Source organism: Enhydra lutris, unplaced genomic scaffold, assembly GCF_002288905.1.
Source record: "Enhydra lutris kenyoni isolate GAN:26980312 unplaced genomic scaffold, ASM228890v2 scaffoldscaffold30, whole genome shotgun sequence".
Lineage (NCBI taxonomy): Eukaryota > Metazoa > Chordata > Mammalia > Carnivora > Mustelidae > Enhydra > Enhydra lutris.
In genome coordinates, this window is record NW_019154114.1 from 10,558,893 (window position 1) to 10,630,448 (window position 71,556).

Here is a 71,556-nt window from a genome sequence, read left to right on the forward strand (position 1 = left end):
CCACATATCTTTTCTGACCACAGTGGAATGAAACTAGAAATTAGTAGCAGAGGGAAACTGGAAAATTCACAAATATGTAGAAATTAAACAACTCTTGAACAACCATTGTGTTCAAGAAGAAATCAAATCAAAACTACAAAATACCTTGAGACAAATGAAAATGAAACACAATGCACCAAAGCTTATGGGACACAAAAAGAGACTACTAAAGTGAAGTTCAGGGATGCCTGGGTGGCTCAGTGGGTTAAGCATCTGCCTTCAGCTCAGGTCATGATCCCAGGGTCCTGGGATTGAGTCCAGCAATGGGCTCTCTGTTCAGCAGGGAGCCTGCTTTTCCCTCTGCCTTCTGCTCCCCCTCCTTCTGTTCTCTCTCTGTCTCTCTGACAAATAAATAAATAAATAAAATCTCTAAATATAAATAAAAGGGAAGTTCATAGTAATAAATACACTCGTTAAAGAAAAAGTTCAAATAAATAACCTAGTATTATACCTCAAGGAACTAAAAAAAGCACAAACTAAGTCCAAAGTTAGCAGAAGAAAGGCGATTGATATTAGAGCACAAAGAAATGAAATAGAAAATAGAAAAATAATAGAAAAAGGGGCACTTGGGTGGCTCAGTCAGTTAAGTGTCTGACTCTTAACCTCAGCTCAGGTCTTGACCTCAGGGTCATGAGTTCAAGCCCTTTGTTGGGCTCCATGCTAGATGTGGAGCCTACTAGAAAGATGAGAAAAAGAAGAAGGAAGGAAGGAAGGAAGGAAAAAAGAAACCAGTGAGCCCAAATGTTTTTTTTTTTAAAGAAAAGATAAACAAAATTGACAAATCCTTAGACTAAGAAAAAAAGAGAGAAGAGTCAAATAAAATCACAAATGAAAGATATTATAGAAATAGGATCATTAGAGACTATGATAAACAGCTGTATGCCAACAGCCCAGATAACGTAGAAGAAATGAATAAATTCCTAGGAACATACAACTCATCAAGACTAAATCATGAAGAAATACAAAGTCTGAACAGACCTATAACTAATATGGAGTGGCTCAGTAATCAAAAACCTCCCAACAAAGAAAAGTTCAGGGCCAGATGGCTTCACTGACGAATTCTACCAAACATTTAAAGAACTAACACCAATCCTCAAACTGTTGTGAAAAATTGAAGGAGAACTCTTACAAACTCATTTTTTGAGGCTGCATTACCCTGAAACCGAAGCCAAAGATACCACAAGATAACTAGAGGTAATATGCTTAATGAATATAGATGTAAAATTCCTCAATAAAATATCAGTAAATCAAGCCCAAAAGCACATTAAAGGGATCATACACTATGACCAGGTAGAATTTATTCCTGGGATGCAAGAATGGTTCAACATATGAAAATCAGTTAATGTGATACACCACATTAACAGATGAAAAGATAAAAACACATGATCATCTCAAAAGACACAGAAAAAAGCATTTCACAAAATTCAACACTCTTTCATAATAAAAATTCTTGACAAACTAGACATAGAAGGAAATTATCTCAATTTAATAAAGACCATCTATGACAAGCCCATGGCTAACATCATACTCAATGGTGAAAAACTGAAAGCTTTTCCTCCAGATCAGGAATAAAGCAAGGATGCCCACTCTCACCACTTCAGTTCAACATAATAATGGAAATCCTAGCTGGAGCAATTAGGCAAGAAAAAGAAATAAAAGGCATCCAAATGGGAAAGGAAGAAGTAAAGCTGTCCCTGTTTGCAGGTGACATGATTTTATATACAGAAAATCCAAAAGACTCCATTAAGAAAAACACTGTTAGAATAAATGAATTTAGTCAAGTCACAGGATACAAAATCAACATAGAAAAATCAATTGTGTGTGTATGTGTGTATGTCTTATTGACATACAATGTATTCTTTGTTTCAGGGGTATGGGTCTGTGATTCATCGGTCTTACACAATTCACAGAACTCATCATAGCACATACCTTCCCCAATGTCCATCACCCAGCCACCCCATCCCTCCCACCCCCTCCTCTCCAGCAAGTCTCAGTTTGTTTCCTAAGATTAAGAGTTTCTAATGGGGGCACCTGGGTGGCTCAGTCTTAAATGTCTGCCTTCGGCTCAGGTCATGATCCCAGGGTCTTGGGATTGAGCCCCACAACACTCTCCCTGCTCAGCAGGAAGCCTGCTTCTTCCTCTCCCACTTCCCCTGCCTGTGTCACCTCTCTCACCATGTCTCTCTCTGTCAAATAAATAAAAAATTAAAATCTTAAAAAAAAAGTGGGGGGGTTCTCTTAAGGTTTGTCTCCCTCTCTGGTTTCATCTTGTTTTATTTCTTTCCTCTCTTCCCCTATGATCTTCTGCCTTGTTTCTCAAATTCCACATATTGGCAAGATGGAAAACTACAAAGCACTGATGAGGGAAATTAAGCAAGACAAAAACAAATAGAAAGACATCCTATGTTCACAGATTGGAAAACTTAATATTGTTAAACGGTCCATACTACCCAAAGTGATCTACAGATTCAGTGCAATCCCTATCAAAACCCTAATGTCTTTTTTTTCTTTTACAGAAATAGAAAAACAAGTATAAAATTAATATGGAACCATAAAAGACCATGAAAGCCAAATTACTCTTGAGAAAGAAGAACAAAACTGGAGGTATCACTCTTTTTTATTTCAAAATATTACAAAGGTACACAATCAAAACATTATGATACTGGATAAAGGCCAACATACAGAACAATGGAACAGAACAGAGAGCCCAGAAATAAATCCACACATATACAGTCACCTGATCTTTGGCAAGGTCCCAAGAATACACAATAGGGCAAGGATAGTCTCTTCAACAGCTAGTGTTGGGAATACTGGATATCCAAATGCAAAAGAATTAAATTGGACCCTTATCTTATATCATACACAAAAATCAACTCAAAATGGATTAAAGACTTAAACATGAGACTTGAAACTGTAAAACTTCTGGAAGAAGACATAGGAGAAAATCTCTGTAGCATTGATCCTAGCAATAATTCATCGATACAGCTCCAAGAGCACAGGTAACAAAAACAAAGGATTATATTAAACTAAAAAGTTTCTACATAACAAAAGAAACAACCAACTGAGTGAAAAGGCAACCAATGGAATGGAAGAAAATATTTCCAAACCATGTATTTTGATAAGGGGTAAATTTGCAAAATATATAAGGAATTCCTACAACTACAATAATCTGGTTTTTAAAAAAAGACTTGAATAGACATTTCTCCAAAAAAAGACACACAGAAGCTAACAGGTATATGAAAAAATGCTCAACATTACTAATGACAGGGAAATGCAAGACAAAACCACAATAAGATATTACCTCATACCTGTTAGCATGGCTGTTATAAAAAAAAAAAAAAGACAAAAAGTGTTGGCAAAGATGTGGAGAAATTGGAACATTTGCATACTTCTGAGAATGTAAAATGGTCCAGTCACTATGGAAAACAGTATGGAGGTTTCCCCCCAAAATTAAAAGTATAACTACCATATGATGTAGCAATCCTGTTTCTGAGTATATGTCCAAAAGAATTGAAATCAGGACCTCAGTACTATTCATGTTAGCCAAGATGTGAAAAAAAAAAAACAACTTTAAATGTCTGTTGACAGATGAATGGATAAAGAAAATATGGTATATACTCACAATGGAATGCTATTTGGCCCTAAAATGATGGAAATTCTGCAACAGGCAAATACACAGATGAACCTTGAGCTAAGTGAAATAAGCCAGACATAGAAAGACAAATACTATACGACCCCATTTATTGAGGTATCTAAAATAGTCAAATTCATAGAATCAGAGAGTGGAACGGTGATTGCTGGGGGCTGGGGTAAGGATGATATGGGAAGTTACTAATTAAGGGACATAAACTTTCAGTCAAGATGAATGAGTCCTAGAGATTATTGTACGACAGTGTACCTACAGTCAACAGTAACATACTGTACACTTAAAAACTTGTCAAAAGTGTAGATCTCATGTTAAATGTTCTTTCCACAATAAAAAAAAAAGAAATGAAAGTACTGTAATACTATGAACAAATGTTTGCCAAACAATTAGATGACCTAGAAGAGAGAGACAGGTTCCTAGAAACACACACATTACCTAAAGGACTGAAGAAGAAATAGAAAATCTGGACAGACCTATAAAATGTAAAGGGATTGAAAATAAATAAATAAATAAATAAATAATGTAAAGGGATTGAATCTGTAATCAAAACCCATTCAACAAAGAGAGGTCCATGTCAAATGATTTCACAGGTGAATTCTACCAAACATTTAAAAATGGATTAACAGGGGGGTGTCTGGGTGGCTCAGTGGGTTGAGCGTCTGATTCTTGGTTTAGGCTCAGGTCATTATCTTAGGGTCATGGGGTCAAGGTCGGCATCAGGCTCTGTGCTCAGCAGGGAGTCCACTTGTGATTCTCTCTCCCTCTGCCCCTCCCCCTATTTGCATTCTCTCTCTCAAATAAATAAATCCTTAAAAAGATGAATTAACAGCAATCTTTCTCAAACTCTTTCAAAAATAGAAAAGGAGAATATACTTTCTAACCCATTTTAGGAAGCCAGCCTTACCCTGATACCAAATTAGACAAAGGCACCACAAGAAAGAAAACTAGAAACCAGTATCATTGATGGATACAGATGCAAAACTCTTCAACAAAATTTATAAAACTGAATTCCGGAACATATTAAAGGATTATATGCTGTGACCAAATGGGATTTATTCCAGAAATGCAAAGCTGGTTCCACATATAAAATCAATGGAATACACTACATAAATAGAACAAACGGAAGAAAAGCCACAGGATCATCTCAGTTGAGGCAGAAGAAAACATTTGACAAAACTCAAGACCCTTTCATGGTTGAAACGCTCATCAGACCAGGAATAGAAGGGAACTTCTTCAATATGATAAAGGACATTTATGAAAAACCCATAGCTGACATCTCATACCTAATGGTGAAAGACTAGATGCTTTCCCCCTAAGATCAGGAACAAGACAAAGACACCCATTCTCATCACCACTATTCAACATTGTACTAGTTCCATCCAGAACAATTAGTCACGAAAAAAATAAAGGCATCCAAATTGGATAAAGAGATGTAAAACTATCTCTGTTCACAGATGACATAATCTTGCACAAAGAAAACTCCAAGAATCCATAAAAGCTGTTTTACTAGAGCTAATAACTCAGCAGAGTTGCAAGATACAAGACTAACACACAATCAGTTGTTCCTATAACTTGGTCATGAAAAATACAAAATGGAAATTAAGAAAACAATTCCATTTACAATAGCAGCCAAAAGAATAAAATATTTAGGCATAAATGTGACCAAGTGGGTGAAAAAACTTGTACACTGAAAAGCACAAAACATTGCTGAAAAAGATGAAAGAGCCGTAAGAATGTGTACCTGGACTCCACTCCTCTCCATCCTGCCAATCTCTTGAGGTACCTCTATTTGCAGCCGATAAGCAAAAGAACACACCAATGCAGTTCACATAGGGTATGGAGCGGAATGGGGGAAAGATGCAGAGTGAATCTGGAGAACAAACGGAAAATAACTAGCACATCTCATAATTTCAGTGTTTGGTGTCTTCGTGAGTCTGTTTCTGTTGCATTTTGTTTCTATCAACTTTTACCCATGGTGCCTTTTTTCCTTGTGTGTTTTGTTTTATTTTTACTGTCAGTTTATAGCCCTTGGAATTTCATCTGTGGGAGTTTTTTGAGGCCTGGTTGACATTGCATTTCTCCACAGAAATCTGTAAATCCTTCTTCTGAGAGCCTTGAGACATACTTTACACTAAATTTTTGACTTGAGGTGTTTGGGACCACATGGTTTGCATAAATGCAGGCTTCAGACATCCATAAGGGCTATGCCTGTGGTTCTGTATTCTCTTTTCTCCTCTCCATGCAGGCAATGCCCTGGGAAGGTGGATCTATTGCTGGTTCCCTCTTACACTGATGATACGGACCTTCAGATTCTGTGTTAGATACATATGGTGATTCCTTCTGCCACCTCTGGTCTTCACTTCAGTTGTAGGGGAACGCTGTGTCTGAACACGGTCTCAGCTTTGATTTCGGCCACAGTTCTGCTGGATAATTCCTAGGAAGCTCTCACTCAATTTATACAACCTGCACCCCACTTCAAGTGCACATATCCATCTTTCTGCTTTTGCTCCAGGACTTTGTCAAAGCCAAAGAATCCGGCTGGCTTGCATGTCAGGAAGGTTCATGTGTGAGGAGGGAGTCGACACCCCTGAATATAACCCTCAACCGAAAGGAGAGGAGGCTGGTGGATACATGTCCCAGGTTCTTGTCTTTTAGGTGAACAATCCTGCCAGGTATTCGGTCTGCATCTCAAGATGCCCGTGCAGAAACTGCATGAGAACTTCACATACTCATCCCAGGTGGCCCCCCACTTTCCCTGTCTAATCCTTCCCAATTTCACACTGTTTCTGCAGTTGCCTTCCAAATTAACTACTTTAGTGTCAACCTAAATGAAAACAGGATCCCACCTTTATGCTTTTTCCAAAATGAGATTTCTTCTTCTTCTCTTTCTTCTCCTCCTTCCTCCTCCTCCCTTCTTCTTCTCCTCCTCCCCTCGTTCTTTTTCTTCCCCACTCCTCCACCCCCTCCTCCCTCCTCCTCCCCCACTTCTTCCTCCTCCTCCTCCTCTTCTTCCTCCTCCTCCTTCTTCTCCTTCTCTTTCTCTTCCTCCTCCTCCCCCTCCTCCTTCTTTTCCTCCTCCTCCTTTTTAAATAATTTCTTCTTTCTCCCTACCACAAGCTTATAAAGTATTTGGGATGGAGTGAAAAAGAGACTTCTGACATTTTCCAAATCTCACATTCAACTTGCAGCATCCTGACTAGATAAAATTTATTCATTGTGCTATCATCACCTCACTGTAACGAAAGCTCCAGTTGAATTTCTGCAGCCATCATATCTACCTGGAAAATTAGAACTGGAAATTCATACACATAGTTCCAGATTTCCTTCAAAAGCAATCAACGAGACAAAACAGTAAGCAAAGTGAACAGGTAAAGTGGAAAATTGCTGTGATTTTACAGCCACAGACACCAGATTCCAAAACAGTCACTGCGAGGGTAGCCATAAGGGACAGAGCCTCATGCTGTCACCAGAGGGCAGCAGAGGCCAGGGAACAGGTGGAGAAGGCTCTATCAAACTAGGGAACCTGCCAGAGATCTGACAGAGACAAGACTAACATTTATTGAGGCCTGCTATAAGTTGGGCATTGTGTTGGGCACAAGAAGAAATGGTACAAAGTTCAAAGGCAGAGAACAGAAACCAGAGCCAATGAGGAATGGAACAGAGTGGAGTTAAGAGGGCAGTTCTTCAGGTCAGCCAAGAAACGCCCAAAGACAGCATATCTGCAAGTACAAGTGCAGCGCCAGAAATTAATGTAATGGCTATGGACTTGTCCTCTGCCAGGCAGCTGGGCTGTTGCTACAGAATCAAGGCGGGGGGTGCTGTAAATTTCGAGGATCCCTGAGAGTCAGTCAGCCTGGATGTTTACACCAATCAGAACTTAAATGGCCCTTTGCCTGAGCAACCATGAAACTTTCTTGATGATTTGTGAATCTTCTCTCACTATAGAAATAAACATAGTCAGGGGCGCCTGGGTGGCTCAGTCCGTTGAGCGTCCAACTCTTGATCTCAGCTCAGGTCATGGTCTCAGAGTCATGAGATCAGGAGTTGGAGCTCTGCATCAGGCTCCCCATTCAGTGGGGAGTCTGCTTCCCTTCCTTCTCTGTGCCGACCCCCGCCCCGCCAATTGAACCCATGGGCTCCTTCTCTCCAAAAGGAAGTAAATAAATCTTAAGGAAAAACCACACACACAAAAACTAAACATAAAAGAAACATAGTCATGTGCCACAAGTTCCAGGCTTTCCCCTCATGTTAGCAGTGCTGGCATTTTGATCATGTCTCTTGCGCTTGGTAATAAAATCCCCCAACTCTACCAGATGGTCACCAAGTAGGGAATGCACTGTGAGTGCCAGCTTGCTTGAGGTTAATGGCCTCATGGCACTTACATTCTTTTCTGTACAGTGAGGCTGACTGTCTTCCAAAGGCTCTGTGGAAATTCTTAAGCCCCTGGAAAGTTTTAGTGGGCACAAGAAGAAGCCCCAGGGGAATCTGTCCAGTGTTCACTGAGTGGAACTTTTCATTAATAGATTGGCTTGGTGTCACTATTTTTTCCCCTAAATCTTCTTATTACCATGCTATAAACTCACTTGGATTTTGGCATGTCCTAGTAGTTCTGTTTCAATCCTTCATATAAGGGTTTTTTTTCCAATTTTTTTTCCTCAAATTTGGTCATCTTAGACTTTGGTGGATTTGCCTATTTACACCTAGTGAATTTCTTCCTTTGCTTCTTTTTGTTTCTTGCTATCCCTCGAGGGGCGATGCTCTGTGGGTCAGATCTCCGGTGACACCTAGGAAGCGCAGATTGTGATTTCTGCCACTTGCACGGGCCCAATTCCAGGAGTTTGTGGGATGGGTGGCTCAGAGAGGTCACACGTATCTTCAGGATGGAAGCCTGGGTGGCTGCTTCAGCCTGAACAGGTGCCAGACGCTGGGACTCCTTCTGGGTTCCAGAGCCTAACCGACATTAGCTTATTAGCTTCCTTCCTCTTCCTCTTCTACTTCTGGTTCTGCCTCTGGAGGGCAAATCCGGTCCATCGCCACCAATCAGATTGAATTAGACACCAAACGTTTTGTTTTTAAGATTTTTATTTATTATTTTATTTGTCAGAGAGAGAGAGAGAGGTAAGCAGAGGGAGAAGCAGGCTCTCCGCTGAGCAAGGAGCTGCATGTGGGCTTTGATCCCAGGTCCCCCATGATCATGACCTGAGCAGAAGGCAGGCGCTTAACCGACTGAGCCACCCGGGCCTCCCGAGTGTTGAGGACAGGTTCCTCTGGTGGGAACGGATGTGGGTGAGAAGACCTCTTGAGAAACTCTTTTATCTGCACTGAGCTAGCCTGAATTTCTAGTTCCCACTGTGGGCCTTTGTTGTTACACCCTTCCCCCTTTGTTTTAGGAAAGTCCATTGGGATCTCAGCTGGGGTCTGATAAATCCCAGAAGAATGCTGTGTCCAGGCCTCCACCCCAGGCACCAGCAGTGAGGGGCGTTGTGGTCTGGGGAGAATTTACAGCAGTAATAAGACGGAATCAGAGGGTAAGAGTTGGTAAGCTTTTTATCATCAGGATGCTCCCGCAGGTCTACCCAGCCTGGTCAGTGAGAAAAAAAAAAATGTTCCCGCCCTACTGGACCAGCCTCTCCCGCCCCGACCCTGCCGCCCCTCCCCCCAGCCAAAGGAGCTGCAAAACTTTCTTGATTTTCTTTTTTCAGCGTTTTTATTTTTCAAAATATACAATTTATGTACACCTTTATTTCACAATTGTAGTTTGCATATTTATTCTGAAATCTTTAAATAACTCCACGGTAAACAGTACAAATCACAGGATTCCTCATGCTGCTTCTCTTTTTAGCCTTTACCCTCAGCGAGTTTTCAGGAAATTTCAAGTAGTAACGGTTTGTGGGTAAGAAGAAAATAAGAACAGGACAACATTTTTTTACATAAGCCTGACATGGAGAATTAGACAGGGCAGTCTGAGCAGCTACTTGGTCTGGGGCCAGACTAAAGGCATTTATATGGTTTATAAATAAGACTCTCTTAGGAGCAGTGAGGGTTTTGGTTATAAGGAAGAAGGGGCAAGAACCTCATCTGCTGGGGGGAAGGTGCAGGGAAGCAGAAGGTCGGGGAGATAAGGCACCGCATGAAAGCTCCTTCTTGGTGTCAGGAGGCACTAGCTGGAAGGGTCCTGAGTGAGGGGGATGGAGGCCCACCTGTGCCAGGTAGAGGTCAAGAATGGCCAGACATTGGGTGGGGCTCCTACCCACAGAGAGGCCTCTTCAGCCTCCCTTGGGGAAAAGCTTTGAGATTCTGAAGACAGGCGGGTTAGGGCTAGAGAAGCTGCTGGTTCCTAAAGAAAGGAGCCTGGGCTCCCATCAGGTTGGAGGCCCCGCCAGCAGCCCCTGGCCCATTTGCAGAGGCAGGTGAGGGCCATGCGTGTGGGTGCTGGAGGAGATGCAGCCCGAGACATCTGGCCCCACAGCGGGCAGGTGTGATGGGTGGTAGACAAAGGCACTGCCGCCGGAACTGGAGGTGGCCTGCAGGAGGGGTCATGTCGTCTCTTTTTGTGACAAGAGCCCTTCATCTACCTCAGTGTTCTCCACTCATCAGGAGAACAGCAAGAGCCACCAAAGTCTCCCCAGAAAAGGAAGGTTAGGGAGACAAGGGCCACAGGCCCTGCACATCCACTCTTTGCAGCTCCACCATGGGGACAGGAGTGTCCTAGGGAGTCCAAGCTGTAAGACACAGGTGGGGACACAGGTTTGGCCTCAGAGGTCAGTTTCCTTCATTCCCCTTGGGAAATTCCCTGTTGGCCTGGTCCTGAAGCAGTCCCATGGGCTAAGGCTCAGGGCAGGGGTGCAAGTGGAGAGGCCAAGATGCTCCAGGAAAGAACTCATCCCCGAGAGCTACTTGGTGGGTCAGGAGCGCTGTCTCAGGGTCAGTCCCAGCCTTCCTGGTCTTCCCAGCACCCTCACCGAGCGCAAAGGCCTGACAAAGCCTGTCCTGCCTGGCCGAGCAAACCTTTGCAGGGTCTTGGGGGGGGGGGGCGGTGGGGATGGGGCAGAGGCCACGGCCGGGCAGAGGGTAGGACGGTGGGGCTGGGAGTTGTCATTGCATCTTCAGGTGGGGTTCTTCCGGTATGAGGGTGTGGAAGAAGTGATCCCAAAGTTTACTGCTGATGCCGTATCCTAGAGAGGGAGACAAACGGGGAGAAGATGAGGCACTGGAGAGGACGTGCGAGGAATTTCCTCAGGAAGGGAGCCTGGGGAAGGAGGACCAGTACGCAGGCGGGGTTTGAACATCTGTCCCTGCTGGCCTTCCCAACTCTCAGGGCCATCCTGGCAGAAGTCGAGACCCGGCACTTGTGTTTCTAGTCTCCCGAGGGTGTCACTGGAATAAATCCAAGTTCCTTATCGGTCCTGAGTTCCAGGGAGAGCCTGGCCCCTGCCCGATGCTTCCCCTCTCTCATACTTCAGCCTCTTCCTTCTCTTTGGAGATGACAAGTTCATTCCTGCTTCACAAGCTGGAACAGAGGCTTTGCATCTGTTGCTCCTGGGATGCTCTTTCCCCGGACACTGGATGCCGGCTCCTCTTAGCAGACACCTCAGCTGCAAAGACAGCTCTGCGCGGACACCTTCCTGGACCGCTCGACCTAGGGCTGGGCCGTCGTACGTGGGAGACCCTGGCCCGTGTGGCTGCTGGGCACCAACCACTAGAGCTAGAGCTATGGAGGTACTAGATTCCTAATGTCATTTAATTTTACTTGACTTAAATTTCAGTTTTAAAACAGAGAATTGATTGAGTTCTGGAAAACTTTTAAGCGCCGTTTACAACAACTCACATGTATGAATCTATTTTTTTGGCACTTTTTATAGTCAATTTTATAAACTCTAAAAATAGATCAAGTATTTCTTTTTTTTTTTTTTTTAATTTATTTGACAGACAGAGATCACAAGTAGGCAGAGAGGCAGGCAGAGAGAGAGGAGAGGAAGCAGGCTCCCTGCTGAGCAGAGAGCCCGATGCAGGGCTCGATCCCAGGACCCTGGGATCATGACCTGAGCCGAAGGCTGAGGCTTTAACCCACTGAGCCACCCAGGTGCCCCAGATCAAGTATTTCTAATGAAAACTTAGCACTTGAATTGAGATGTGCTGTAAGTGCAAAGTCCACACCAGATGTTGAAGACTTAATATATGACAGAGAATGTAATATATCTCATTAGCAAATGTCCATATTAGTTACAGGTTGAAATGGTGATATTTTGGTTGTGTTTGGCTTAATAAAATATATTATCAAAACTAACTGCATCTGGGGTGCCTGGGTGGCTCAGTCATCTGCCTTCGGCTCAGGTCATGATCCCAGGGGTCCTGGGATCGAATCCTGCATCGGGCTCTCTGCTCAGCAGGGAGCCTGCTTCCCCTCTGCCCCCCCCACCCCATTCGCATGCTGCTTCTCTCTCGCTCTCAAATAAATAAAAATTTTTTAAAAATTTAGAAAAAATTATATCTGTTTAATTTTACTTGTCAATGAAGCCACTAGAAAATCTAAAATCACATCTGTGACTCACATTATATTTTGTTAGACACAGCTGGACCCTCCCCTACAACCTCTTGGTTTCTTCTTTCTGTGGCCCTTAACACAGCGTAAAATCATCTTTGCTAATTTATTGATTTTCTTCTTTGTCTCCCAGTGAGCGGGGTCAGAGATCCTGATTTGCCTTGCTGTAGATTCCCCCGTACCTAGAATAGTGCCTGGACTTTGCTAAGGCCTCAACGGTGATTGGCAAATAAAAGAGTAAGCAAATGGGGGAGGCAGGGACGTGTGGGCCTCACCTGACTTCTGATGTGCAAAGTGATGCTTGGCGTGGTAGGCCTTCATGTTGTACAGGTAGGAGCCCTTGTGTGGCGAGCCGAAGTGTAGGTAGTAATGGATCATATCGTAGATGATGTAGCCCAGGAGGCCCCCAGCAAACATTATGCCCCCCACCGCCTCAGGGAGGAGGAGCCGTAGAATGATGTAGAAGAAGGCAATACCCAGAGAAGCCGGTACGGGGGGGAAGACCAGGCGGGATTCATCGAAGGGTGCCTGTGGATGGAGAGGGTCACATGTCAGAAGACAACCAGGCCAGCCAACCTGTAGTCTCAGCAGCAGAGGATAGGGGCAGAGCAGCCCACACATTCCAGCAACGTGTCATGGGGGGTGGGGGGACTGGCACCTTCGGTGGCTTTGGGGAGGGCAGGCCACCATGCTTGAGAGCCCTTGAGATCCTGTCCTGCTCCCAGTTTCCAAGTCGGGATATGACCTGGAAGCATGTCCCCAAACATGGTGGTGGATGTGATGTGGGTGGGACCCTCATGGCTCAGAGTCTTGCTTTCTGCTCATGAGGTCACTTTGGCTCTGGAATTTGTAAAGTGCTAGAGAGGAGAGCTACCACCAGACGCCACGCAGGGTCCCCGCACTGAGGCCTGATGTTGTCTGGGAGGGCAGCACCCCGACAAGCTGAGGTCAGTGCAGGCTCACAGGGAAGAATGGTACTGGAAGTGTTCACAGATACATTCTCCCCGTCCCTACATCCTCAGGGGAGCCCTACTTGGTTCCAAGGGGGTGTGGTCACGGTGAACCAGAACAAAGAGCCAAGACTCAGGCTCTGGAGCATCAGAAGCCAAGGGCTTGGCATGGAGGTACGATTTTAGAGATGCCTTGGTGAGTATTCTGGGAAGAGCCCGACCCTCTCTGGGCTGGGAGGGTGGGTGGGGAAGAGCGAGAGAAAGCAGGTGATAGTCTCAGGGCCATGTGCTGACGTGGGCCTCCCCCCGCCCCCCAGCTCCTTGAAGAAGGTGGGAAGGGAGGGAAGGGGGAGGGAGAAAATAGGGAAGGCATGCCCTGGGTGAGGCGGAGAATAGCACTCTGCAGGAACTGAGAAGGAGGGGTGGGGACTGCAGCCTCCTACATCAGCTCTGGTTTTGCTCCCAGCCTCTGGATGACATACTGTCTGTCCCCCAAGGGCCGCAGGGTGGTGGAGGGTTGAGTGCCTGGACTCGAGTTCACAGAATGGGACACAACCTCCTGGGTGTGACTTTGGGCAACTTCCTCTGTTTCTTAATTTCTCCAAGCCTCCGTGTGCTGCTCTGCGGAGGGGGACAACCGTAGCACCGTGTTCAGAAGGAAGCTCTACGGGGGGCTGTGACTTTTTACTGTTTTGTCCAACGGTGTCTAGAACAGTGCCTGCACGTGGTGAGCACTGGGGGCGCGGGAGAGGGGGCGTCTGTCCAATGAATGAATGAATGAACTGGTTGGTGTGAGCAATCAAGGCGATCTCTGAAATGGACCCGGACCCGCCGCGTGCCCGGCGTGAATGAGGACTGCGTGCAGGCACGACGCGCGCTCACGAGGCGCGCTCACAACGCCGATGCAAGGCCCGCACCCGGTCAGACGAGGCGCCAGTCATCCCTCTGAGCAGCACCTAGTACCCTGATTGCCTCTTGGTGCCCGGCTGCCTCCCACAGAGACCCGCAGGCCCCTGGGCGCTGGGGACAGCTGCCAGGCGACAGGCGGGAGCCTGCCCAGCTCACCTTGTGGTGCTGGCCGTGCAGGACGAAGTGCAGCATGATGAGGTAATGGCTGTCCCTGGGGGGCTTCATGTGGAACAGGAAGCGGTGGATGAGGTACTCCAGCAGGCTCCAGAGGAGCACCCCCATCACGAAGAAGCCCGGGAACGCGGACTGCGGCAGGGCCACAGAGTACTCTGCAGAGCGGCAGGAGAGAGAGGGGCCGGGTCAGGGCGGATGGCCCCAGGGCGCCTTGATGGCTGGCGGCTCCAGGCGGCCCGTCCTGTGTCACTGCCCTGTCGCTTGGGGAACGCCCACCCTCCATCCACCAGCTAGGGGGCCGCGCCACCTTCGAGGGGGCTCTTGGGTCAAAATGGGCAGTGAGGCCTGAGGATCTGTGCTGGGCTGGGCTGGCCGGAGCGGTCCTCTCGGGGAACGATGGCGCTGCCCGCCGCGGGTCTGAGATCCTCCTGAGGGAGGCTAAGAGGAGCAGCTGTGACCAGCGCTGGAACTTTCCCTGGTGCAGTGGTCTGAGTGTCCCCCCACCCCCGCCGCCAAATTCTTATGTGAGCCAAAGGGAGGGTGTCGGGAGGTGGGGCCCTTGAGGGGCGCTTAGGTCGTGAGGGTGGAGCCATCACGGACAGGACTCGTGCCCTCGTGGGAGAGACCCCACTGAACTCCTCCCCTTTCGGCCTTGGGAGGATACAACAAGTTTGGGACCTGCAAGGGGGGCCGCTCACTGGACCAGGCTGGCATCCTGATCTTGGACTTTCAGTCTTTGGAACTGTAAGCAATCAATTTCTGTTTTTTTTATAAGCCCCCCCAGTCTGCGATGTTTTGTTAAAGCAGTTGGAATGGCTGACGTACCTGGGAAGGGTGACCTTGCTTTAGTGGCACTGGGGAGAGGGAGGGATGACACCAACTAAGCCAGTAGAGCCAGGGGATTGTGGGCGAACGATGTTAACAACAAGGGATGAGGGAGGGAGGGGCAGGAAGGACAGAAAAACCCAAGTAGAGAAATCTTAACAGATAAGACTTGAAATCACAGCATATACAAGAGAGATGTGAAAAACCTCAAGATGATTTGCCTGGAGACCAGAAGACCAGAGAGATAGACTTGTCATCAGGTGTGAGGTTCCCCACCCCCAACCCTCTGATGACAGCCCACGGTCTTGGAAGCTCTCACTTCTTGTCCTCACTCATTTTTGGCTTCATGAGGACACCGGCTCTGGCCACTGTTTTCTCCACACCTATTCTCACTCGGAGTTGTACTTTCCTCCACAAGCCATTGCTTTTGCCAGACTTCCTCTCTCTTTTGAAAAATAACAGCTTTCATGAAATATAATTCACATATCCTATCATTCACCCCCTTAAAGTGTATGATTCAGTGGTTTCTTTAGTATAGTCAGTATTGTGCAGCCAATCACCAGTCAATTCTAGAACATTTCTATCACCCCAAAAAGAAACCCTGTCTCCGTTAGCAGTCACTCCCCATTCCCCCCCACCCCTGCTCTTTCCCAGCCCCTGGGAAAGCACAAATCTGCTTTCTGTCTATGGATCTGCCTATTCTGGACATTTCCATATAAATGGAATCCTGCCATGTGTGGTCCTTTACGACTGGCTTTTTTTTTTTTTTTTTTACATATACTATTTTCAAGGCTCATCCTTGTTGTAGTTTGTGTCTGGTTTTCATTCCTTTTTTTCCATGTACCACCTCCGTTTATCCGTTCCTCAGTTGATGGACATCTGGGCTGTTTTTACTTTGGGGCTATTACAGATAATGCTGCCATGAGCATTCCAGTACAAGTTTTTGTGTGGGCATGTTTTCTGTCTCCTCTCTCCGCCTGCTGGGTCACTTGGCTTTTCCTCTCTTCTCTAGATGCCCCTCGTCAGGTACCATCACAGAAATGCTGCCCCTGTCCTCAGCACCAAAGCCTTGACCCTCGACTCTCACACATTCTCTGCTGGATCCTGGAAGTCGGCCGGGCTCACTGGCTAGCAACCCCCCTTCCCCAGACCTCCACCTTCACCCTGGTCCTGGACAGCCAATAAGCCTGTCCACAGGTGCCCATAGTCAGCAGCTGTCAAATGAGGCCAATCATCTTCTTCTTCCTGCCCATCCTGTCACCCTTCTTCCACAGCCAGGGGTTCTAACATCCACACATGACCAAAGCCTTGACTTATCCCTCCCTCCTGCATCCATCCAGGCACCAGGCCCTGTGGTTTCTCCCTAACAGCTCTTGGTGAAGCAAAAGAAGCCAGAGCCAAAAGCCCACGTGTTGTATGATTCCACCTGTACAGAAAGTCTAGAACTGGCAAATGTACAGAGGCGGAAGGCTTATTTGGTGGTTACAGGGGCTGGGGAAAAGGGAAATGGGGAGTGACTGCTCAGTGGGTACAGGGTTTCCTTTTGGGGTGGTGAAGATGTTTTGGACCTAGGCAGAGGTGGTGGTTGTATACTGTTGCAAAGGTACTAAATGCCACTGAATTGCTCCCTTTAAGCGGGTTAATTTTATGTTACGGGAATCTCATTTCAATTAAAAAAAAATCTCTCTGGTGGATCCCCTGCTCTTCATCCCTTACCGCATTATCACTTCTTGCCCAATGAGGCATCTGCCTCCCAGCCCACTCCCCTGCATCCGGGCACTGCTCAAACTCTTCCATGGTGCCTCCTTACCTTTAGATAAAGTGCAAACCCCCAGCAGGGCACTCAGAGTTCCTTGAGTCCCGTCCTGCCAGCCACATCCTTGCCTTGCTTCCCTGTCCACCTGTCCTGGGGCCAAACCAGAGTCCTTAGGTCTCCTTAGATGTACCTCATCCTCCTTCCTCCCCGCTCTCACCATATCCCTAATTTTGCTCATGTTTTCTTTACTTCCCTCCCTGCCCCCTTATCCTTGGAGATTCAGCCCAGATGTCTGCTTCGAGAAACCTCCGCAGATGCCCTTCATCCCCACCTGGGCTGGTTTCCGAGCTCCTGCCCCGCCCTTCACATGACGCTTAGGGCTGCCCTGTGGCTGCTGTTTCACCCTCCATCCCCATCTTACAGAGAGTGGGCCCAGTGTAGATGACCACAGGTGGCTGCTGAGGAAGGAAGAAAGCCCAGGAAGGCAGGGGGAGGAGGTGACCTTCTGGCTCTCTGAAACAGAATCCAGGCCCAGCCCCATTCTGACAAAACAATGAAGGACCAATATGAACCTGACCTTTTGTACCAGGCTGAGCTGAGGGGTGGGGGTAAGGGTGAGCAGTAACCATAAGAGAGCCTGGAGGGCTTCTCAAATGGGACCATACTGCTGACTGCTGACCCAGTGGGGTGGGGGGTGGGGGGAGCAGAGGCCTTCTGCAACCCCCCCCCCCCCCCGCCCAGGGCCTACCAGACATGGAGCAGTGATTCACAGCCAAATCCCTAGGAATTGGCACCCGAAGGCGAGCTTCCTCCTCAGTCCACTTGCTCCTAACCTGCAGCTCTGCAGGTGATTCTCCCAGAGTGGTGAGCTCAGTGGTGGAAATTCATCAGGATGTCAGCCTGAGCTGTGTCCTCATTTGGTACAAGATACCTGCCTAACAGCTTTGCGTGAGTGACCATCTGACCTTGGCGGGGCTGCTCAGGTAGGCAAGAAAGCCCTCCTTCCGGGGAAGCTCTGACAACTCTGGGGTCCTTCAGAACACTCTGGTGAAGGACACAGAGCACAGGCTCTGGATTTGCAGACCTGGGTTCAAATCCAGACTCTGCACCACCTCGGTGTTTTCTCAACAGTAAAATATCCTATTCACCATGAAAGGCTGTTGTTCGGAGAGAGGAAACAGACTACCTGATTATATACTAAGGATATACACTATATAGTAAGACTAATACACTATTATATATTAATACTGGTAATAATATAGTGTTCCTCATATATAATTGGTAGCTACTATAATTTTCAGATAGGACCACTTAAATTTAAGTACGAGGCAAAAATACATCCAAGTCCTAACTTGTGCCCACCTTGTCCTGATTCTCCTTGTAGAGTTCTGGAGGGTCCCCTGTTGAAGGGTCCCAGCCCAGCCTCCTGCCTCCCCCAGCCCACAGTGCAGGAGCCCTACCTCACTGCTTAGCTCTCTTCTCAGCAGGGAAAGACCGGATACGCAGGAACATTCCCTGGCCACGGACTTTGGTCTTGACCTTGGCTCAGGTGGCCTGCATCCCTAAGATGCCGCCTGGCCACGGTTCTGGCATGGTGCTCACTCTCCTCTGCTCCCGGGAACTGCTCTGAGGGCTGTCCTAAATTTGCAGAACCTCTCTACCTTTCCAAGCATTTTCACACGTGCGTCTAGGAATTTCAGCATTGAACTGGCATCTCTGCTCAGCTTCCAAAGCTTCTTGGCACCCTGACTTTTCTGCCTTTATTCCCATTTACCCTCTGTCCAACAGCTGCACTGGGACCCTTTTGACCATCCCCTCATGGTTCTTATCCTCTCTGCCTGTGGCCTATGCCTCGCCTGATGAGCTAGGGGATGAGGGAGGGCTGTGGACACATCTCTCTCATGCCATCATTCCTGGCCTTGTGGTCACCGGCTCTACACTGGACCTCTATTAGACAGCACAGTTCAGCTCTCTGCAGTGGCCTGCCTCCGGACCCAGCCCTCAAACCACCCTCCCCGCCACACAGAAGAGTCCCCTCCTATAGGTCAAACCTCTGCCCGCCCCCTCACCCCAGCATCACCCCTGTCGGCCCATCCGGCCGGAGCTGGTACCAAGTGGCATCTCTGGAGGAATCCTACAGAGGGACCTGGGCCAAAGCTCTGGCATCCCCTTCCCCCTCCGGCTGCCAGGCTTGGCGGCCCTGCCACTGTTGGTGATTGTTAGGGGAGCGCCGGGTGGACAGTGGGCGATTCAGTGAGCAGGCCTTCTGAGCAACAAGCCCCGTGCTGTGCCTGAGCTATTCAGCGTGGGCAGAAAAGGGTAACCTTGGCTTGCAGGGCGGGCGTGTTAACCCGTGGTGCACGGGAGCAGTTCTGGGTGCTGGGGGACTTCCTGCAGCTTGTCCATCTCCCACCCCTCCCAGGGCCAGCTGGGAAAACGGGCTCTCCTCGCTGCAGCCTCCTGGTCCCTCTCACCTAAGCCATTCAGGCCCTCAACTTGCCACTCCCGGCAGAGGTGGGCAGGAGAGAAGCCTTGGAGTGTGGGGAGAAGGAGCCCATGTCCGGCAGAGGGAGGGGGGCCTCTGAAGGTTCACAGTCAAGAACATGACAGGCAGTCAGAAGAGGAAAGTCCACCTCAACGACCCACAGCAGCCCTCTCCTGCCTGTCCCCCAACCTCACCTCGGTCTGAGCCACCCTCCCCCCCGCTCCGGGAGCTAGCACCTCCCCGAGGCTGGCTGTGCTGGGACAGGAGACCATCTGGGCAGGCGGCTTATTCCTAGAGGCACAAGCAGGGCAGTAGGCTGTGGAAGTGGCCACACCCAAGCCCGTCCTAGCCACGGGAACTGAACCACCCGCTTGACCTGTCTGAGGCACCATCTCCTCATCTCTAAAAGGGCACGGTGACAGTACCATTCTCATGGAAATGCTGGGAGGGCTGAAGGGGATGGTCCCTGGAAAGCAGCTGGCCTGGCACATGGTAAGTGCTCACAGTCATTAGTGGGGTTGGTACTCCAGGTCAGGGTTTCTGCTGCATGGGCCTCTGCCCAGAGAACACGGCAGGATACCCCCACATCCTTCTTTCCCAGGTTCTAACCTGTGCTGTGCTCATGGAGCATTGTGAGTCCAGCTCCCAGCTGTGCACCTAGTGCAATGATTTCATTCTGTTTCTTAACCAGCCCAAGTCACATTTCACAGCACTAGACTCAGCAGGAAGCCCTCTTTTTTATTGCTATGAAATTATTTCATTTAGTTTCTGCTAACATGTGGCTGTTTTGTTTTTTTTCCTTTATCCATTTGGGGTTGGGGTGGGGGGAGCCTGCCATTGTTCTTTGGGAGTCTATTGCTACAGATAGGTCTCCTCTACAAATGTTCACGATGTGGCTTGGGGTTCTAGGTTCTTCAAAACTCAGGACCAGAGACAACACTGGAATCTCCTGCCTCCAGGAAGGAACCAACGTTACCTGTGCTGAAGGACTCGAAGAGTCGAACGTTGCCCTGAGCGAGGGTTCGGTAGTGGGACCAACTGAAGTACAGCATCAGGGGCATCCAGATGATGGGGACATTGTACCTGCAGGAAAGCCATCAGGGTAAGAGAGATACATGCACTGGGGCTCGACTGCGTCCAGCTTCCCCAGAGACACATCTCTCAACTAGAGGAAGGATGAATGAGACCGAAGCCTATTTGCAAAGCTTATGGAGACACAGGGCCAAAGGGACACTGCTTTGGGGGTGGGGAGAAGAAAAGAAGAGAGAGACTGTAAGTCTATCTGCTTCTGTCTCTGAGGTAAGTTAACGGAAGAAAAGAACTGCATCCCTGCGGCGAGACTGTGTGCAGCTGGATGGATGCTGACCTCTTGTGGCAAAGGAGCCAATTGCAGGCAAAATTATTCCCGTGGGCTTTAGAAGCTGGAAAATCCTCCAAAGAGACTGGACTAAAACAGGGGTGACATCAAAAGTGATTCCGGTTACATGTTACGTTGCCACTGACTCAGTGGATAAGCCTGCAGAGGAATGGAGTATGTCTATGGCATGTTCCAGTATTCTCAACAGCTTATAATACAGCTGGAGGCTCTGGGGAGGGCCCCAACGGCCCCTTCCCCTTCTGTATCTGACTAGCAGTATCAGGAGAGAGGGAGCCCACCACGGGCCCAGAGCAGGGCTCACCAGACACTCTTGGAGAGGGCCTCGATGAGGTCAGAGTGGAAGAGGCGGATGGGTCTGATCACTGGCTGGTGGACCCACTCATCATACTTCTCTCCCAAGTGGCCTACCTGCCACAGTAGGGGCTTCTGCCAGTCTACCAAATCCTGCAAGAGACAAAGTCAAGTGGACTTGATATTCACACCTGTGCACACTCATTCTTCCAATACTCCAATCCCCATCCTCCACCTCAGCTCACGTGGTCCGTAGGGTGCTACCCACCCTTCCACTTCAGTGATCCCAGAAGTGACATGCTTATCTCAGCCCACTGGTCACAGAAATGTGATCTAGGACAGGCCCATGACCTGAGTGGATGCAATGAACTGTCAGACACCCTTTCTTTCTTCCTGCTGGAGATGCTAAGTTGGCAGGGCACAACCTTGGATTTGCTAGTAGAGCCTACTCGAGGACTTGGTCAATACAGAGAATAGCCAAACCAGGAGCTGGGTACACTGAATCTGAATGATGACACCTGCGCGCCCAGATTCAGCCACGCCTGAAGCCTAAAGTCCTTCCCAGGACTCGTTAGGTACAGGAGCCAATACATTCTGTACTGGTAATAAGAGGCCTTTTCCCTTTTACCATCGGCTTTCTTCTTGATGTTGACCTGAGCGTTTCATTCATTCATTCATTCATTCATTCATAAATTTGCTTGATATTTCATGTATGTATGTATTTTTATGCAAGCTGCTAAGAAAAATAAACAGTAATGTAAATGACTGTCTTCACTTTACCTAGCTTAGTGCTTAATCAGAGTAGACTCTAGAGTCAGGTCCAGATATAAATCCTGGCCCCATCACTTACTGTGTGGCCTTGGGCAAATTACCCAACCTCTCTGAGCTTCAGATTCTCCAGCTATGAGATGGAAGTAATAATAATAGTACCTGCCTAAAATGCTTGGCAACATGGAACATGCCATCAAGATAGTTTGTTTAGAGGTGATACAGGCAGGCTGAGATCAGGATGTAGAATGACTGGTACAAATGCCTGGGTCCGGGGTTGGAGACAAAGACTTCGCAGAAAACCCAGGGGTTGGGCTAGAGCTCATACAATATGGAGGACAAGGAAAGGAGGAGAGGGACAGGGTGTAGAGGAAGACGTGGAGTTGAGAATGACTGTGGCCCATTTGGTACCTTGACACTGATCCGCAGGGCAGGAGGAAGAAATCTGCTGACACCTTCAGATGGCAGAACACCCTGTACCAGGCCCACAAGTGGGCACTTCTTTCCCCAGGCCAACTGTTTTCAAGGTAGGGATGTATACATACCCTAGGGGTATTCCCAGGCTGATCCGCAGATGCGGGGAGAGAATATTAGAGACCCTTTCTATTTGTGATATATTTATCTCATCTTTAAACCACATATGAATATTTTCTAATGTACATAAGAGTACATTAGCACATGCAAATAATTTATACATAATTAAAATGGACATACAATGGAGAAGGCACTCTCAATGTTTTAGTCATAGGGATACAAGATAAAATAAACTTGGAGGCTGCAGCTCTAGGCAAAGGAAAACTCTTAAAGATTTCTGATGAGTCCGGGTATTGAAGAAGATTAATCTGGACCAAAATCAGTAAACTAAAACCAGTAAACAATGAATTTGTAGTGATGGGCCATCTTGAAAGCCAGACTCTGCCATTTATCAGAAATAGGCAAGTGCCTTTACCTCTTGGAGCTCCTCGGCTCCAAAAGCCAGCTCGCTCTGACCTACCACCCACAACAGGAGAGAGGCTGAGACGTGCCCAGTGTGTGGTGGGTGTCAGTAAATCTCCAACATAAGGGAGTAGACATTGAAGGTGAGAAAGGAGATAGTATCAGGAGAGTAAAAGAGAGGAAGAGGAGGTGTACATGATGGAAGAGCCCTTGAGCCTGGGAGAAGGAGTCAACAGTGATTCAGAGACCTGTCTTCCCGCATCCCTGGCTAGAGCGTCATTCTTGCCCAGACCTCCGTGCCAAGGCTGGCATAGCTTTAGCAGATCTCCAAGCCCTGCCACAGGTGAAAACAGCCCCACTACCACTGCCTTGGAGCAGGGGTGTAGGGGCCTCAGGGCAAGCAGAGAATTCACTAGGCATTCTTTCTGTTCCCGTGACCAGAGGGAAAGGCCCAAAGATCTTTGTGTTTCCTGCCACGTGAACTTGGTAATTCCTACATAGGGGCTGCCTTCCTGCTTCTCAGGTTAGGAAATGACTCAGGTCAGCCTGGAGACATACCATTCAGCACCAGTTATACCAGGCAACCACCCAAATTCCACCTGGTGCCTGCTCACTTCCTGGCCCCAGTCTCCACTCCTCCTTGACTTTCTCCCTTGGGTCTCATAGGAAACAGATTCATTGGGTACATGCTGTCTCATTCCTTCCATTCCTCGGCCTCATGTCTCTACACATGCACGCACACAGCACCACCTACCAGGAAAAAGAACTGGAGGAACCAGCTAGTGGCCTGTATTTACACCCTATCTTGCGGCAGCCTGCAGAGCCCCACCTCAGAGGAAGCAAAGCCAGGGTCATGGTCAAGAACTTGAGGCTCTGTCCCAAATGCAATAACCTTGAGAACGAACATCTGCAGAGCATTTGTCATGTGCCAAGCATGGTTCTAAACACGTTGGGATTCAATAATTTGATCCTCACCATACCCCTAACGAGGCAGGTACTGTTGTTATTATTCTGGAGACAGGAAATGAGACTGGGTAACTTGCCTAGTTACCTAAGTTACCTAAGGTTGCCCAGTTTTGTCTTTTTGATGAATTGGCTCCTTTATCTTTGGGTAATAGCTATCTTGGTCCTTTGTCCTTGTCCTGAAGTCCACGTGGTCCGATTTTAATGGAGCCACTACTGGGCTTTTTTTATGCTTGGTGTTTGCATGGTCTATCTTTTCCCACCCTTTTACTCTTCTTGAGTATATCTTTACATTTAAAGTGCATCTCTTGAGCATAGCATATAGTTGGGTCTTGCTTTTTTGATCTAGACAGGCAATCTCTGAGTTTTAATTGGAGTATTTAGTCCATTTACATTTAATGCTGGGGTAGGTCTACCATCTTGCTATTTGGTTTCTACTTGTTTCCTCCACCTTTCTTTCTTGTCTTGTTTGCATTAACCAAGTATTTATAAATATTCTTTTTTTACAAAAACAGATTTTATTTATTTGAAAGAGAGAATGAATGACAGGGAAGGGAAGAGAGAGGGGGAGAGAGTGAGAAATGGACTCCCTGCTGAGCAGGAAGCCCGATGTGGGGCTTGATCTCAGGACCTGGAGATCATGAGGTGAGCTGATTGCCGACACTTAACTGACTGAGCCACCTAGACATCCTGAAATATTCTATACTATAATCTCTATTGGCTTTTTAGTTATGCCCTTTTGTGTTTTTCCCACAGTTGCTGCTCCAAGGATGATAATATGCATCCTTAACTTATCACCATCTATCCTGAATGAAACCCCTGGATTTTATATATTCCATTTTTGCATGTTACATACAACATTTGATGTCTTTTTCCATTTGTGCACGTAATTCAGACTTAGCTATCTGAGACAGTGAACGTTTCTAGCTATAACACAGTGGTATGGCCAGGCAGGCCCCACCCTCAGCCCAGCAAAGGTTTGGGCAAATATTCACCTATTGATCCATTTTGCCCTTATTTCATAAGTGGGTAGAAAACAGCATAGGATTTACAAGCTTAATTCAGTTGTGACACAGGATATATGTCTAGATGAGCAGCAAACTGGGATTCTAGCCTGAATCTTACACCCTATTGCGAAGGGAGCAGAACAATAGGACAGCAGATATGGAGGGCTGGTTGTTTTCAGGTGTGGTGGACAGGTCCAGCCCCCGCAGCCCCCACCCCCTTGAACACAGGAGTCTCTCATTCAATGTCCTGTGGCCCATCTGGTCTTTGGAGATGACTGGTCCCTCCTTGGGTAGACCAGTGGTCACTGGCCACTGTACAAACAGCAGACTTGCTATCTAGAGTTGATTGCAAGGCTACCTCTAACCCACTCACTGGCCCTGGAGGGTCTCAAACCTGACTCCATGTCTAGCTCATGGTGTGTTTTATGTGAGGTGGCCCTCTGCTTCACTCTGGTGGCTGAAGCACCACCCTGGAAGAATCCCAAGGAGGCTCACTCTCCCCTCTGCAAACATCCCCCTCAGTCCTCAATGGCCAACACCTATATTTCCATTACTGGAGCCTTAGCCCACTATTCCAGGGGAAATAAAGTGAGACTTCCATCCAAGTCCAGAAATCCAAGCCTGCTGACCTCCTCCCCATTTTATGGGGAAAGAACACTGAGGCCCAGAGGGGGACAAATGACTATTGAAATGGGATTGGTAGGTCTTGGAGTGGGCGCTCCCCCAAATCCCCCCAGCCCAGTCTTCCCTCCACACAATCTCCTGGGGGATGGGCCATTCACCATATGCTCATCCTTGGTTTGGATAGGACATGCACCAACGAGGTGCCTTTTCTCAGTTCTCTTCCAGTCTGATCACTGACAGAAATTTTCAGCTGGGTACTAATACGTCCAGCACCTCTCACTCACTCACTGGGGCATTTCCAGCATGGCAGCTGGATGGGAACTGCTCTTGAGAAGGGGGATGATGAGAGAGGACAGCTCAGAATCTGATGGGATGGGAAGATGGGAATCCAAATAAATTTCACTTCCTCTTCACCCTGGCTCATGATCCCTTGGCTCCTTAGTCCTTCCAAACAAATGGCTCTCTTTCGCCCCCTCCTAGCACCTGGTCCTGCCACTTCCCACCCATATTTCCTAGGTTCTGGAACACAAGGAACACATGGGCAGAGAGGTCTGTGGGTTCTGTATGAGGCTGAGCAGGGAGAGAACAGACCGTTGACCACACCTCCGGTTGTCAGGTACCTGGGGGCTCCTGTAGCTACCTTCCCAATAGCAAATCCTCTTTTTACAGATGTGGAACCTGGTGCTCAGAGATAGCAAGTGATTCACTCAGGGGTGCCCAGCTCAAGTGGACTATGTGGATGAGGGTGAAGATATGCCCAGAAACTGCTTGTTGGGGGTGGGGGTCCTTTTATGAACTCAAAAATCCTGTGCAACAGGCTGGGCACCAGGAAACACATGCAAATGGGGGTAAGTTTGGCCAAGATCCTACTCCTCTCCCCCACCAGGCTCTGCCCCTGACCCAAGGGAGGGGGAGGGCTCTCCTGGGCTATGTCAGGAATGCAGCTGCAGCAGGGCCTGCAGGGGGAAAGGGCAGCTGGCTGCCCAGAGGGAGCATGGGAGGGCTTGCATGCTGCCAGGGTTGGAAGGGGGCCTCCCTGTCCCCCCAGGTTCCCCTCCTGTCAGACAGCACAGGGGCCAGGTGGCACCGACCTCTTCCCAGGGGCCGCCCCAGGTCAGGAGCAGCGAGCAGAGACTCTGCTTTTCCCCAGACAGGGCACCTGGGAGGAGAGGGGCCTGCGGCTCGGTGCCAGCAGTTCCTCCCACCTCCACAGCCTTGACCTCGAGCAATTGTTTGGATTGCCACGTCCACCCAAACCACAGAACTCCTACCTCCAGGGATGCCTCCCAAGCCAGGACGGTCAGGGATGGGCTTCCAACCAGCCGTGCCCAGTGGGGAGAGGAGTGAGGACAAGAAGCTCTTCCAGAATCCCAGCCACTGTTTCTCTGTCCCCATCATAGGCCCCCTGGGCCCAGCCTTCATGTCCAGTATCCTATACAAGCTGTGCTTTTGAGAGCTAGAGCCCGAGACGACCCCATTCTACAGACGAGGAGACTGAGGTCAGATGCTCAGCGGTCTGTGCTGCAGACCTGCCCTCAAGCCAGCCGGAGGTCTTAACCACAGGGCTGGGGGGCCTCCTATCAGCAGACTCAGGCCCCCCATGGCTGTGAATTCCCCAGTACAGAGGCTTTGAGGGTCTTGCAGGGGCCTTACGGGCCCGTCCTGTACAGTCTAATGGGGGGCCCCAGCTGGACAAGCTCAAGCCCACAGAGTCAGTTCCAGTCCACCCTCTTCCTCCTTGTACCAGGGAAGTGGTAGCCTCAGGCTTTCCCCCTATGAGGTTTCAGAGATGAGTGTGGCCGGGAAACAGGGGTGGAGGGCCTGGGAGAGAGAAGGCCTGGCCATGTCACATAGAAAGTCAGTGGGACCTCAGTCCTCGGGGCTGAGGAGCGGCTGAGACTCCTGCCCTGCCCCCATCCCAAAGCAGGCTGGCTGGCATTTCACCAGCAGCACACTTTCTCTACTCTTTCCTACATTTCCAGATCCTCCTGAAAACCCCAGACAGTATAGCGTGGGAATAATTTCCTCCATCTTGCAGAAAAACAGGCCTGGAGCTATGTGTGGTCATCCAGGTGTATGTCCTGTGCCCCCGCCTGCCCCATCCACGGCCCTCATGGGGACACAGAGGGCAGTGCCCACCGAGTGCACCTCTCTGTTTTCATCCTGGGTTATTTTCTGAGCCCTGCTGTGCACTTTGGAAGAGGGGCTAGAAGCTCTGGGCAAGAGAGTGAGACTCAGGAGACCAGGGCCCCAAAAGGACAGCCTTTAGGAGGTCCCTGTGGGTCTCTCTCTGGACTCTCTCAATGCCTACTCTGGGGAGGGTCAAGGTGAGAAAGGAGGCCCAGTAGACCCAAGGTGACTGGGGGACAGAGTATGGGGAGCTGAGCCAGGCCTGCTCCCACGGTGTTGAGGTTGGTGTTGAGGTTGACCCTCCCAAGATGTGGGCTGGGCAAGGGGTGCTTGTTCTGATCCAGGGGCCCTTCTCCCCAGTTCTCAGTGACTTATCTGAGGGTCCTGAAAGGTTAAACCCATGAAGCCCACATCAACATCTGTGTAGGCCCTGGGGACACCCCGGATTAGCCCCGATGCCAAGGGTTATGTGCATGGGGATGCGTGGACAGGGGACCTGGGGCTGGAGAGCCTGCTGGTGCACTTTCTTTGTAAGGCCCGTGGCTGGATGATTCCACCTGTTTCTGAGGGGTAGAGCCTGGGTCTCACCCTCCGGTAGCTGGTAGCCCGCAGAGACCTGGAACAGTTTGCGAGAACAATTCTGGATTCCCCCAAGGCAGGGTGGGAAGGAAGCGTATACCTATACCTCAGGCTATACTCAGCCTATACCTATAGCCTATAACTATACCTCAGCCTCGTCCCTCCCCTCTGCCATCCCCTCTCCCAGGACAGGGTGGCTGTCAGGCTGGAAGGGGTCCCAGATACACAGCAGAGAAGGGGGCTCTGCAGTAACCTCTGGCCACCGCTAGGCCAACTAGCAGGTCACTTTGGGCGTGACACTTGGGCTCTTCCTCATTAGTTAAATCAAGATCAGTCTAATCCCTACCCTGTAGTGTTGTTGAAAGGATTAAATCAGATAATAGATAATATGGATAAACGGCCCAGCCCAGTGTCTGGCACGTGGTCAGAGCTCAATAAAAGAAGGGGTCATTCAGGGCTTACCCCGCTGCCTGGGGAGGTTCTGGAAACCCCTCCAACCCCACCAGCTCTCGCTGGCTCCCGGGAGGCTGGCCCCCAACATGGGAAGGGTGGAGGGGGTTGCCGTGGGTATGGGTAGGGGCGGGGCTCTGATGAGGACGCAGTCAGTGGTGGAAAGAGGCAGTGGGACAAATAGGACACGTGTGCCTAGAAGCTGGGCCGCTCTGGCCACCTGTACCCAGGCAAGCTCCAGGCTGGCTGGGTTCCAAAACATAGGGAGAGACAAATAGAGCATAGTGTAGGGTGAGTAGCTGCGGTGAGGTTTCTCATCCCACAATGAAGTTTAGATCCTGCCTGAGTGATCGAAGGAATGATTTAGAAATTGTTCCAGTAAAATCCCATGCAGAGCCCGAAAGTCAGACCACACCGCACCTCTAAGCAGGGCAGGGCACCTGGGCCACTTCCTGGCCCTTTCTGCTGTCTTTTTAGAACCTTCCACCCTTTGCCCTGGTAACCCACCTCAGCTCCCCCTCACTCGTTCCGGTACAGCTCACTCCTCCTCCAGCTCCTAGGGCTAAGGAGGCTGGGGTTCTAGAAGCTAAGCCTCCCCTCCTTGGCAGCACCCAGAGGGGCTCCCGTAGGATGCAAAGCACTAAGGGTTAACTTTGGAAAGTCCTTCTGCCTAGGAATGGTGTGCAAGTCCACCGCAGGCCGGGGGAACTCCAGCTGAAGAAAAGCTACCACCTCTTGGCCTCCTTCCGCAGCTCCTCAAGGTCCAGACCCAAAGGACCCACCCAAGCCTCTGGCCTGGGGCAGAAACAGACGTAGGGTTTAAATCAGACCAGGGACTTGGAGGCTCTCGCAGTGTCTCCACTCCCCAGAGGGGGGTGGGATGGACCATGTGGTAGATGAATTCCAAAATAAGAAAAAGCTAGCAAAGCACTGTTCCCCCTCCCTGGGAAGCCCAGCTCTCCATGCTGTCTCCAAGGCCCCCAGTGGGGTCCGTGGCGGGGGTGGGGGGGCTTTCCAGAGCAGGTCTCCATGCTGTCTCTCAGCCCGGAGACACAGGAGGAGGGGGAGGAGGAAGAGAGAAAGTGTGCGAAAGACAATGACAGAGAGGCAGGGAAGGTGAGTCAGGCTGTGCTGGCGAGGAGCCAGGAGCAGGCCCTGGGAGGGGAGGCCCTTGTTCCCCTCTGGTGGAGATGGAGGCCTGGGGTAATGGCGGAACAGGATCCGATGGCTCGTCGTCCTGCCTCATGCAGTGACATGGCTCAGGTCAGTCTAGAACGTGTGGCCTGGGGGGACTCGGAGGACCCTTCCCCGGGGCAGGGCCGGCAATGCAGGATCTGCTTGTCCTCAGCAGCCTCTTATAACCACTTGTACCGAGACCCCCCTCCCCAACCTCAGACCCCAGCCTGGGCAACAAGCCATGTGGCCAACCTAGGGGTTGAGGTCAGCACCCCATTTCTGGGGAGCCCTCTGGGGGCGAGCTGTGCGGCAAGCCCTCCCTCCAGCTGGCGCATTTCCCTTTTGGTTTTTATGTCTCCCTGAGGGGGCTGGGCCCCAGAACAATCTGCCGGCAGCTCTCTCTAGCACACCCAAAGGTGTCTTTGCCAAGGGCAGAAGAGGTCCCCGAGGGGCAGTGGCAATTTCTACATCACAGATCCTATCTCCGAGTTCCTGGGGTCCCGGCCAAAGGGGCCCAGGAAACAGTCAGCTTTTGTGGAGTCCTCCCCACCTCGGGCCACCTATGTTCTCCGGGTGTGCTTCTCCCATCTCCCCATGTGGGAATAATTGTGTGTGGGGGGGTCTGTCCTCCCCCTCACCCCCGCAGGGTGTGAGCTCCCTGGGGCTGGGGCCTGTCCTGCTTGTCTCTTGTCCCCAATGTCCAGCACAGGTAGGGGACATTTATGGACGTGCACAGTGGAATCTATTCCAGGATTGGGGATAGTCCCACGGCGCGGGTTGGAGGGAAATGGCTCTCAAGGCTGGTTCCCCCCTGATCTCCCGAGTATATCCCAGGCATCCCCCTGCCCCCAGTCTCCCAGGCAGACAAATGTTGTAAATGGTTCCAACCCCATCTCCCCTGGCTTCAGCAGGCTCCCAAGCCGGTATAGACTGGCAACTCCTGAGAGTGATTGTTGGTCCCTGGGGGCAGCTCTGCCCTATGTGCTGGTCAAGGTGGGTGGGTCTGGACCTTCTGAAATTATCATTGTGCTCTTCCCAGCTCCAGGTCCTTGTGGGAGACCGCCCTCTGGGGTCTTCAGGGCCGGGGTCTACGTAGACCTCCTTGGGCCCAGCTTCCCCACACTCACAGCCACCTTGGCTGGGGTTTGTTGGCTCAGATTGTGACCGTGAGCTGTGAGCACCTGCTTCCCCATCCTCATTCCTCTTGGGAAAATGTTATGAATAACCACAGCCTTGTGCTCCACACACTCTGGCCTTGGCCGTGGGAGCCCTGAGTCATCACCCCGCCCTGCCCCGTGCCAGCTACCTTGTCCCAATCCATTGCTTTGAGCTTTGGTTCCATCCAAGGGTCTGTCTTTTGAGTGTTCGCAGAGGTCACAGTCCCATTCTCCACAGAGCCCTGGGGAGAGAAGATACAGGTGATTACCTAAGGCCCTGGGTGGGGGTGGGGGGCTGGAGGACAAGGCAGCAGGGAGCCACCCCACAGCAAGGCAGTCCCAAGTGGTGAGAGCCCCATGATGGGGCAGGGCAGGGGAGTGGCAGATAGGGTGGAAATCAAGGACACTGAATGGCTTTGAAAATAGGTAGATACAGGAGAGAAAAGAAGCTGGCAGAGAGGCTGTAGGGAAGTGAGAGCCATTAGTGGGTATGCTGTGGGCAAGGGGGCCCTGCCAGCCTCTCTCTCTAGGTTCCCGGCAGGTGTCAGGCAGAGGGAGTCACAGGGTGGCACCCCAGGTACCTGGCAGCCTCACTGTGTCATGCCAATGACTACCTCAGCTCTCTCCCTTCCTGGTAAGATAATGCCACAGCCTGTGCAGAGCTGTCTAGGACTGCCCGCCTATCAGAAAAGCAGCAGAGAGAGGGAGACGTCCCTCCAGGAACTCCCATGTGTAGGTCAGCAGCCGTACGTGGGGCGGAACTGGCAGCCGGAGGCCCAGATGGGCTCAAGGTGAAATCGAAGTTGCCAAGAGGCCAGGTCAGAGGGAAATGGAGTGTACCAGGAAGGTCACATGGCTGCAGCTAGCCCTGATGTCGCCCCGGGTGAGGCTGGAGAGGTCAGGCCAGTGTGTAGGTGAAACTCACGTCTCTCTGCAGGAAAGGTGGGGAGAGCCCGTGCCGAGGGGAGGCCTGCCGGGGACTAAAGGGAACCGTGGTGCTGGTGGCCATGGTTGGGCCCTTGGAAGCAGGGTACTGGCAAGAACTGAGAAGCCTGTCTGGGAAGTCCTTTTGGGTTTCTACTGGCACAATCCTTACAGTTTTTTCCCAAATGAACCGAGAGAACCTGGTGGTGACAATGATACTGGCATTTTCTGGGGGAAACCCATATTCACCCAAGTAAAATTAGGCTTTCTGTCTTGGGGTGGGTAGTTCTGTACCTCAGTCTGGACCGCTATGCTGAAATGCAAATTCTTTAAAAAAGCATCTTGAATGACCTCTTATGGACAGAGAAGAGTGGGTTTTATAGCTATTATATGGTGAAACTCTCTAAGTGTCCAAAATAAATGTCCTCTAATACACCTGCCCCTTCTAGTTCTGTTCTAGCCTCAAAATACCCCAGAGTGCCCCCCCAGCCACTGCGATATTGATTCTCCCTTCCTCCTGGATAATTATTTTCTCCTGGGCACCCCAAATCCTTTCTTAAGTAGGGTCATCGGATCCTTCTCTGCACCCATCCCAAACAGGGCAGGGGAGGGTTTTGTGCTAGGCTTTTCAGATTTCCCTGAACGGCAGACACACATCTGTTTGGGGGCACAACCAGCCGACCAACCTTACGGCATGGGGCACAGAGCCCTCATCCACCTGGCCCGTGTTTCTGCTCACTCAAGTCTGGACTGTTCTCTTAGGGTTCCGGTCCCTTCCCTCCAAGATTGTGCACACTTTTTCCTTTGTCACCTGCCAGCCTGACACATATTTGAGGACAGTCAACACCCCAGCCCCTGCTACCTGCCTTTCTCCAAGACCATCGGAGGATACAACAGGGTCTCTAAGCATCAGGATCGGCCCGCTGTTCCTCTTCCATGGCAGATGTGACAGGACCAGTACAGAACCCAGCGGGGCTCGCACCTTCCTGGTGTGGAATAGCAGGGGAACTGAGCTCCCACTGGCCCTTTGGGCGGCCATCCTGTGCATTCATTCACTTAGCTTATGGTCACCTGAAGCCTTTTGTACAAGCTGCTGCTGGGGCATCGTGTGCAGAGCTGATGTGGTCCAGGAGGTGGTTTGGACCCTCAAACCTATTCACTGAAGGGCCCCAAAAGGTGGGTGATGACTGGATGCCCAGAACGGGGTCGGGGCGGGGGGCAGGTAGTAGGGAGTGGAAAACAGAGAAAGCCTGGAAATGAGATTGGAGATGGGAAGTCTGCAATGACAGGAAGCCTTGGTGCCATATCAGCTTCCTCTTTGGGGCTGATAGTCTCTGTGCAGTATCACTGTGGCCCCCTGCCTCTTCTCCCAGATCTTCCTTCCCACACGGCTTTCCTCTCTTCGTCCATCACACATGTTTGAGCACCTACAATGTGCCAGAGCACCAGCCCAGAGACTGTCTCTCTGACCCTGGCCCCACTCCTTGCCTCTGGAGAATGTTTCCACATCATAGTCTGGCCCAAAAGCCCCGTGGTCCCCTCTGATGCCACTTCCCCTGTAAGTCGGCTTCTGGTTGGCCTCCCAGAATCTTTCCCTTCTATTTCCAAACTCCTCCGCTTCTAATGCCCTTGGATGAACATTAATTTTCCCCTGTAGCCAGTATTTTCCTTCTCAAATGTCATCCTTCCAGGATGATGACAAAGGTTAATATTCACAAACGTGTACTATGTACCCAGCCTGTCATCATCCTAGGAACCGTACAAACAACCGTATAACCTCTTCATTTTCCAACGTTTAAAAAAATCATACTTTCCATGTGTCCCACTGCCCCCGTTGCTTATCTATAATTTACTGCCCCTTGTTGTTTTTTGTATGTTTGGGCAATTATCTTGTTTGTCCAATGGTGTGATAGGTTCCAATAGGGCAGGATAGGTTTCCTCTTTCTTAGGGTGCCTAGGATGGTCTCCCCAAAATAGTAAATGCCCCAATCGTTATTTCTTGAGTGGGCATGTGTCAGTATTCTCTGCACACTGGCCACAGTTCCCCAAGGTACTACAGGATGGTGGGCTTGGCTGCTGGGTTATCATAAAACCCTGGGTTCTGCAGAGTTCCTGCCTCTTGGAAATGGAAATCAAACCTGCTTTGAGGAGAGAAGTGGTCCAGGACACTGAACACACCATCTTAAAATGCCCCTCTGGATAGGACAGTGCCCAGATACAAGGGTCAAACTTGCAATAATCTGGGCCATATATCCTTGGTGCCCTTTGGCCAAGTACAACAGGATAAGCAGGATGAAAATTGCCTCAGACTGATACAGGAGCACTAGCGCTTTATTTTGCCAAATAAATATATTTTTAAAAATTATCAGCAGCAGCATTTCAAAACTGAAAGGAAGTTTCCAGACCAAATCGGTAGAAAAGGCATACTTCCAGAATAAAGGGCAGTTTTTTTCTAAAGAAGGACATTCGGCAACTTTACACTGACATTTCTGTTTTAAAAAAATGGGCCCTGGGACGCCTGGGTGGCTCAGTTGGTTGGACGACTGCCTTCGGCTCAGATCATGATCCTGGAGTCCCGGGATCGAGTCCCGCATCGGGCTCCCAGCTCCACGGGGAGTCTGCTTCTCCCTCTGACCTTCTCCTCGCTCATGCTCTCTCTCACTGTCTCTCTCTCTCCAATAAATAAATAAAATCTTTTAAAAAAATTAAAAATGGGCCCTATTTGTAAATATTTTTTAATGCAGAAAAATTACAACCTAAAATTTTGTTTTTAATTATTTTCTTGGTTCAAAGTAGCCAGTGCGGGGCTCGACAGACTCTGAGTAACAGGAAGTAGAGCAAATGTTCACTTGTTCCAGTTCTCAGGTGTTTTTTCTTTCTTTCTTTTTAAAAAAATTTATGCATTTATTTGAGGGTGAAAGTTGCGGGGGTGGGGGGCAGACAGAAAGAATCTCCAACCAGACTCCACGCTGAGCATGGAGCCCCATACAGGGCTTGATCCCATGACTCCGAGATCACAGCCTGGGCTGAAACGGAGACTCCTATGCTAAAACTATTGAGCCACCCAGGCGCCCTGCTCCTAAGGTTTTCTTAAAAATTACTAAAAACCCAGTTTCACAGACAGGTGTTGGCTTCCAATGGAAACAGAACCTTGACGTTTTTTTCCTTCATCTGGAAATATTCCAGGTGAAAGGAGGGGAGCGGGAGAGAGCCACGCCCGCAAGGCATGGCTCATGGGCTCGCATCCCCAGCACTGAACGGGGATTCCCATAGGAGGGGGAATCCCTTGAACCCTGGGCCAGACCCCCATGAATGAAGCCTGGCACTGGGGTGCACGGCCCCTGTGCACGGAGGATGAGGAAAAGAGGGAGGCAGGGAAGGGGCCAGGTCCCACTTCCTCCTGTCCTTCTCTTCCCTCCTTCTGCCTCCCCAGCTTACTCTCAACTCGAGAGAGCTGGAGCCACCAGGTAGCAATGTCGTGGGTGATAGGCTCTTGGCAAATGCATTCCAGACGGACCATACACGCAGGGTGCTCCCCAGGAGGCCTCCTCGGGACCACACCCCTCACTGGCAGAAGCCCAGGTTATTAATCACAAGGCCGTCCGCGCCTCTGGTCTGGGAGACTTCAAGGAGAGTGCGGGCGAGCAGCACGTTGGTACGGCCAGGAGCTCAGGACACGCTCAGGCACCAGGAAGTGTCCTCTAGCGTGTCTCTCACCGACTCTTTCTCGAGTCCACTGTGAGAGTTCAAAAGCTCTAAAAGGCTTCTCCACTCACAAACAGGACGAAGCCCTTCCCGAAGATGGGCCCGCATCCGCGCTCAGGAGGCCGCTCCTGTCTGAGCCCGGGCGCGGGGGGGGGGGGGGTGTCCCACGAATGAGTCCTCCTGGGAGCCACTGCACCGCACACACTGGTCTGGGCCGCGTTTTCCAGGCTTCCGTGCCCCAGTGTTTATTTTACAGTTGAGCCGGGCTCACCTTTGAATTCCACAGGCAAACACCATCCATGAATCAGAAGTGTGTAAAGGTCACTCCTGGGAACTAGGCTATAACTCAGGCTTGAAAAGATTTTATTTTTTTTTTAAGTTTCTTGGAAACTTCCACAATGCATTATTTAAAAGACTCTCCTGGTCCTGGAAGCACGCCCCAGAGATCTTCAAAAACCAAAAGAGTGTCAGAAAACAAAGAATATGTGCGTTCTTCAAGAGCTTGGAAATGGCTCTGCCTTCTGGTCGAATGTGTTTCAGTATTGTGGGAAGGGAAGGGAGCGCTTGGGACTCAGGCTCTCAGGCTTTTTCCAGAATGGTCAGCCGTATGAATGAATGGGGCTTGACCTGGGGTGTGTAACCCACCCGTGGAAGGTGACAACTTCAGGGTCCACCTGAAGGACACAGATGGTCATGGGATAGCAAGAATGGAGCTGAAGACCCACCCAGTCATCCCGGGGCCTCCGACCTTTCCACCCTGGGACGGCAGGCTGGAACACGGCTGAAAGCACTTTTGTGATGGGACCCAAGGCTGGGAGAAGCCTGACCAGGGCAGCTGGGTGCTGCTGGGCTGAAAGCATCTTGCTCTCCTCATGCATTGCCCTGTGACTGTCTCCCAAGCTGTACCACGGGCTGGAGATCCCGCTGTCCTGTTCACCGCCGGGTCCCAGGTAGCTGGCAAGGCATCAGCATTTAGGGCTTAATGAATGATACGATAATGAGTACATGGTGGCCTGTGGAGGCTCTAGGAGCCTAGGCCTGGAGAGGCCACCAAGGTGGGGATGGGGCAGGTAGAAAGAGAGCTGCCCAAAGTCTCCCAAAGCCCATGTGTACTTGGAGAGAGAAGGTCAGCGTGCTCAAGAATGGCCAACGTGCTCTGCCCGGGAGACGGGGTAGGCAGGCACCAAGCACTTTGAGGTGGGAACTACTCACCGTGTTGAGTAATATGGTGGGGGCAGTAAAGAGGGCATTCCCATCTCCTTGGGTCCTCCAACCGCAGTGCAGAGCTGCAGGGAGAAAAGCCAGTGGGACAGCAGGGCCGGCCCTCGCTTCTGCCGGTTCCCAGCTGCTGGGGAGGCATTGTACTTCTTGGGTCTGCCCAAGCCACAGCTCCCATCTCCTGGACACCCCTGCCCCTTCCCCTGGGCTCCATCCTCCGCCCTCTCTCACACTGAGTTCAGCACTCTCAGACCCAAATTCACAGACGACACAGGAGTTATTCCCGCCAGCTCCCCAAGGTTCTGCCAGTGCCCTCCACATACCTGTCCCTCAAGGAGGAAGACCTTGGGGGCAGCCGGGGGCCAGAGGAAGTATCTGGGGCCAGCCTCTAGTTCGAGATGCTGCAGGTTCACCTCAAGACTAAGGGACCTGGTTCGAGACCAGGCTCCATTCTCATCGTGCTATGTGACCCTCAGAACAAGAAATTGCTTATCCCTGAGAGGGCGCCCCAAATTCCTGCTCTGTCCTCAGAGGTTGGACAGGTGACACCAGTGAGTGAAGCAGGCAGGGTGTGGTTCATAACACAGACGCAGTTTGTTTGCACAAGAAACATGGAGGCATATCCTTCACCTCCACAAGGAAAGATGCTCGCTCTCATTTTGGAAACATGAGGTACCACGAAACAAAACAAACAAACAAAACCACGAGGCACCCTTTTGCTAGAGATGAAAGAAAGAAAGAAAGGAAATGCACTGAGAGCAGTAATGGAAGGTCACTGTCCCTTGGTCTTGAGCATAGCGGACCGCGGTGAACCAGAGGGGGCAGACCTGACTTAGGTCCAGGTCAGGTGATGCAGGAACTTGGGGTTGTAAACCTTCCAGTTTCTAAGAAAAGCCAGGAAACCAGCTTTTTAGGGGAAATCTCCAGATTTTAAAATTTGCTTTGCATTTAAAACAAGCAAACAAACAAAAGACGTGGTCCAAACCAAACTGTCTGAACACAAACGTGGCACTTGGTCTGCAGATTTGAAATGTCCGGGGGAGCCGCAGCCCTTCGGCCTCACGGTATAGCCACAGGAAGGACACGCTCAGGCAGGCAGGAGCCAGGGTTCTCGTGCCCAGAACAGGGAGTCTAGAGAGGAGCCTGGGCTGCGCCCACATGGGGCAGGCCTACAGGGTCAGCTGTACCGAGGCCCTGGGTGGGTGGGGTGCCAGAGCTCTAAGCAAGGTCCAATGAGTGGTGACCCTCAGCCTCCTCCTCCCTCCAGCCTAGCGGACAGGATTGATTGGCTTCAAGAGGAAGCAGAAGTGGGTGGCAGATGCTGATTTCTACCGGTTCTCTTTCCCCTTGTGTGACTAGAAAGGAGACAAAAGTCTGTTATGGGGAAGGAATCATGGTGGAGACACAGGCCATGCGCCAAGGTGGTTACCTCCAGGGCTCACTTTCCGGTACAGAGGCCTGTTCTGGGTTGAACTATGACCTGCCCACGCCACCCCAAGTTCCTACGTTGAAATGCTGGCCCCCCAGTGTCTCAAAATGTGACTTTATTTTGGAGGTAGGGCCATTGTAGATGGGATTAGTTAAAATGAGGTCCTCAGGGCACCTGGGTGGCTAAGTGGGTTAAACCGCTGCCTTCGGCTCAGGTTGTGATCCTAGGATCCTGGGATCGAGTCCCATATCAGGCTCCCTGCTCCGGCAGGGAGCCTGCTCCCCCCCGCCGCCAACCGACCTCTCTGCCTGCCTCTCTGCCTACTTGTGCTCTCTGTCAAATAAATAAATAAAATCTAAAAAAATAAAATAAAAAAGTAAAAAATAAAATGAGGTCTTCAGAGTGGGCCTTAGTCTTATAGGACTGTGTCCCTAGAAAAGGGTGATATTTGGAGACAGACGCACCCTCAGGGAGAACATCGAGTGAAAACGAAGGCAGAGATGAAGGTGAAGCATCTATGAACCAAGAAAGCTAGGGAGAGGCCTGGCACCCATTCTCCCTCTTAGCCCGAGAGGGAACCAACGCTACTGACACTTTGGTCTAGGACTTCCAGCTGCCGGAGCCCTGAGACCACCGATATCTGTTGCCTAAGTCCCCCTGCCGGGCGGTGGGACTCTGCAAGCCCGGCCAGCTCACACCAGGCCTGAGCCAGTTTCCTTTGGGATCAAGCCAGGGCCACCAAAGGAGAAGGAACTCAACCAGGAGTGAAAACAACAGGCAACGAATCTGCGTCTCCTCCTCCGCCGAGGACACAGCAGTAACCTGGGTCTTGTCATCCACATAGCCTTCCTACCAGATCCACTGGGGCAACCCAGAGAGCCCCCCACGAGGGAGACACGTAAGCACCATCCGCTTCCTAGCTCTCTGGTTGCTGTCCCGCCACCAGGGCTGGCCTCAGTCCCCTTCCTCAGGGCCTAGAAAGTCACTCCTCGGTTTTCCCCACTCAGTTTTCAGAGGAACTGGGAGCGGGGCCGGGGTGGAGGGAGGGGGTCAGGCAACCCGCCGTCTTTAGTGGAAACCTTGGCCTACTTGGTCCTTCCCCTCTGCTGGAGCGCGCGGCCCCCGGGACAGCCAGGCCACGTCCACAGTGAGCACCATCGCCAGCCTGCACATGGGGCTGGTGTCTCAGTGGTATCCTATGTGATTCTCCCTGAGAGGAGGGAAAAGCAGGGGGCACAGAGGCCCCAAGTCACTGCTTCAAGAAGTCTCATGTGATGGCTGGGACAGCGAGACAGGAAACTACTTCTAGGGCTGTCTCTGGAAGGTTCTTCATGCCCTCCTCTGCCTCCTCTGGGAGCACTCCCCGGGAGGCCCCCAAGGCCCTGGCTTGGACTCGGCCTTAGCCCCCTGCCCTCCTCCAGGGCCCCAGACTCTGTGGTTCCCAAGGAGGGTTTGCTTGGAGGGTGTCTGGGCAGTGGGGGGAGAGAAAAGAGAACAACAGAGAGCCTGCCCTCTGCACACCAAACAAACAAGCCTGCCCGGAGGCGGTGAAAGGCAGCAGTGTGCGGAGGGCGGGGGCGCGGGGGGCGGGCTGGGGGGGGCGGGCTGGCATAAAGGAATGTTGTTCAGGAAAGCCAGGGCTGGGCACCCAGAGATGGACAGATGGCCTTTTATCCCGCAGCCTGGGTTTGGCCTGAAACCCTTTCTCTGAAATGAGCTGGTGCCCAGGCCCTGTGTCCAGCTGTCCCCCAGCCTCTAGAGGCCCGAAGGAGGGCAGGCTCCGGGCGTCCCACATGCCTGGGGAGCACAGGGTCCTGGGCAGGTAGGAAGGGGCAGGCCTCAGGGAGGAGGACAGTGCCCCGGCCATAGCGGCGCCCAGAGTCTTCCTTCTGGGTTAACAAGCCCACCCCCGAGGACTCCAGGGACCACTTTCAACAGCTAGAAATGTGGCAGCGGGATCTGCTTGCTTTCATTTCTAATAAGCTGCCCTCTGCCAGACTGGGTTTAAATCAGAGGCCAGGCCTGTCCTTAAAACGTTTAACATACAGCCTATCTGTACAAAACCCAGGAAAGCGATAATAATACGTGGCAAGTGACGAGGCATTCCAAAAGCACCCCCACTTCTCACCCACCCACGATGGCTGCAAGGAGAGGGGCTCTGCCCGCGGCTGCCCCTGCATTCGCGACAGGAATAAGAAAGGAGCAGAGAAAGCGAGTGGGCAGCGTGTGCCGGAGCGGTGCCCAGCTTCTCCGGCTCAGGGGATGTGGGGGTACCGGTACCCACAGGCCAGTCTGAGCCTCCTGGATCCTTGACATGGGCTCACCTGGTGCGGCTTCTCCTCACGAAACGGTCCCCCTTGGAGGACGTCACCAGAAACCTCATCCCCGGAAGCAGAGGCCAGTCTAGGTGGACAATCCAGGCCATCAGAAAAGGGGCCCAGTGGATTAAAAATACTAAATTTCTCCTCAAATCTCTCCGGAGTACACCCACAAGTTTTTGGGCTGTTAATGGGATTTTCTACCAGTCCCTGCCATGGACCATCTGCATCCACGGGGAGCCTTTCCTCTCTCGCCTCTGACCTCAGATGACGGCACCATTTCTAGAAAGGCACCAAGAGTCAAGTGAACATGTGATTTTTTTTCCCAATGAAAGCCTGACTCTGGGATTTGGAGCAGTTGGGAGCCTGGGGTTGGGTGGGACAGTGCGGGGGGCAACCTGGGCTTGGTCAGGGTGGACGAGAGGCGCTCTCTGAGGCTCTCCTCCTCAGTCCTGCCTTACAAAATCCTGCCGGGCTCCCCGGCCCCTGGGTTTCAACTCCGAGAAGCAGCCTCAGCAGCCTGCAGGAAATGAGTTCCCCAGAATCCCTTTTGGGGATCTGATAGGACGTTTCTAGATCATAGTCCCTTCAGACTTAGACCTCAAGGCACCTCAGGGCAGGCTTACAGAACGTGCTACGCATGAGGGAAATACATTTAAACCATCTAAAAAATATATTATCACCTCACTGGCCCAATCTCTATGTTAAAATACATTTTGGTTAATCATGTAACATTCCAATCTGTATGGATTATCCTCAAAATACTGTATTTTGCTGTTTTTATTTTCTTTTAAAGGATTTTATTTAATTGAGAGAGACAGAAACAGAGCACGAGCAGGAGCAGGGGGTAGGGAGAGCAGGAGCAGAGGGAGAAGGATAGGGAGAAGCAGACTCCCCGCTGAGCAGGGAGCCCAACACTGGGCTTGATCCCAGGACCCTGAGATCATGACTTGAGCCAAAGGCAGACGCTTAACCAACTGAGTCACCCAGGTGCTCCTATTTTGCTGTTTTTATTTATTTATTTTTTAAGATTTTATTTATTTGACAGAGAGAGATCACAAACAGGCAGAGAGGCAGGCAGAGAGGCAGGCAGAGACAGAGAGGGAAGCAGGATTCCTGCCGAGCAGAGAGCTGGATGTGGGGGCTCGATGCCAGGACCCTGAGATCATGACCTGAGCCGAAGGCAGTGGTTTAACCCACTGAGCCACCCAGGTGTCCTTATTTTGCTGTTTTTTTTTTTTTTTTTTTTTTTTTTTTTTTTTTTTTATAAGATTTTTTATTTATTTATTTGTCAGAGAGAGAGGGAGAGAGAGCGAGCACAGGCAGACACAGAATGGCAGGCAGAGGCAGAGGGAGAAGCAGGCTCCCTGACGAGCAAGGAGCCCGATGCGGGACTCGATCCCAGGACGCTGGGATCATGACCTGAGCCGAAGGCAGCCGCTTAACCAACTGAGCCACCCAGGCGTCCCTATTTTGCTGTTTTTAAAAGGAGAAACAAAACCACTGTTTACAAATGACTCCATATATCACTATCCCAGAAACAATATTCCTAAATTTTCCTTTTATAATCTATTAGTTAAAGAGAGATAACTTACTCGTTCTCATCATCGGTTACAAAATGACAAATGATTATATTGCCAAGAACACGAGAAGGCCCCCAACTGTTTGTTCTGTCAGCAAAACAGACCCCCCCTAGTCGACCTGCCTCACACCTGCTACTTTTTACAGATTCCAACCTACTGGTCCGAACAATTCTCTCTTCCCTCGCCTGGACCTGGAATCTTCTTTGAGAATGCTTACGTTCAGAGGGGTTGACTGGCTTGTCTCCAGTGGTACAGATAATTCTAGAACACAAGACTGTTGGACTCAGAGCTTATGTCTTCTTTTCCACTCTCATTTAACCTAACCCCAAACCCACCGCACATCTCTTAAACTAGCAGAATCAGCACAGTTAGCCCTAGAACTAGTGTCTCCTGGGGAGTGCTGGTCTATGCGCCCTGTTTTATGCTTATCAAACACTATGTTTATCCTCATCCCTATAAGGTGCTTTAGCTCCAGGGGATGAAGTCCTTGAACAGCCCTAGGGCAAGCTGTCCTTCTGGGTGGTCAGGGCCTTTCTGATAGAGCCACCACTCAGGGACATCACTTACATACACAGTCTGGTGTGGTCAAGGACAAGAAGGAGCTATTTGTGAACAACATGAGGATACCAGCTTGCTGGACCAGAGTCACCAGATTAGGACGTCATTATTCTAGAGAGAAATACTTTTCAGCTCTGCGGCACAGCTCTAGATGAATGCTGCCCCATAGAATTTTCTGCACTGATGGAAATGTTCTAGATCTGTGCTGTCTGATATAGTAGCTCCAGCCCCATATTTCTAACTGAGTGCTTGGAATGTGCCTCATATAACTGAAGGACTGGATTTTAATTTTATTTAATTTTAAATTAAATAGCCACATGTGGTACACGGCTACCATATTGGATAACATAGCTCTGGACTCATACATTCAACGACTATTTGAAATCTCTACGTGAGGGGCGCCTGGGTGGCTCAGTGGGTTAGGCCGCTGCCTTCGGCTCAGGTCATGATCCCAGGTCCTGGGTTCAAGCCCCGCGTCGGGCTTTCTGCTCAGCAGGGAGCCTGCTTCCTCCTCTCTCTCTGCCTGCCTCTCTGCCTGCTTGTGATTTCTCTCTGTCAAATAAATAAATAAAAAATCTTAAAAAAAAAAAAAAAAATCTCTACGTGAGTGTTTCCTTGGCATTTCAAACCTAATGTGGCCCCAGTGTACTCTGATTACCTCACCCCAAACCTGGGCCTCCACCCCAGTATTCACCGTTTCCGTATCTCAAACCACCCATTTGCTTAAGTCACCTTGGCGTCATCCTTAAGTCTTGCCCTTATTCTCAGCATTTAATCCATCAGCAAGTTATAGTGCTTCCGCCCCCACGACATTTCGGGTTCCTAGCCATTTCCTTTTGTCTCAGTGGTGGCTCTGTCAACAACAGCGGTGTCCTCTTAGCTTTCTTCCTGCTTCCACTCTTGACCCCCTTCCGCCTCCCCTCTGCAGCCAGAACAACCTAGTAAAATGCAGACCAACTTTGCCAGTCTCCCACTTACAGTCCTCCAGTCCACTGTTCTCAGCATAAAATCTAAACCCCCTCAGGATGACCATGAGCTCTGCAGAGACAAGGACCCTTCTTCCCCCGCCCCCACCCAGACCACATTCCTCCTCACCTGCAATGCTCTAGCAGCACCAGAGCCCCCTTTCAGAGGCCACCTGAGTGGCCCAGTCAATTAAGCATCCAACTCTTAATTTTTGGCGCTGGTCATGGTGTCAGGGTCGTGAGATGGAGTCCCACGTCAGGTTCCACGCTCAGCGAGGAGTCTGCTTGAGATTCTCTCTCCCTCTGCCCTTCCCCTGCTCGCTCTTTCTCTCTCCCTCTAAAATAAATAAATCTTTTTTTTTCTTTTTACCAGGTTCTCCTTTATGATGACTCCTTGTCATCCATCAGATATCAGCTCTTCAGAGAAGTCACCCTAGACTCCTCCCATCAGAAGTTCCAGCTGTCACTCTGTTGCAGCCCCCATTCTGAAATATATTATCTATTCTGTTGTATAATACATATACACATAGAGACTCTTACAATACACATATATAAAATACTCTATTGTAGCTCTTATCAATCACCTATAACTGTCCTATTTGTCTCCCTCCCTTCACCACCGGCAGGCACACCCCAGGAGGGCAGTTACAACATGTCTTTTTGTCCCAAGCACCAGAGCTCAGTCTGAACGTGAGGAGACTATTGTGTTTGTGCAATAAACACATATATCAGGGTTATGTTAAAACAGAAGAAGAAGATGTGGGGAGAATAAGGTGACTCTGCACACCCCTGGGGCCCCTTGGGGCCTTTGCCAGCCTAATATTTGGGGACTGTCCATCCCTGACTGGGGTGAGTTCCCTGGTCCAGCCCTGCCCCTGTCCAGGTGAAGACGGAATGAGGGAAGCAGGTCGGAACAGACCCCCAGACCCTAGCTGGGGGGGAAGGGACAACAGCGAGGGACCAGGATGTCACCACTCCCCAGCTCCCCCAGGGTGCATGGCTTTGCCCAAGAGGGTCTGAGCACATAGCCTCTCAGGTTCTGAAGACATACATCTCTCAACAGGAATCTACCTTTTCTCAGCAGAAGTTGGGGCTGAGGGGGCTTGTAGTCATCCTGATTCTGTTCAACATACATGTTTGGTCTTACAGATCTCCTGCGACCAAACCCTGTAGGGATGTAGGGAATGATGGAGCTGAGGCCGGGAGAGTTTAAATTACTCACACAGTGTCACATAGTCAATGGGACACACAGCTGGACCAGGGCACAGGTCTTGGGCTGCAGACCCCAGGCCCCTGCTCTTTCTGGCTGTGTTGGGGAGAGGGTGGGTGGCCTGCACAGCTGCTCTGTGCCAAGCCGCATGCTCAGAGCTTGGGGATGCCGATTCTTAAGTAATCCCGAGAGATCTGCCCACTGAGCAACTTTCACCCTTCCAGTTTTCCATCCCATTTTCCCTCTGCCCTTAGCTTTCTAGAACAGAGGACAGCAAATTTGACGGAGCTTCTGAGCCACATGGGGTGCTTGTTTAAAACACAGATTTCTGGTCTTGTCTCCAGAGAGTCTTTTTCCTTTAAAGATTTATTTATTTATTTATTTATTGGGTGGGGGCGGACGGGGAGAGAGAAAAATCTCAAGCAGACTTCCTGCTGATTACAGAGCCTGATGCAGGGCTTGATCCCACAACCCCGAGATCTTGACCAGAGCCAAAATCAAGAGTTGGACAACATAACGACTTAGCCATGTCCATCTAGGTTGTCAGAGTGGCAAAGTGGTTTAATGATATTGGTACTGGGTGGAATGGTGTCTCCAGCCCCTACCCCACCACCCAGACCAAATTCATGTTCACCCGGAACCTGTGAATGCGATTCTATTTGGAAACAGGGTATTTGCAGATGTAATCCTGTTCCTTTAAGGTCATACTGGGTTAAGGTGGACTAGAAATCCAGTATGACTGGTGTCCTCAAAGGAGGGGGGGAAATTTGGAGATGCAGAGATACAGGGAAAAGTGCATTTGTGCGGATGGAGGCAGAGATTGAAGGGATGTACCTGTAAGCCAAGAAACCAAAAAAGAGGCAAACAGATTCTCTGTCAGAGCCTCGGGAAGGAACCAACTCTGCTCCTACCCCAGTTTCAGACTTCCAGTCTCTGGGACTGAGATGAAACATTTCTCTCATTTTAAGCCACCTCCTTTGGGGTACTTTGTTACGACTGCTCTAGGAAAGTAGCACAATATTACTAGAAATGTGATGCTTTGTTGCACGTAACAGTTCAAGTGTTGTTGCTTTATTTTTCCACTGATTTAAGAACATACATTTCTCTGGAATGCCTATAATGTGACTACTTAGTTTTTCCCCAGTGTTTTATTATTGAAAATTTTTAAACTGCAGTCAAGCTGAAAGAACCCCTCTACCTAAGTCCTACCATTTATTCATATCCTACAGGTTCTTTTTAAAAACAATCTTTAAAAGTTTGCATATATTAACACCTAACACGTGTAATCATAAGGCATATCCAAAGGCAGGATTACTAAATAAATGTGAAATTTATTTGCCTCCCTTTAAAAAATTTGGGTCTAATTTCCATATAGTAAAAATGACCTATCTTTCTTCTTCTTCTTTTTTTTTTTTTTTTAAAGATTTTATTTATTCGTTTGCAAGAGAGAGCGAGTGAGAGAGCACGGGCCGAGGAGGGGGAAAGGGAGAGGAACAAGCTGACCCCTGGCTGATCAGGGAGCTGGACACCGGGACTCGGTCCCAGGACCCTGGGATCATGACTTGAGGCAAAGGCAGATGCCTAACTGACTGAGCTACCCAGATGACCCAAAGGTTATCAATCTTAAGTGTATAGTTTGATAAGTTTTGACAGTCATATGCTTCCTTGTACCCAATGTCCAAATCAAGATATAGAACATTTCCATCACCGCTGGAAGACCAGGAGTCTATTTTTAAGGAGCTCGTCTTTTGATTTTGATGAAGGAAGGTGGGGCGATAAGCATCCAGTTCCCTCGGCCAGAGGGCCAAGAAGTATGAGATTTACAGCACTTTGCAAGAAGGACCCTAGGTTCCCTGCTAGTAAACGTGGCTATCTCACTGTTCTTCTAGCTTCTAATGATAGGCTGTGGGTGGACACAATACCAGGAAGGCACACAGGACCACCCATGTCCAGAATTCTAGCCACAAGCCCGCCTCCACGCACTCTCTCCACACCCCTCCGCACTCCTGCATTCCCTGCTGAAATAATTACCATTCCATGACCACTAGGACACCCACTTTGGATGCCCCCTTCCCTTCCAGTCTTGGTGACTAGGGCCTGTTGCCTGCATGGGCTTCCTTGAGCTGCTTACTCCCTGCTTTGGCCACATGACCTCAGTGTCCAGGTCATGCTAGACAGCCCCAGCTGTGAAAGTCAGACTTTCCCCAAGACCAGCAACATTGCCCAGAAATGATGCTCAGTCCCTGTCCTGCCCTTTGCTTTCTCTAGTGGAGCAGGTGGGGGTAGAATCCTGGCTGGAATGGAACAGAAGGAAGACGGAGAGAAAAACAAAACAAAACGAAACAAAACAAAACAAAACTAAAGGCTGACCTAATAAAAAATTAGTGGTTTCCATGGTACAGAATAAAGCCCCAAATGGACCAAACCATATCTTTGAATGGTTGATGTATGATAAAGGTATTCTTTAAACCAGTGGGAAAAGTGATTATTCCATAAATCTACTGGGATAACCAGTTGGTCATTTGGAAAAATATAAACCTAAAATAACCTCCATTTTGTTCCTTATACCAAAAAAAATTTCAGGTAGATAATAAATTCAAGAAAAAACAAACAATAACAAAAACATTAAGCATAACATTATTAGCAAGATACAAACATATTTAAGATTTTATGTATTTTAGAGAGAGAGAAAACATGTGTGCAAATACCCGTGAGCAAGGAGAGGAGCAGAGGGGGAGGGGGAGGGAGAGAAAGAGAGAAACTCAAGCAGACTCCCTGCTGAGCACAGAGCCCGACATGAAGCTCAGTCTCACGACCCCGAGATCATGACCTGAGCCAAAACCAAGAGTCAGAGGCTTAACCGACTGAGCCACCCAGGCTCCCTAATACCAAAATATATTTTTTAAAGATTTTATTTATTTGACAGAGAGAGAGAGAGAGAGTACAAGTGAGGAGGGGGGAGTGGCAGGCATAGAGAGAGGGACAAGAATGCTTCCTGCTAAGCAGGGAGCCAACGCAACGCGGGGCTTGAACCCAGGACCCTGGGATCATGACATGAGCTGAAGACAGATGCTTAACTGACTAAACAACCCAGGCACCCCTACAATATATCTTATGTATAAAATCTTCAAGTAGAGGTGGTCTAAGAGTGATAAAACAGTATGTTTTACAATATAGATATTTTAAAGGTTTAAATGGAGAAAAAAACATTAAAGGAGTCAAAAGACAAAAGAAAACTAAAGGACAAATAGTAATACATATGATAGAAAATGGTCTAATATCCTTCACATATAAAGAGTGATTATAAATCAATAAGAAAAAGATTCCCCTTGGTTAAGGTTTGTCCCTATGTATGTGCAGTGGAAATACCAGGGACCTTGACACCCGCCACATTCCAGGATCTCTTAGAACTACACGTTTCTCATCTATGAGATGGGAGAACTAACCAAACTATTAGTTCTAGAAGGATCATTATTATCCAAGTGTTCTTTTTCTGAGTCCCTGGAGATTCAAGTTGCAAAGGTCACCAAAAATCACCTTAACGTGCAACTATCTGCAAGCCAACTGGCCATTTATGAGTTTAGTTCATGCTTAAACATTGACTACTGCCTCCTCCCAGATCCCCATAGTCTACTCGGTAAAGTGATGGTTGGGGTTGCTGTCATCTGACAACATACAATGTAACAAAATGCAAACCCACAACAAAGTGAAATTGAAAATCAATGCCAAAATCTAAAAATTTCATGAAGTCAATGAAGCGGAAAGAAAACCGTTTTACTTGCAATTCAACTACAAAATAAGGACCTGGCAAAGTTAGGCTGTTTAACACTGAAACACAGGTGACCAGCAAAGGATGAGGCTCTTCAAAAGAGAATGAATGACCTGTTTATCAAAGGATCAAGAGAGATCCCTAGCTCTTAAATACTCTTGCAAAAAGACTCTTAATGTGTGAAAAGCCAATGTGAAGTTTGGAATGCCACATTGTGCTTTCATACACTTTTGCCAGAAAAAACTGCTCATGTGCACAAAACCCACATTACTTGATTTATTTGTTCAATCTAAAAACCTGCACTCAAGTGCAATCTTAATTTGGTTGTCAGGTTAAAATAAATGAAAAAAATTTTTCAGTTTCATTTTTGTTTTAATTTTTTTTTTAAGTAATCTCTGTGCACAACTTGGGGCTCAAAGTCATGACCCTGAGATCAAGAGTCTTACGTTCTACCAACTGACCCAGGCAGGCACCCCTTCATTTCCATTTTTAAAGATAATCAGTTCCCGTCTCCCAACCCCTATCCCATTTTCTATGAGATCTAGTCTTCATTTAAAGTAGATTCATTTCAAGTGACTTTTTTCCTAGGAGTCAAGGACCTTCTTATTTAGGTCCAAGGAACAACCGAATTTTTTACGGCACCCTATTTGCAACGTGCAAAAGCCATTACACTTGGCATGCCAATGGGTCTTCCCTGGATAAGAGAAAATGACCACTAAGGCAGGCTACTCTAGCCTTGTCCCTGGCTTGGGGGGAGTGGTATATAGGGTCACAGAAGCCATCTCCAGGTGCCCCAGTGCGGATGTCCTTTATTCTTCCATGGCAGCCAGACTCACAGTGTGGGCCTTGAATTGACTTAAAAATTTTTGAGGTCTGTCTTTCGTCTCTGTGGATAAATGAGGCCCGTTTCATAGACTTTTGTTATTATAGAAGACTAAGGACTAGGGGCACCTGGGTGACTCAGTTAAATGTCTACCTTCGGCTCAGGTCATGATCCCATCATCTTGGGATCGAGCCCCATGTCAGGCACTCTGCCTGCTTGGGCACAAGAACGCTCTGTCAGATAAATAAATAAAATCTTAAAAAAAAAAAAAAAAGACTAGAGCTTAGCGACTGAGTGGGTTATTATGGACCAAGGACATTTGGAACTAATAAAACTAAAACTATTACTAGAGATCCACTTTCCAGTGGGAAATCTGAGCTAAACACTGTTGGGAAGGTTCTAGGGGCACAGAAGAATGTAGAGAACTAGACTAACTTTTAAATTCTATTCCCTTTAAAGGAGAAATTAAGACTACTTCATGTAGATAATTATCAACCAAGTCTATTGTAGATCGCAAGGTTGACCTGCATAGTCACGCATTCTTGTATCAACAGATTTTCTGGCTGTTAGTTTTCCCAGGACAGGACTTGACGACATATTTATATGCATCACAGTCCCCCAAATTTGCTTCTCTGGTACTACTACTTAAATACCTTGCAATATACTATCAAGGCAGGAAAACAAAATATTTGGCGAACTGTGCCTCACAACAAAAAATCTTGAGTATTGGGCACCTGGGTGGCTCAGTGGGTTAAAGCCTCTGCCTTCGGCTCAGGTCATGGTCCCAGGGTCCTGGGATCCAGCCCCGCATCGGGCTCTCTGCTCGGCAGGGAGCCTGCTTCCTCCTCTCTCTCTGCCTGCCTCTCCGCCTACTTGTGATCTCTGTCTGTCAAATAAATAAATAAAATCTTTTAAAAAAATCTTGAGTATGAAGTTTAAATATCATATCAACCTAGATGAGCAGTGATTAGAGAAGATGGAGGACCGCAATTTCAAGGATATATCCTTTAGAGAAATTTGCATGAAAAGACGCAGGAAAGAGTAAATAGAACTGGAAATCCAGGCATCCTGGGTCCTGCCTGTGCACATCATACAGGCACTTAAAGCCACATGGGGCTGGCCACAGCCCTGAGAGCAATAAGGGCTCTCGACGGGCATTTTCCGTGACCGACTTCATGCCCATCCCCGCAGGGGACTCATGGGCATGCGTGAATGGCAGTGGCTACTCTAGAAGACACTGGCCAGCTCTCTGGCTGAGAATAACTGGGGACAAAGGCAGAAATGAGTGTCCCTGGATAGCCCTCCATCCTTTCCACCAAACTCCCAGCCCTTTCAGCCAACAAAGAGGAACTAGAAAAAGATTTTTTTTTAAACTTTGTAACTCTTAAAGTATCTTGTGTGTGCTAAGATGACCACTTTCCTTTTTCATTATTTGTAGGTTTTGGTTTTCCAAGCAGCTCACTCATTCACCGACTCAAACATTGATTCGTTCCTGTTGGCATACACCGACGTACTAGTGTGTCTTAGAGGAACCCAGATGAATCAGACAGTTCCAGTGTTCAGAGAGTTTATGGTTTAGTAGACAAGATTGGACACAGAGAGAAAAACACAGTAAATAAGGAAGAACGTTATGAACTCTGTAATGCAGGTGCAGGCAAAGGGGGAGAAGCTCTGTGTAAGAAGCGGCACTGGAGCCAGACAGATAGGGTGTGGCCGTGGGTGGGCCCTAAGAGCTTGGGAATACTGCTGTGACAGGACAAAAGTCCCTTTAGGAAAGGTCGCAGGCATGGGCGTGCGGGAGAGATCTGCCTGGGAGACTGTTGCAAGAATGAGCTTAGGGGGGCGCTGGCCAGAGTGGGGCAGCAGCAGGGAGACATCCCAGAAGGAATCCAACTAAGGGTGCTCATGAGGATTAGAGCGTGGTCTGTGCCAAGCCAGCCACTCTGTCTTCCAGTTATTCTGCATTTTTTCTGAGAAGCCTATGGCTTCTCGAGGACAAAGAAGACAGTGCAGACAGTTGCCATCAATAGTAAGGAAGGGGCGCCTGGGTGGCTCAGTTAAGGGTCTGCCTTCAGCTTAGGTCATGATCTCGGGGTCCTGGGATCGAGTTCCAAGTCGCGCTCCCTGCTCAGCGGGGAGCCTGCTTCTTGCTCCTTCCCCTTCCCATTCCTGCTCTCTCTCAATTAAAGAAATAAAACCTTTATTAAAAAGAAGTAAGGAAAACACAGATAATCTCCTAGACATAGTACTGAATGGAAGCAGCTATCCAGCAGAGCACATGTTATACGGTTCCATTTAACCTCTGCAAACTTCTCTGCGAGATGCAGAGCTTGAGAAACTAGCGAAGAAGCCTGAGAACGAATCACCAGGGCTCCAGGTGGTGAGGTAGGTGCAGCGATGCACCCACTTCCCCCCCCAGTCTATGTCCCCACACCTGGGACCCGGGAATATGTTATCCTACGTGGCAAGAGGGACTTTGCTGATGTGATTAAGTTTGGGACCTTGAGAAGGGGAGATGATCCTGGGTGATCCTGGTGGCCTTAGTGTGGTCACAAGGGACCTTAGAAGTCAAGTACGAAGGCAGGAGAGTCAGAGAAGAAGAGATGTGAGAGCAAAGGTTGGAGACATGCAACTCCTGGCTGGGGAAGCCAAGTATACCAGCAGTTTCTAAAAGCTGGAAAAGGGGGTCCCTGGGTGGCTCAGTTGGTTAGGCATCCAACTCTTGAGCTCAGCGTTGTGAGTTCAAGCGCTGTGCTGGGCTCCATGCGGGGTGTGGAGCCTACTTAAGAAATAAGTAGATAAAAACCACTGTTTAAAATAAATAAACAAATAAATAAAAGCTGGAAAAGGCAAGAAAATGGATTCTTCCTTAGAAACTTCGGAAGGAAGCCTGCTCTGCTGACTTATTTCTGACTTCTGAATTCTGGAACCATAACAGAATACCTCTGCGTTGCTTGAAGTCACTGAGTTCCTGGCGATCTGTTAGAGCAGCCACAGAAAACTCAAGCAGGTGTAGAACTAAAGGATGTGGTCTCCAGAAGCCAAGTGAAGAAAGTTTATCAAGGAAAAGGAATGGTGACTGCATCAAGAGTTGCTTCCAGACCAGGTGAGGTAAGGTGTGAACTGGTGACCGGGTTAGGCGAGGCAAAGGTCCCGATGACCCTGGCCAGGGGAGTCTGAGTGGTGGGGTAGGCACTCTGAGTCTTCCTGCACTTAGCTATTGGATTACTCAAGCCCTGAGGCTCTGCGTGGCCAGCCCCCAAAGGCTGGCAGAAACACCCATGGGAGATACTGCGGACTTCTCAGCCGGAGAAGGACGCACCCTGTGGGATAAGGACCCAGTGCCCAGTCATTTGGACATCAATTACGCCAACAGCACTGGCTGGGGAGTTGAGGTTTGTCTTCCTCCAAGGTCTTCTCGAACAGAGGACTTCTATCCAGAAGCATGTGGACCTCCCAAGTTCACACGTGTATGTGTGTGGGGGGGGGAGTACGAGCCACCCTTTCACAGTTATTAGCCTCTTGACGGCAGGTTTGGAGTGAGGGGAGGATTCTGGTTGGACTATGATAAAAGCTGTTACTCTCTCACTAGAAAAATGCACAACCCCATTCACCAATCCCAGAAAATGATCCACAGAACACAGGGATTAAGAAGCTCTGCTTTCTGTATTTTCCAGAGTATGATATTTACTCCACTGATGGGACCTGGGATGATTTTAGGAGATACAAGGGATAAGCATTTCTTATCTGAATAGCTCTGTTTCCAAGTGCACGTAAAACTTGTGATGTCACTGGTATTATTGCCTAGGGTAAGTAAGTGGGAAAATAGAAAGTGAGTCTACCTAAAGATATATATTAAGTATAATAGTTCAAGTGGTATACCAATTTAGGAAAAAAAAACTTGACAGTGATTCATGGACACCCCAAGTCTGGGAAACACAGTATCTATGATCTTGGGAGGAAATTTGAACCCAAAGCGCTTTCCTTTCCTAATTATTTCTTTTAAATGCCGACTGGAGCTCAGGGGCACCTGCTGGGCTCGGTTGTGCATCTCGCTCCTGGTGTGAGCCCAGGTTGTGATCTCGGGGTTGTGAGGTGGCTCCCCATGTTGGGCTCTGTGCTCAGTGGGGAGTCTGCTTGGGATTCTCTCCCTCTGCCCCTCCCCCTGCTCGCATGCTCTCTTTCTCTCTCCTTCTTTCTCTCTCACTAAAATAGATAAATAAAAGGGCATCTGGTGGCTCAGTCATTAAGCGTCTGCCTTCAGCTCAGGTCGCGATCCCTGGGTCCTGGGATCGAGCCCCTCATCGGGCTCCCTGCTCAGCAGGAAGCCTCCTCCCTCTCCCACTCCCCCTGCTAGTGTTCCCTCTCTCGCTGTGTCTCTCTCTGCCAAATAAATAAATAAAACCTTTAAAAAATAAAATAAAATAAATTAGATATATAAAATCTTAAAATAAATAAATAAATGCTGGTTGCAGCTCGATAAATGGACCTCACACCCCACTAACTACATGAGCTACAGCTAGAAGAACTGAGTTTGCAGTGAGGAGATTGACAGCCCCCCCCAACCCCTGTGGGTCAGGATGAGAAGAGGGCTTGATTTCTCTGCTCAGCCATAGCCCTCTCACTCGCTCTAGGTGGGCAGCTCAACTTCCTCAAGTGCAAGACCATGGTCACAGCAGACCTTGTTTCATCCTGACAGTATGTGGGCTCAAACGAGTTTGACTTGTTTTGTGTGTGTGTGTGTACGTATGTATGTCTTTGTGTGAGTGTGAATGTGTGTTAGAGTACCTAGGGGTGTGTGAGGAGGTGTGGCAAAATGGAGAACAGGGGAAATCAAAGGGACCAGACCTTCTTCCTGGAAATTTCATAGCGGAGCTCCAGGATGCTCCCCTCCAAGGACTACACTGGGGAAGAAGGACTGCTAGAAGGAGAACCACTCAGAAATGAACTTCAGGGGTACCTGGGTGGCTCAGTCAGTGAAGCGTCTGCCTTCTGCTCAGGTCGTGATCCCAGGGTCCTGGGAATGAGCCCTCCATTGGGCTCCCTGCTCAGCAGGGAGCCTGGTTCTCCCTCTACCCCTCCTGGCCCTGCTCAGGCTCTCTCTCTCAAATAAATAAATAAAATCTTCAAAAAAAAAAAAGAAAGAAAAAAGAAAGAAAGAAAAAGAAAAATGAAATGAATTCCAACCAAAAGGAGCTGGTTAATGACATTCCCCTTTTCCATCTCCCCTCCTGGTCTGCACATTATGGGAGCTGGGCTCAAAGCTCCCCACATGTCAGCATCTCTGGTCTAGCAGGAGGAGAGAAGGGAGGGGAGGAAAGCAATATGAAGGTTGCTTGAAAGGCTGAGCTAGAAAGAAGGACAGAGATGACTCCATTCGGGCCATAAGAAGAGAACTTCTCTCTGTGCAGGATACTCCATTCCAGTCTTCTCCTCTGACTACCTTCTCCCTCAGTTTAAAGACAACACTATACTAGTTTCCAGAAGAGAAATCCGTAGACAGAAGCTGGCAGGCAACTGGAGTGTTGGTTAAGTATGGCTGCTGGTCAAGTTTGAACCTTGGGTCTATAAGCACGTTGTCAGTTTTTAGTTTTTTCCCCACATCCTCAGATTGGGGCTCAGATATAAGGATGCCTGCAGCTTGGCCGCATTGGGACTCTGGCTAACAGGTGAGTACGGGGGTAGGAAGCAAATTTGGTCTCCATATTCTCTGAGTCCTCCCTGAGGGTCAGGTAAGGCAAAGCAAAGCGGAACAAAACAAAAGCAAACCAGTGTTGGGTGCTTAGCAGAGCTGGGAGGTAGAGCCATTGAGGGCTGCTGGTCTGGGGTGATCCTTGCTTTCTGGGAAGAGAAGCCTCACCCTAAGGCCCCTGTTCATAGGACACAGTTGCAGTGTAGGATGGCTCCCATGAGACATCACAAATCTCAGACTCTGTAGCTCGATTCCAGCCTCTCGTTTCCTGCACTCAGCTTGAGTTGTATCTACAGCTAAACCTCTCTTGCCCCTGCAGCATGACCTGACGCCCAGATTCAGACGGGCTGCCGCTGCAGAATGCTGAGCCCTGGTATTTTACCTATGAAATCTCCCAAATTCAACCCCATCTCCCCTTGGCTACGTGGTAGTCTCCTGCCTGGTCTCCTCACACCCCCTTGGGCTCCCTCTGTTCCTTCTTGGCCCTGGAGCCAGGGTGTTCTTCCAAAGATGCAAATCTGACCACACCACACCCCTGCTTGATTGAATCCCTTCCCTGGTTTCCTGTCCTTCTTAGAATCGGGTCCCAAATCCTGCCCGCAGCCTAGGAGGCCCGGCATGATGTAGCTCCCGCTGATCGCTGGCCTCTTCCCCCTTCTCTCTCCTTGCCCACCAGCCTCTAGCCACACTGGTTTTATTTGTCCCTTGACTGTGCCAAGTCCTTACCCTTCAGGGCCTTCTTCACACATGCTGTTCCCTCTGTCTGGAATGCTCATCCCACCACACTTGACCAGGAGAACACCCAAACCATCAATTAACTCTCAGTGCAAATGTCACTTTCTCAAGAAAGCTCTTCTTGAACTCCTCACCTCCAAATCCACATTCTGATGGTACCAGATGATGAAATAATTATTGTGCCATTAGTATGTTCCCTGATTAGCCTGTTAGCTCCGATAAGACTGTATTGGTTCTGTCCATTGGCACCTCCTCAGTGCCTAGCTCAGTGCTGACAATTATCCAAGGACCAATGAGTGAGTGGATAAATGATTTACACATTAGACTAGACAGTGCCATGTGGAGCCACCAGGAGCAGTGAGAGACACGTCCTTTTATCCAAAGATCTAAAAGCACTTGCTGGGACCTCTCTGAAAACAAGAGGTAGAAGCAAACAACAACTCTTGGCTTAATGCCCAAGCATGATGGTCCCACGGTCACCAGTCCTATAGCCACACCTGGAGTGAGTTAATCCCTAGCTCAGCCTACCTGGGGCCCTGTGGATGGAGCAATCCCCTGTATCCCAAGATACTTGGGATGGAGATAGCATTGATTTCGGAGTTGGGTACATTTGGCTTTCCCACTAACTAGTTCTTTAACCTTAGACAAATTATAGAGCCTCCCTGAGCCTCAGTTTCCACACCCTAAAATGGAGATTAAAAAAATTTACCAGAGGATCAGTTGGAGACCTAAATAGCATCACAAGGTGTCTTGCACGGCAGCAAGCGGTTCACAGTGCTAATCCCCATGGCCCCCCCCCCCCCCCCCCCCCCAAACACTAGCTTACCCCTGTCATTTCGCCCTTTTGGACACCCATGCCAGCATGCAAGACAAGAAATAAAGGGAGGTCTGAGGGATGGGAGGACAGAGTCCACGCAAGACACTGCCCCAACCTCTCCACCTACCCAAGGGAAGCCCTAGTGCACCAGGAAATCCAAACTGGCTGAGAAGGATAACTGATCTGTGACTACTGGAAGCAGCCGGAGGGTGAGATGGGGAGGGAAGGGCAGCTGGGGCTGGAAGCTATTATTCGACAGAAATAAAGAACAGATGCAAAGAGGGAGAGGCTGATGAGGGAACAGGAAGGAAAGCTTGGGAGCGTGAGGGGCTGGTAAAAGGTGATCCAAATTGTCAGAGGGCAGAGGCTGCACAAGGAACAACTAGGAAGGAGGGAGTAACTTGTGAGGTGGTGGTAGAAGTAGCAGGTGGAAGAGGGTCAGGTCAGGAGCAAGGCTGGAGAGGAAGGACAAGTCCTGGTGAGGGGGGCGGGTAGTGACCTGTTACCTGGAGAGAAGGGGGAAGCGAAGCTGAGGGCGGAGGCTGTCACCTTGGGTCCTCCTAGAGGGCAGGTGGACCGGGCTTGCCAGTGCGTGGAGAGTGGGGTTGGGAAGAAGGGGAGCAAGGGGGAGGGAGAGACCCCGGGCCCGGGATGTACCTGAGGGTCTCCTTTCAGCTCGCCCACGTAGTACTGCTCCAGCCAGCGGCGCGCGTTGGCCGAGTGTCGGTGCGGCGGCCCGTCCAGGTCGGCGCTAACATCCTCGCCAGCCCGCGCCCGCAGCAGCTGCTCGCCCCCCGGGTGGTGCCGCACGAAGCCAGTGAGGTCGTAGAGGCGGGCCCCGCAGCGGACCCAGCAGGCGCCGGCCGCCAGGCGCCGCTGGACCTCGGCGGGCGAGAAGGACACGGCGGGGGGCGGAGCGGGGGCCATGGCGGGAGACCGGAGCTCGCAGCTGGAAGCCCGGACTTCTGCTCGGCGGCAGCCCAACTCTCCTCTAACATCCCGGGAGCCCGGACAGTCTTGACGGGCTGTCCGCCACCGCACCTGCTCATTTGCATGCCGCCCTCCCATTGGCCGCTCGGCCGGACGCTGCCCGAGCCCGGAGGCTCCCTCTTCCTCATTGGCCAAGGGGAAGCCCCAGCGACCCGAACTGGGCGGGCCACCCGCTGCGGGCTGCCAGCCAGGTGGCCCTAGGCAGGTATAGGGCGCGTCCGCCAGGTGTGTCCCGTGGCGAGAGGAGAGCGAAGGGGACGGGCAGAGGCAGGCGGAGCAACTCTTCCTCTCGCAGGTGGCTGCATGGACGGACATCCTTGGTGGCCTGATCGCTTTTGGAATAACTCTTGCTGCTGCCCTTTGGGAGAAACTTGGCAGTTTTCGATTCTCAGGCTCCAGGAGGGGGCGAGGAGTGGGAGAGGCAGGGCGAAGACGAGAGTAAGGTGAGTGAGACTCTGGGCTCGGGCGCCCCCAAACTCCATAATCACAATCTATAATATTTTAATGTGATATTTTTAAAAAATCCTACCGTTACACAACAGCCGCGAATGTACTTAAGGCCACTGTACACTTAAAAATGGTTAAAATGGTAAATTTTAGAGACATTATATTTTATCACAATAACAGTATGATAGTTATCACAAAATATAATAAAGTTGTTTGGTTTTTGTTTGTTTTGACAGAGAGAGAGGTTGCGAGCAGGGGAGGGGCAGAGGGAGAAGGAGTGAGAGAAAAACCGAAGCAGGCTCCATGCCCAGCACGGGTCGGACTGGGGCTCCATCTCACCACCCTGAGATCATGACCTGACCCCATCGAAGCCTCACCCAACTAAGCCGCCCAGGTGCACCTATAATAAGGAATTTTTAAAAATCATGTTTCTGTAAATAAATGGAACGGGGGCTAGTGAGGCAAGAGAAGCAAGATGGTAAAGTGCAGGGTTGGATCTTGTCCTTGATATTTAAAATTTTGGTATTGTGTTCATTATGGATTATTTTTTGCCTTAATTTTGAATTAAATACTGCATTGAAATATCCTTTGTCTTGATTATGAAGTTTTTTTTGACATGGGCATAAATTTTGCACCCTGAGTGACCGCCTCCCTTGCAAAACTCTAATCTTGCCCCGGGCAGAGGACCCCAAGGGGAGAATAGAGAATCCAGCTGGGCTCTGTCTCTCTTAGGAAAAGTTATTTTCAGGATCACTCTAGTTTATGTTCTGGGACTGGGCACCTCTGCCCAGCCAGCACTGGGAGAAAGCCTGGGCCAGATACCTCAGAGGCCACCCCGATAATAGATGTGCCCAAGGACAGGAGAGTTGTCCTTTCCTTCTCCCCCTTCCAGGCCTCTCCTGGCGCATCTACAGGGAGTAGGCAAGACTTAGACTGAGTCTGTGGGTCTGGAAGGAACTCCTGTCCAAAAGGCCTGGAGACCTTAGGTCACAAATGGTGCTTTTTACAAGTGGTGAATGCAATGTCACCCTCACCTCATTTCCACACCTTCTCTGTTCCAAATACCTTGCATGTGCAAAGGCAGTCAGGCACACACTCGCAGGTGTCCTCAAGTACTCCTTGCTGACAATATCTTGGAGGAAAACTCCATTTACATTTCTCACCATTGCCTTAAACTATTATCTGAAGTTGAACAAGTAGTTTAAGGCATCTATTCAGAACCATAACACATTTCTTGCCATAGTAATTCCAATTCTAAAAAATGTGACCTTATGGATATATTGAATAAGAATGTATATGTAATGACATTAATTGCAACACTGTTTACAGACTAGAAACAACCCAAATGTTCACCATGAAGGAGGCCTGACTAAAAACTAAATGAGCATGCATTCACAGACAGTGAAATGCTATGTAGCCACTAGGAAGAATGAGGTAGATCTGCATGTACCGATAGAAAATAATCTTCAGGACACTTTAAGTGGAAAACAGCAACTGTGTACCCCTATTATGAACATTCTTGTACATATGGGGTAGAGTTTCTACAGCTTCTGTACCTACGGATGCAGGTGCTGGATCATAGGGCATGCAAGTTTTCCAGTTTACAAGATAATATAAATTAACTTCTAAGTGGTTATACTATTTTACATCCCCATGAAAGACATATAAAAATCCCTAGCTTTGGGGTGCCTGGGTGGCTCAGTGGATTAAGCCTCTGCCTTTGGCTCAGGTCATGGTCTCAGGGTCCTGGGATCGAGCCCCACAACAGGCTCTCTGCTCAGCAGGGAACCTGCTTTCCTGCCTCTCTCTGCCTGCCTCTCTGCCTACTTGTGATCTCTCTATCTCTGTCAAATAAATAAATAAAATCTAAAAAAAAAAAAATCCCTAGCCCTAATTCTAGGTACCAGCCAAGGACATCACTTATATTCAACATTGTATTAGGGGTCCTAGATAGTGATAGAGGGAAAGAAAGGAAAGCAAAGAAAAAAGAAAAGAAAAGAAATAGAGAGAAAAGAGAAACAAAAGGCATAAAGAGCAGAGATGATGGCTCAAAATCTACTTGTAGATAACATTATTGTTTACATTGAAAATGTCAACCAATTCACAAAGCAACTAGAACAAATAAATAAGTGGATTTAGCAAGTTCACAGGCTCCAAGGTCAAAATGCATAAATCAATGTGTTTTAATTACTGGCAACGAATGACTGCAAAATGAAATTTTAAAATCCCACTTTTAATAATGTCAACAAGCACAAAATATAGGAGAATAAGTTAGACGACGACAACAAGTAAATCTAAGGCTTCTAACTGAATACCACAAAACACTGCTGTGAGAAATGAAAGTGTTCACAGATACAAGTTCCAAGTTCATGAGCTGAGAGAGTCACTATTAAGATCTCAAATCCTTCAACTGTTTTAAGCATTCAACACAGTTTCGATCATAATCCGACTTTAAGAAATTGTTAAACTACTATGTAATTGAAATTTGCTAAGAGAATAGAACATAAGTGTTCTCACCAAATAAATAAATAAATGACAAGAAAACAAAAGGAAGGGATGTCCGGGTGACTCAGTTAAGAGTCTACCTACCTTCAGCTCAGGTCCTGATCCTGGGGTCCTGGGATCTCGTCCGCATTGAACTCCCTGCTTAGGGGGGAGTCTGCTTCTCCCTCTGTCTGCCATGCTTTCCCTGCTTGTGCTCGCTCTCTCTCTGACAAATAAACAAATAAAATCTTTCTTAAAAAAAGAAAATAAAAGGAAAAATTTGGCAAACTGATAAATCTTTTATATTATTTTTTATATATATAGAAAAAGAAAATAAAAGGGAAAAAATGACAAACTGATAAGTCTTTTATATTGCCACATACATTTTAGGATGTATGTGGCAATATAAAAGACTTAATGTATGTGCAGTATAAAAGACTTAAAATATCCAGAGCAACATTGAGAAAGAACAAAGTTGCAGGACTTACACTTCCTGCCTTTGAGACTTAAAACTACATATTCAAGACAGGGTAGAACCAACGAATAGATCAATGGAACAAAAAAATCCAGAAATAGATCCAAACATATGAGGTCATTTTGCTCTTTTATTGAGATATAATTTACATACAGTAAAACTTGGCCTTTTGTAACATATATGAATTTGAGGATCTTCTGTGCTGTTGTTAACGATCAGTTTTGCTTCTCTCTTTGCTAATATCACCCTGTGTTTATCACTATAGTTTACAGTACATCCTGTTATCTGGGAAGGCTGATGCCCATACCCTGGTCTCCTTGAAGAGCGTCTTGTTTTATCTTGGATTTTTTTTCATATAAAGTTCAGAATCATTTTGTCAATGTCCATGAAAAAGTCTACTGGGATTATGAAAGGAATTGCACTGAATCTATAGATTAATTTGGAGACGATATGTTTGAAATACTGAGTCTTCCTATTTATGAATGTGAGTTAAATCTCTACTTATTCAGGTTATATGTAATATTGTTCCATGAAGTTTCAAGTTTTTTGCATATAGGACTTGCACACATATGCAAATTAATTCCTAAGTATACCTTATAGAGTTTTTTTTGTCATTGTAAATGACTTTTAAAAATTAACATATAATGTACTATTTGTTTCAGGGGTACAGGTCTTACATCAGGGGACATTAGTCTTACACAATTCACAGCACTCACTATAGCACATATCCTCCCCAGTGCCCATCACCCAGCCATCCCATCCCTCCACCTCCTCCCCTCCAATAAATGACTTCTTTTTAAAGTAAGTTTTTTAATGAAGATTTTATTTATTTATTTGACACAGAGATCACAAGTAGGTAGAGAGGCAGGCAGAGAGAGAGGGGGAAGCAGACTCCCCACTGAGCAGAGAGCCCGATGTGGGGTTTGATCCCAGGATCCTGAGATCATGACCTGAGCCGAAGGCAGAGGCTTAACCCACTGAGCCCCCAGGTGCCCCTAAGTAAGTTTTTTGTTAAAGTATGACATACATAGAAAAAAGTATGTAAAATCATAAGTGCACATACAACTCAATGAATTTTCACAAATGAACACACACTCATCAGAAGATAGACACTAGCAGCCCCACAGAAGTCTCCTTCACGCCTTTTTGACAGTTACAACCTATCTTCCTCCCCAAAGAAAATCACCATAATGTTTCAAAAACGATATTTGTTTTTTCTACTTTTGAACTTCTTATTTTTTAAAAAGATTTTATTCATTTACTTATTTATTTGAGAGACAGATACATATATATATAGAGAGAAAGAGAGTGAGAGAGAGAGGGCACAAGCAGGTGGAGGGTCAGAGGGAGAGAGAAAAAGGATCCCCACTGAGCAGGGAGCCCGATGCAGGACTCCGTCCCAGTGCCCTGGGATTATGACCTGAGCCAAAGACAGACTCTTAACCAACTGAGCCACCCAGATGTTCCTGAACTTCATACTAATGCAATCATATAGAGTGTGCTCTTTTGTAACTACCTCCTTTGGCTCCCATTATGTTTGTAGATGTTTCGGGGTATGGTCATCATTCGTACGTTCCTATAGCTGCATACTATTCCACTCTGTGAAGCTGCCACACTTAGTCAGACGTTCTGTCATAAATGGCTATTTGGGATGCTTCCAGCTTGGGGCTACTAAGAAGAGTACAGTTCTGAACATTCTTGTACATATCTTTTCATCAGCATTTCAATGCATGTCTGTTGGGTAGATGTTCAGCAGTAGACCTGAGTGTGTTCAACCTCAGTGGATACTGCCAATCGGTTTTCCAAAAACACGTTAAATTACACTCCTCCCCTTTCCCCCGAAATTCCAATTTCTCCGCATCATGGCCACACTTGGTATTATTCCTCATGTTTTTATTTAGTTGTTCTGGTGGGTTTATATTGGTCTTTCACTATGATTTACATTGTATCTCCTCAGAAACAATGGGATTGAACTTAAATTTTATTGGTTATCCTTATAGCCTATTTTTCTACTGAATTCTTTGTCTTTAAAATAGTAATTATGTGAGTCTCTTTTATTCTGACCTTCCCTCTTTACATATGAGTCTCTTTTACTCTAAACAGGAGTTCTTTGTCAGCTACGTGTATTGTACATAGTTTCTACCAAGTGTGGCTGGCTGGCTGGCTGGCTTTTTTTTCTTTCTTTCTAGATTTTATTTATTTACCTATTTTAAACTTTTTTTAAAGTTTTCTTTTTAAGATTTATTTATTCATTTGCAGAGAGAGATCACAAGTAGGCAGAGAGGCAGGGGGAAGCAGGCTCCCTGCTGAACAGAGAGCCCGATGCAGGGCTCGATCCCAGGACCCTGAGATCACGACTGGAGCCAAAGGAAGAGGCTTAACCCACTGAGCCACCCGGGTGCTTCTAGATTTTATTTATATTCAAGTTAGTTAACATAGAGTGTATTATTGGTTTCAGGGGTAGAATTTCATGGTTCATCAGTTACATATAATACCCATTACCTTTTATCTTTCTTAATGGCTTCTTTTGAAGAACATGGGTTCTGGTTTATCATAAAGTAATTTGAGTTATCAGTATTTTATTTTATGATTGGAGCTTTTTATGTCTTACTTAAGAAATATTTGCCTACCACCAAATAACAAATACATTCTTCTATATTATCTTCTAGAAGCTTTCTTGTTCTACCTTTCATTATTAGATCTCTATTCTACTTGAAATTGATTTTTGAAGATGATGTAAGGTATGGGTCAAGATTCTTTTTTTTCCATATGGACATTCAATTCATTCAGTAATCATTATTGAAAAAAAAAAACAGTCTTTTTTCCACTTCTCTGTGGTATCAGTTTCTTGGTTCTCAAATCTGTGCCATTAATATATTTGGTCTATTCTTGAACCAATACCATACTACTTAAGTACTATATACTTTTAATAAGTCACAAAATCTGGTAATAAATCCTTCAACTTTGTTCTTCAAAACTATCTTGGCTGTTCATGGCCCTTTTAGTTTCCATGTTTATCTTAGAATCAGCTTGTTCATTTTCACCTTAAAAAGCTGGTGGGATTTGGGGGTACGTGGGTGGCTCAGTTAATTAAGCTTTGGACCCTGTATCTCAGAATTGTGAATTCAAGGCCCATGTGAGGCTCCATGCTGGTTGCAGAGCCTACTTTGAAAAAAAAGAAAAAAAGCTGATGGGATTTTGTTTGGAATTGCACTGAGTCTATACGCTGGAGAGAATAAGTAATTTTATGTTGTTGAATCTTCTAATCTGTTAATATTGCATTTATGTTAGGCTTCTTTAACTTTACTCAGTGTTTTCTACAATTTTCCATGCAGAGGCATGCACATCTATTAGATTTATTTCCAGGAATTTCATGTTTTTTATACCATTACACACATACACACACACACACACATACACGCCTGTGCATATATACTGTTTGCTATTTTATGTATTATTATATATATTACATATATCACAGCTAATATAGCTATATATAACATACAGAGCTGCATATAAAATATATAATATATTAAATCAGCTAATATGTATAGAGCTATATATATTATATAATGTATAATATATATGCACGATAATATATAATATATAATATTAAAATATATTATGCTATTATTATAATATTCCTGATATTGATAACCTAGCCTTTTTCTTCTTTACTGATCAGGACTGCCAGAAGTTTATGAATTCCACTAGTTTTTTCTAAGAACCAAATCTTGGCTTTCTTGATTTTATAGATTATACCTTTGTTTTTTTATTTCATTGATTGCTGGTTTTATTTATTTTTAAAGATTTTATTTACTTATTTGAGAGAGAGCGCACGGGAGCTGGGGGAAGAGCACAGGTGAAGGAACAGAGCCAGAGGGAGAGGGACAAGCAGACTCCCTGCTGAGCAGTGAGCCCTATGTGGGGTTCAACCTCAAAACCCTGAGATTATGACCCCAGCCAGAACCAAGAGTCGGAAGCTTAACTGAGCCACCCAGGTGCCACACTCCTGCTTTAATTTTTATATGCCTTCTATTCTATTATTTTGGTTTGGTGTTCTTTTTTTAAAGTTCTTGAGATATATACTTAATATACTTAATATACTATACACTATATACTTAAATGATCAGTTTTCAGCTTTTGTTCCAACATAGGAATTTAGGCTAAGTATCATCAAACAAAGTTGGCAAAACCTTCCACCATCATGGTAAGTTTGTCTGTTTCTCCTGTAGTTCTATAAATACTTCCTTAACATATTTTGAGGCCACATTGTTAGTTGAAAAAAAAATTCAAAGTTGTGACACCTTCCAGTGAATTTGACCTTCTGTCATAAACAGAGTGAACCTCTTCATCTCTTATAATGATTTCTGCTTTTACATATATTTAATATTCCTATACCAGCTGTATTTTGGTTATCACAAACCTAATATAGGTTCGTTTGTGCTTTTTTTTTACTTTTACTTTTTCCATAAACGTATGTTTAGATATCTCATAAATAGTGAGTAATGGGTTCTTAAAACGTTTTTTTTTTTTTTTAAGATTTTATTTATTTATTTGACAGACAGAGATCACAAGTAGGCAGAGAGGCAGGCAGAGAGAGAGGGAGGAAGCAGGCTCCCCGCGGAGCAGAGAGCCCGACGCGGGGCTCGATCCCAGGACCCTGGGATCATGACCTGAGCCGAAGGCAGAGGCCCCAACCCACTGAGCCACCCAGGCGCCCCTCTTAAAACGTTTTTGACTGACAGCTTTTGTCTTTTAAAGATTGGGAAGTTCAGGGGCACCTGGCTCAGCTAAGTGTCTGACTCTTGACTGAGGCTCAGGTCATGACCTCAGGGTTGTGAGATCAAGCCTTGGGTGGGCTCTGCACTCAGCAGGGAGTCTGCTTGAGATTTTTCACTCTTTCTCTCTTTCTCTGCCCTTCTCCCTGCTAGCACGTGCACACACACACACACACACACACACACATACTCTCTCTCAAATAGATACATAAATATTTAGAAAAAAAGAAAAAGGATTGGAAAGTGTAAAAAATAATTGCAGAGGAAAAGTTGAATTTAGCTTTTGCTTAGTTCGGGAGCCCCTTCCAGAATGGCTGACTTTTGTGCATGAACGACCCCTTACCTAGTCCCCACATATACAAAACCTTAAATCCCCCAAAACCTATGCTGCAGCCTCCTCCTTTAAAAGGCACCTCCTGGGGCACCTGGGTGGCTCAGTGGGTTGAACCCTCTGCCTTCGGCTCAGGTCGTGATCTCAGGGTCCTGGGATCAAGCCCCGCATCGGGCTCTCTGCTCAGTGGAGAGCCTGCTTCCTCTTCTTTCTCTGCCTGCCTCCTTGCATACTTGTGATCTCTGTCTGTCAAATAAATACATAAAAATAAAAATTTTTAAAAAATCTCTAAAAAAATAAATAAAAGGCACCTCCTGTGGGGCACCTGGATGGCTCAGTGGGTTAGGCCTCTGCTTTCGGCTCGGGTCATGATCTCGGGGTCCTGGGATCGAGCCCCGCATCGGGCTCTCTGCTCGGCAGGGCGCCAGCTTCCCCCTCTCTCTCTGCCTGCCTCTCTCTGCCTACTTGTATCTCTGTCTGTCAAATAGATGAACAAAAAAAAAAAAAAAAAAAAAAGGCACCTCCTGTAACTCTCATTTCCTTTTGCTTTTTGTTTTTCAATTTAAAAAAAAAAAGTTTAATTAATTAATTAATTAAAGTAATCTCTACACCCAATGTGGGGCTCGAACTCACAAACTAGAGATGGAGCATCACACGCTGCTTGGACTGTGCCAGCCAGGTGCCCCTCATTTCCTTTTCATTTTAGAAACATTAAAGTTAAAAGTGACCCAACAGAAGGAATATGGCTCAGTCTTCTCCTCTGATAGATGAACATGAGCCCCGAGATCACAACTCTAGTGACAAGTACAGCTGGGAGCCAAGTTCTCCCTCACTTCGAGTTTAATGTTCATTCTTCTGTTCCCCCCAGACCAGAGCAACTCAAGGAGCCTTCTTGCCTCCATGGTCATTGCTTTGTTTCTCAGAGAGCCTCTGACACTGGAGGTGCTTCGTAAATATTTGTTGAAATCGAACATCTCTCTGTAACTCGGATGTTCCCCTCATGCTGGGACTAGTGCCATGTCCCTGACAGTCTCTCTTCCTCCGGGCCCCACCCCTCCTAATCCATTCTCAACACCACTGGAGAACTGATGTTTGATTTAGCACGTGTCATCGTCCTGCTCAGAACTTGGCAGAAGTTTCCTCTTGCAAAAACAATGAGATACAAATTCAATCTGGGATACAACCCCCAACGACTGCCTCAAAATCCTTCCAATGGTGAGACCCTTCTGTCTCTCCACCTGGCTGGCCTGACCCCTAGATTCAGGGCCACCTCTCCATAGAATCTTCTCCTTGGCATACAGTGTCCTGTACTGTTACCCAGCCCCTAACTAGACCAGACATGCTTGAATCTCCAGCACTTAGCACGCAGGAAAAATCAACAGATATCTGCTAATAATTGTGCCAGTAAATATAAACACGCATTTCCCTCTAGTGTACATGCATACGCAGAAACCATACACACACACACACCCATTTTAAGCACTCATCTGAACACTAAATGCTGCTGATATTAGGATATCTGAAGGTAGTATTTTTTTATTCCACATGTCATTGAATAATGACCTCATTCACTATGGGACAAACCCTAGGTTTTTGGTGGTCTGTTTGGTTGCTTTTCTAAAGGGCAGCCTTGTGTCTCAATGTGGTACGACCATCATCTCTACCAAAATAATTTTCTTTATCCCAAAAGGAAACCCTATGTCCATTTCCTTCTGCTCCCACCCCTACCCTAGGCTCTGGCTTCCGGTAATCTACCCTCCAAGTCTGCAGATTGACCTCTTCTGGATATTTCATATAAATGGAATCATACAACATAGGACCTTTTGTGTCTGCTTACTTCTACTCAGTATACTTTTCTCAAGGTTCCCCCATCTATAGCATCTATCAGGACTTGATTCCTTTTCCAGGCTGAGCATTCTTCCACCATTGAATGGATATACCGCACTTGGTTATCCATTCATCAGCTGAAGGACATTCACAACATTTCCATCTTCTGACAACTGTGAATGGTGCTGCTCTATTTGGCTTCTTTCTCTGTAAAATGGGGATTTACAAAGCCCCCTGGCCTGGCTGCCTTAAGGGCTGTTGTGAAACAAAATAAGAACACATAAGAAACATCTCATGAACCATCAGCCCCCTGCACGTGCCTTGTGGGGGTGCTGGTAGTGAGATATTATGGTTACAGTTCTGGGCAGGTTTACCCATTCTGGCCTTAGCCTTCCCTCCATGCCAGCTTGTTATCCAATGCCAGCTTCAGGTCTGGGAGAGACCAACTCCTCGCAGCTGAATCTAGATGTCCACTTTTGGCCATTTCAGGTAAAGCAATCAGGGCAAAGGGGCTAATTGTCTATGAGGATGAGAACTCCCTTTGGGCTTCTGAGTCATCATCTGGCCTTGCTGCTGTTAGGACTCAGTTATTCATAAGAGAGTAGAATAACATCTAAACAAATCCCCTGCGTGGGGTGCCTCTAGACAGGTAGGATGGACAGTGAGAGGCTGGGGTTATGAGAAAGTCTTCTTGTGGCTCTACACTAGCCAAATCATCAGGGCAGAGGGTGACCTTCAATTCTTCTTTGTCAGCCAAGTGCCCACTCTCTGATCACTGATCACTGTCTGATCCAGGACACCAAGAAAGGAAAGATATCCATATGCCCCCACGAAGGGGAAGAAGAACATAAAGCTATAGAGTATTTGTAAAGCAACTCATTTATTTATTTTTTTTAAAGATTTTATTTATTTATTTGACAGAGAGAGAGTGATCACAAGTAGGCAGAGAGGCAGGCAGAGAGAGAGGGGGAAGCAGGCTCCCTGCTGAGCAGAGAGCCCAACACATGGCTCAATCCAAGGACCCTGAGATCATGACCTGAGCCGAAGGCAGAGGCTTAACCCACTGAGCCACCCAGGCACCCCAAAGCAACATTTAAAAAAAAAAATTCTAAATTGCTATGGTGCTGAGTGCCAAAAGCAGAGAGAATACATGCATCGAGAAATGAGAGTTTAGAGAAATGAATGAGAAAATTCCCCCAGGCAGTAGGTGCTCAGGTGAGTTAGCACAGGGAAGGGATTGGTGCAGGGTATTTGCCTGGGGGCCAGGGTGCCCTTCTGATCTTTTGTGACATCTACACACTTGCTGGGCTGCAGTGTGTGAGGTGAAGTTTTCATCCTTGTCCACCAGATGATAGTACCATCTACACCCTTGACCTCCATGTTCTTACACTCAACCCCCAGATCGAAGATGAAACGGAGCCAAGGAAGTGAGAGACATGGATCTCAGGTGCTTGTAGAGGGTTGGGAGCCTCTGCACTCTCACTTTCTGCAGACCAACATTGGCCCCAATATGTTGATGTGAGTATGTCCACCAGCATCTTAAAGATGGCGGCTCTTGTTCTGCTCTCACGCTTTGGCTCTAACTCCTTGCAGATCCCTGCCCCTGCTGGGACACTCATTGTCAAAGGTCAAATGCTTATCAGCCCCTGTCATGGCTCCTCCTTTTTTCTCTTCCATCTCGAGCATATTTTCTTTTTCCTACTGCCTCTGAGATGGAACTATTTCACAAGGTCACCCTCAAGTCTCCATTTTTCCCTCTGCTTCCTTGGCTCAACAATCCTCTCTCATTATTGAATTTTAAATCAATATCTCCCTCCCTAACCTTCTTTCAAATCCAAGGAGGTACTTCTGGTCACCATCCGAGCTTCTCATGTGCCTGAACTCAAACCCATTATCTTGCCCCTCAAAAATCCAGCCTCTCGGGGCACCTGGGTGGCTCAGTGGGTTAAGCCGCTGCCTTCGGCTCAGGTCATGGTCTCAGGGTCCTGGGATCGAGTCCCGCATCGGGCTCTCTGCTCAGCAGGGAGCCTGCTTCCCCCTCTTTCTCTGCCTGCCTCTCTGCCTACTTGTGATCTTTCTCTCTGTCAAACAAATAAATAAAATCTTAAAAAAAAAAATCCAGCCTCTCCTATTTCTGCAATGACATCATGAAACTTGGAATACTCAGTGAGGGACCTCAGATCCCGCTTTTAGTCCTCGTCTCCCACAGGATCCAAACCAATCAGCATTGTGTCCTTTCTACTTCTGAGGGGTCCCTCATCTTCACCCCACCTTCGCTGTCTGGACACAGATCCTTACATCACTCACTGGGACCATCATAGAACCTCACACCATTTTATTCCATAAAAACTGTTGGAATAACTAGTCAATTACTAAGGCAGTTGGAAGTCTGTGACTCAATTTGGAGTATAGGAAGCAAACATATGAAATCATTGGCAGAGCTGCCTGGTTTGGGTGAGTATCTACTTGAGAAAGTTGTTAAGAACATGCATCAAGATGATTTTGGAAGTTACCTCCCATGTTTATATTTCCTGCCTTTTTTTCTCCCTGAAATGAGCATGTGTGGATCATGGGTTAAGCAAAAATAACCTCACTTAGATTAATATGTTTATTTATATGGGTGGTACACAGATGTGTTATTACTATATAAAAAATTTTTACAAGTGATAAAAATCAAATCAAGGGCTGGAGGTAAAAGAGAGGACTGATTATAAAAGGTCATGAAAGACCTTTTTTGGGGCAAGAGAAATATTTTAAGTCTTGATTTTCGTGATGGTAACATGACTGTATTTGTCAAAACTCATAGAACTGTATGCCTTAATAGGGGTGAATTTTATTGTATGTAAATTACACCCCAATAAACCTGACTTTAAAGGAAAGCAGTATATAATATAGAAATTTATAAATTGGGACGCCTGGGTGGCTCAGTTGGTTGGATGACTGCCTTCGGCTCAGGTCATGATCCCGGGGTCCCGGGATCGAGTCCTACATTGGGCTCCCAGCTCCATGGGGAGTCTGCTTCTCCCTCTGACCTTCTCCTCACTCATGCTCTCTCCCACTGTCTCTCTCTCAAATAAATAAATAAAATCTTAAAAAAAAAAGAAATTTATAAATTGAGTCAGGTAAGCCCGTTTCAGTCATCATGCCCCCAGCCCAGGGCCCCAATTCTACTTCCCTCACAAGGGGTGGTCACGGTCCACGATGTGGCATAGTTCCTTCTGATTCTCTCCCCACCCACACTTCTGTTCCACATGTACGTCCTTTTTTTCAGGTTTTGAAGATTTTATTCATTTATTTATTTGAGAAAGAGAGAGGGCAGGAGGTGCAGAGAGAAAGGGAAAGAGAGAATCCCAAGCAGACTCCTTGCTTGGCACTGAAACTGACTTGGGGCTCCTTCTCATGACCCTAAGATCACGACCCCACCAAAATCAAGAGTTAGAGGCTTAACCAACTGAGGCATCCAGGTGCCCTTACACTTTCTTTAAAAAAATGATTTTATTGGGGCGCCTGGGTGGCTCAGTGGGTTAAGCCGCTGCCTTCGGCTCAGGTCATGATCTCAGGGTCCTGGGATCGAGCCCCGCATCGGGCTCTCTGCTCAGCAGGGAGTCTGCTTCCTCCTCTCTCTGCCTGCCTCTCTGCCTGCTTGTGATCTCTCTCTGTCAAATAAATAAATAAAATCTTTAAAAAAAA

At 48.1% G+C, this 71,556-nt stretch overlaps 1 protein-coding gene across 1 annotated transcript; it reads right to left on the reverse strand.

Moving 5' to 3' along the window:
* Nucleotides 1-10,780: 10,780 nt before the first annotated feature.
* Nucleotides 10,781-57,836, reverse strand: LOC111153000 (fatty acid 2-hydroxylase). The gene is made up of 7 exons (XM_022511798.1): nt 57,189-57,836; nt 30,935-31,027; nt 21,006-21,148; nt 20,303-20,409; nt 14,243-14,415; nt 12,503-12,755; nt 10,781-10,860 (listed from the first exon to the last, which is right to left on the reverse strand). The coding sequence occupies exons 1-7, from the start codon at nt 57,834-57,836 to the stop codon at nt 10,781-10,783; spliced, it is 1,497 nt and encodes a 498-aa protein (XP_022367506.1).
* Between the last annotated feature and the right edge of the window lie 13,720 nt (nt 57,837-71,556).

What these genes read in the sequence shown, in the direction of transcription:
- LOC111153000 (XM_022511798.1), bottom strand. Translation starts at nt 57,836, where the DNA reads ATGTCCGTCCATGCAGCCACCTGCGAGAGGAAGAGTTGCTCCGCCTGC. An exon ending in AAGCAATGGATTGGGACAAG is followed by an intron (nt 21,149 to 30,934) that starts GTAGCTGGCACG and finishes TGTCTCTTGCAG; the next exon opens with GATTTGGTAGACTGGCAGAA. An exon ending in GCCCTCTCCAAGAGTGTCTG is followed by an intron (nt 20,410 to 21,005) that starts GTGAGCCCTGCT and finishes GCTTTCCTGCAG; the next exon opens with GTACAATGTCCCCATCATCT.